The sequence below is a fragment of the Neltuma alba genome, unplaced genomic scaffold (assembly GCF_004799145.2).
Source record: "Neltuma alba isolate B1F8T4 unplaced genomic scaffold, ASM479914v2 tig00011184_pilon, whole genome shotgun sequence".
In the NCBI taxonomy this organism is placed as follows: domain Eukaryota; kingdom Viridiplantae; phylum Streptophyta; class Magnoliopsida; order Fabales; family Fabaceae; genus Neltuma; species Neltuma alba.
In genome coordinates, this window is record NW_021635910.1 from 316,296 (window position 1) to 388,384 (window position 72,089).

Here is a 72,089-nt window from a genome sequence, read left to right on the forward strand (position 1 = left end):
TAAGGTTCTGTAATGGTGATTTCCAAAGTTGGAAGTGATTTTCAGATTTAAGTGATGAAAGGATTAATTAAGAAGTGGAAGTTGGGGAAGTGTATGACTGGTAGGGAATTGAACGCGAGGTTTGGGTGTGTTTTATGGTTAAAAGGTATGTATTTGGAAAATTCTCAATGGTACAGTTAATGGCTAAGGTGTGGGTTAAAATTGGTAATTGATAGAAGTTGTTGGAAAGGTTGTTGGAGGAATACTAGACCAAAGTTTAAGATGGTCAATAGATAATTGGAATTGAGATAAAATTAATTGGTGTGATGATATAGATATATATATATATATTGTGTCTTGGCCATGGGTGCAAAATTAGTGAAGATGGATTTTAATTAATTTCACTTTAGAAATTGATTGAGGTATGAAAGACACCTTGTTTTTTCTTAAATGTAATAGACAAGAAGATAATATTTTGACCACTTACTAAATAAAGTAGCTGTTTGGAGTTACAAAAGAAAGGTAAACCTTTCAGAAGTTATATTATGGATATAGAAAATTGTCTAGGATGACCAACTAGTAAGGATAGAGATTAAAGAAGATTTGGGATTTAAAAAGAGTTATTTAATTTATGGATTATAGTTGGATCAAACATTGATCTACCCTTACCAATATAATAGGTTTATATATCTGCTCAAGCCCAACAAGAAGCAAAAAGAAAGGAGGACGATAAGGTTTGATTCGGAGGGAAGCAAACCAAGTAGTAGTTTTTTCCTACCTTACACTTGTGTATGATTGCTGCATGTCTGTTGTGCCATATTGCTGTTTAAAGCATGAGAACATGTAATCCTTATTTCCTTGCATGGATTATTTAGCTGTGATCACTTGTAGCTGATAGACATGAGGCAGTATCTGCCAATTATTTACGTATTATTTATTCAACTTGTCTATCTGTCATTACACATAAATACTTAACTGTATTAGCTTGCAAGGTTATGTTCTACTTTGGCTTTTTTTGCATGCTTTATGTAATTGGCACATTTGTTTGATGGAAATTACTACTACGAGGATTCTTTAGAATCTCACCCTCCTATTCATGATGAACAGCAAAAGCTAGTAGCTCAAAGGATAAGGATGCTGTTTAAGAAGAAAGTGAGTTGGTTGAAGAGCAAGGATGCCTACTATATTCTGTATGTTGTAGTAGAATATTTTGATAATTTAATATTTATACTATTATATATGTTATATGCGCAAGTAACTTTACTTGCTTTATGTAAATATTATTTTGTATCCTCTATAAGGAGGAGAGCATTTCCGAGTGTAAGTATGTGCCGTTGACCAATATGGTTGCTATAGTTTTAATATAATATTATGAGATTGCAAAGTATGAAATTATTCTAGGTGGTAATAGACTAAGTTAAAAGCAGGGTTGATTGTGGAAATTTTTGATCGACAAATTCCAATGTTGATGAAAAAAAAATTCTTGTCTTTTCTGAGGTCGGAAACCTGGTGTTTATGACCCTATTAGTCTATTATGACCCTATTAGTATATAAAAGTTAGGTGTTGCATGGATTGCTAAAATTGTTTGATTCAACATGTGATTTGGTTATGTTGAATTGCTAGTATTGTTTTGTTGTAATTGTTGATCTTTAGAATTTCATATCATTTCAGTACTTTTTCTTTAAGTTTTATGCATTCTTAGATATATTTGTTCATTTTTTGGCATTTATCCTTGTTATTTTTGAGCTTATAGAGTTTGTCACTTTTGCAAGGTTATTTTGGTCTGAAAATTAAAGTTTCAAGCCACTTAGAAGTACTTTAAAGGGAATTAAAGATCAAGGTTTCTTAAGAATTACATTATGGTGATCAAAAGAAAAACAAATAGGCCAAATCATAAGTAGAACTCCTCATTTGAGCTAAAAGAGCAAAACTTTCCAGAGGCAAAATGAGTTGCGACGCACTCTGATCTAGCTGCGGCCGAAATCAAACGTATGCAAACTTGGCCACAGCGCAAAATTTTTGGGCCGCAGCGTAGTCACTAACAACAGAACACATAGCAGCACTAACTCAAAAAAATTTTGGGGTTTAAGCACCAAAACTCGACCTTAGCCGCCATTCTTCGATTCTGGGTGGTTCTTGGGAGTATATAGCTGTGCTAGGGCTTGCTTCTTGGAGGAGATTGAGCTAGGAGTTGGAGCATTAAAGATATTTGGGCTTCTTTCCTTGGTTTTTTCTCTCCATCTTGCTTTCTCTACTCTTGTTTCATGTTTGTGCTAATATAGATGTATGTTCACATGGATTTTCTAAGTATGTGGGCTAAATACTTTGATTCTATGATTTTTTTTTGAACTCTTGTATGGATGAAGTACTCATTTCTTTTATATATTTGTGATTAATGATATGATTGTGGTGATTTTACTCTATGCTTAATGCTTCTTACTGATTGGCCACTAATGAGATTGTTGGGTTCACTTGATTGATGCTTGAGAGGGCTAGGTTAAGTGTAGAATTTGGGTTTAATCGTGTGAGAACTTGAAGTTTGCGAGTTGGATGGATGGTTTTGTGAATGAGATAGAGATATACTCATTAACCTCACACAATCATAAAAGGTTTGCAATTAAAATTGGGGTTCAATTAATTAATTAAGAGATTGAGAAATTAATTGAGCTAGACACCTATTGGGAGACTTGAGAAAGCACTTATAGGTAATTTAGTGTCCTTGGCTAGCATAATCTATAATTAAGAAGCAAATACATTGGGGATTTAATTGAGTACTTTTAAAAAATAAGAGGGATAAATAATCCTACGTCCTTTTGAATCATTGGAATTGAAAAATCACTTTTTCTTTTTATTAGTTTTTAATTTTATAATCAGTTGCTTTCACTCCTGATATTTGTATTGCTTCAATTAAGTGAAAGTATGATAATCGATATTTGACCAGGTTTGAAACCAAATCCTCATGGGAACGATTACTCACTTTATTACTTGTGATGACCCGTGCACTTACGGTGCGAATAGTAATCTATTATGGTTTTGCTGTATGTATGCTCTTGGAATCGCAGGTCAAATAAAAACTGACTATACAAATTTTCATCTTTTTTTTGAAAAACAAACACATATTCATCTGTTCTTTTCCAGAACAAATGAATATGCATGCCCATATTTGGATGCCAATATTCGTCTATTTTAAAACAGATGAATATATAATTACTATTATGTCTATTCTATCAACGTCTCTCATAAAACAGACAAAAAATGGCCTTTAGAGCAAACAAAAATAACATATTTGTAGTAGTGAATATATCTTTAACTATATACAAACATTTTTTGTTTTGTACATAATTAAAGATAGGTTGAACACAACTAAAGTAGAGTTGTATCTAATAAAAATATATTGCACTTGGTCTTTAAGAAAATTTCACATATTTAGTAATAAATTTTTCCATGGATTATTTTTCAACAATTTTCTCTAAATAACACGCACTCACATATATATCCTACCTCTGGTCCTAAATATATGGTTCATTTGAAAGTTTTGATTTGGTCCAAAAAATCAGCCCTTATTTTCTCTTTTCTCCTATATTGAATTTTTATTCTCATAATACCTATTGTATGGGTTTCTATTTAATCCCTACGCTTATAATTTTTTTTGGGTAAAACTGCAAATAAAATTTTAATCATTTGGGTGTTTATTTGAAAAGGTGTTACAAATTAATTCTCAATATATTAATTATAGAAAATGAACTTAACCACTTTTTTCCTTTATGAATTAATAACGAAATTCCAGTCAACTATATATGTGGATGATAACAATTCAATTGTTAATAATTAATTTTTAATCATGACAAATTATGAGTGTTAATTTTTTAGGTTAAAACGTAAGTTTATCCTAAAAGTTTTTACTCAGGGACATGGGTATTTGGAAATTTTTTTGAATTCAATGTCACTGCAGAAGTTTAAGATCATAGCAATATTATCCATGATAGTTTAAAAACTAATGTTGACCATTCAAATAATGACATTAACTGTTAACATTTTTAATGGTAGAGGATAACATTACTTGATTTTAAACTTTTAGACTAATATTGAACTCAAAATTTCTTTTGAGTACCCGCTGCTCATGAGCAAAAATATCCGAGGAAAATTTATCCTTTAACCGTACTCTTTTTTACCAACATTAAATGAAAGCAAGGCGTATTGGGTGTTTGGTGAAATTAAGCAAGTTCAAGGAAGCAACTCTACGTTAGGCCCCACCAATTAATGTCTGATTGTCTTCACCAAACCAATGATTTCCGTGGTTGATCGTTTTCTTTGTAGCTGAAATGTCTTACCCCGAGAGTTTTCATTTTCAAAAATTTACAAAGGAATATAATTATAAGAACTTGTAAAAACTGAACCGTTAAGATCAAACTACTATAAAAAGGGTATTTATTATATAAAAAAATGGTTTTCTTATTTCTTCAGACCTAATAGTTTTTTATAATTTGACTAAAATGAACTATTTCCTCAGTAATTTCAATAGTAATCCACCATACCTGGAATTTCGACTGTAACAGGAAGTTTCCTCTTGCAGAACTTGCCTGGAACCAGTTTGCGGAATCGAGTTTGTTTTCTGGGAAACGATAATATAAAAATCACAATTACAATTCTTGAATTATATGGACGGGAAAATGAGATCGATTCAAAAGATCTGAACCATATTTGAAAATGACTCTCTAACATCTTTGATGAAATCATGAAGACAGCCCATGAAGAAGAAACAGTAGAATGAAATGAAAACATATAAATGAGATTTATCAAAAGAAATTCGTTAGTAAACAGATGAGGAGTACAAACAGCATTTACTGTTAAGAAGATGAAGTATCTGTAAGTGAATAGAGAAAGAGGACACTTATTTTGCCTTTGTGGTTAGGGCGATAATATCGCTTGATATCCCTTTGTGGTGTCATGAGAGAGAGAGAGAGAGAGAGAGAGAGAGAGAGAGAGAGAGCTATGTGAGAAAAGCTACGGTGGATGTTCTTCTTAGTCCATTTAAGGTATCAAGTCAATTCAGATAATTAAATTAAACAGCACATGGAGGCCAAAAACAATGGTTTCCTTCCCTTTGATCTTCTCAATAAAAATGAGCCCGTTCACACTTTGGCTTTTTATTCTTTTCAAAAAAAAGAAATAATATGAATTAATTATTGAGTTTTATATCTTATGAGTAAGAAGTTCCAAATATATTAGTAATCAGACATATTTTAAATTAAATCGAATAATTTAAGCTACAATTTCAAAGTGTCATCTATTGATTTTTTTTTTTTGGGAGAGATGTGATGTGATAAGATTAGGCGGTGAGCTTTTAAATTTCTCGTGTGGTTCCATACCTAGTCATTCAAGGGATAATGGATTAGATTAGGAGTTTTATTTTAAGTCTTTCACTATAAATACAACTTATTATCTACGATAGTATTTTATCAAAATTTAAGGTGCTTGTTACTATTTCATAAATATCTTAGGAACAAAAGTACTCTTGAAGTTAATCTGAGTTTTATGATCAATGTTAATGCCAGTTAATCTAGATGTGATATTTCAATGATTTTGATACTCAAAGGCAACATTGTTCCGATGAATATTTTAGGATCACCAATTCTCCTCGTGAAAAATTCAGAGGTAAAATTGTCGTTTTAACCTCATAGTAATTTAGAATTCTTTTTATATTTATCGTTTTTGTGCTCATTATTAACGAGAAGTGAGGCTGAATGATGTGCTCAATTTGGGGGCAAAGGAGTTCCAAATATAAACTTTTATTGAATTAAAAACTTGTAAATAATACGATAAATTATAAATTGATGTCAATGAAAGTCTTTACTATATAGGCATTACCAATATATACCCTTATGTTTTCGAAGAATCTCCAAATTCATCATTACTATTCCTCTTTCATTCCCTTTTATTATTATATTCTCCATATCTTTCTAATTATTTTTCAATGTAAGCATTCGCAAGACAACAGAAAGAAGGGAAGGGATCGAGGAGAGTTAAAGATCAAATTCAAGGTTAGCTAGTGAGAGAGTGAGAGTAATTGTTAGAATAATATGAGAGTGGTGGCTGAAAAGTGGATTCTTTTTTAATTCCACTGTGTCCACTCAGTTAATTAAAAGTCGCCTACCGACGCTGCAAGTCCAATGCATCCAAAAGTAATCCCCGCCCATGCGACTTGCAATTCCAATTCATTGTGTATCTAATTAGCTAAAACTTTTAAATAAAAAAATGAGAATTCAAATGTAATATCTTATAGAACATTATTATATTATTAAAATATAAATAATAAACATATTATCAAAATTTAATCTGGACAGTTTATAATTTAATACAAAAAATTTGATTTATAAAATATTTTGAATAATAGTTTTATAAAATATTACGTTTCAACCATCCACTATTTTGATAGGATTCCCATTTAGAGAGTGCGAGTGATTTTTTTTTTTTTTTTTTGACCTTGAGTGTGAGCGATTGTTGGAATAATGTGTGAGAGAGAACAGACCAAAGTATCGCAAAGGATCTTCATCCTTATCTTGGTAAATCAACTGTGTCCACTTAGTTAGTTAGAAAATTATTACTCCTCCTATTCTTAGGGTGTGTTTGGATGAAACCAAACCGTGGTTTGGAAAAGTGATTCTGGAAAATAGATTCTGTGAAGAATAGATTTTGTAAAAAAGTGATTCTGAGAAGTGAGAGTGTTTGGATAGTTGTTATCAGAAGTACTTTTTATATATACAAATTACTAAAAAAAAGACATAAGTTAATATGATAATTACAGAAAAAATAGATTTTATGATATATTTTAATTTGAAGGAATAAAATTGTTAATAATATATTTTTTACCAACATAATTAATAATACATAAGATGATATAATTAATAAATAATTAATATGTATATATATTTTTAAAATATAAGATTAAATATGTTTATAAAAAAATATGTTTATAAAAAAAATAACAAGATACATATTCTATAAGCTCTCACACTCTCCTTTTTTTCTCCAAAAGCAAAATTTTTTTGCTTTTTCCAAAACCATGGTTTTGGAGCCAAAACCATGGTTTTGGTCCAAAACCACGGTTTGCCCAAAACCAGTGGGTGTTTGGGTGACTTATCACCCAAATCATGGTTTGGGTCCCCAAACCATGGTTTGGGGTGTCACCCAAACGGAGCCTTAATGTATGATCTAATTGGAGAGTTGATATTAATCCTCTATGTAGGAATTATTTCACATATTTATCAACGCTTTTCCTAAATGAACCCTATTGATATTTTTCCAAAATAATAATCAAGTAGGCAAAGGAGGGAGGGAATTATGAAAGATGCTTAGAGTGGTTTAAAAAAAAAGTATCATATTAACTAATTTAGTTAATATATCTAATATACTCAAATTAGTTAATTAAATCTTACGGTAAAAAAAATTAGTGAGTTTCTGGGAAAAGTCTTAGAAAGTGTAATTCCACAAGTGCTTCCAAGTTCATTCGTCTTGAAAAAGGAAAAGCTGATAGCTGCATTCATGGGTTATCGCCCTCAAAAGTCTTGGTCTTCCCCTATCAAAAAGTTAGGCAAGAGGATCACTAAGAAGCTATTAATTGAGGTGATAGCAGCTTCACCTCATATAAAGAGAAAAACACAAATTTAAATTTTTAGAAGGATACATGTTGAGAGGGCTATTTCTGAATTGTTTTAATTCTTAAAAAAAAAAAAGAATAGTTTCAAGTCCAATATTACTTGGAGGTAAGTTGGTTCCACCTTATAAAAGTTATCCAAGAGTATTAATGAAACCACAATCGTATTAACGAAACCTTCATTCCTTCCTATGTGCTCCAAGCTTTCATTCATAAACCGTCCTCGCGTTTGTGACAACGATGATGCTTCACACTCTGACATGAAAGGATGAAAAATAAAGTGACAAAAATTGTTGCTATTAAAACCATTGGAAATGAACAAATAAATATCCCTGAAATATACATAACCCAAACCAGTATCCTAAAATATACGAATGACACGGAAGCTAATTGTGCCAAAATGGAGTCTTTTTTTTTTTTGGGTTGAAATGACTACTTCGCCCTACTAAAAAGAGGGCTTAGTACAGCTTCCGCAGAGAGGCCCATGTTTTTGTAATCAATGTTAGGCACTTGTTACCTTTATGCACCATGAATAAAATGAACTAATAATATGTGATGTTATAATTTTGGGTCATGTGATTAACTGTTTTTAGTTTCTTATCTTGTGAAACGCAATCAAATCAATAGATATAAATCTAGAGGACATGTTTTTTCTATATTTGCACTAAGTTTAAACAAAATAAGTTGTAAATTTTTTGTGAATTAACTTAGAGATTTTATATTTTACGTGGGTTTCTATGCAAAAACAAATTAAATTGGCTAAGGTATATAAATTTTCATTCATTTGTTTTCATTTTTCACTTCTTATGTTTTTTTTTTCGTTTGATTTTATTTTCAACCCTTAATTCAATTTGGCTGTGATTTGGTTTCCTAATTTGATTAAAATTGTACTTTTCTCCCTTGATTTTCTCATCTTATTTACTCTATCCTAGCTAATAACCTCCTTGACACCCAGTGGTGATCCACATAGAATCTTTTTCTAGAATATCTTAATTGGATGGAGTTATGCTAAAATGTAATCATTTTTTAAATTAAGAGTACAAAAATAAAATTTGAAATAAATTCAAGTCAACAAACTAAATTGGAACAGAATGCATTGAAGGGATGAAAAACAAAACATTAAAGACAATTAAGGTAACACAAGCATACTTCACCATATAAAGTAAAGGGTTTTGTAGCATTCAACACTTTGAAATATTTTTTTCATTAGCTATACTTTTTTCTTGGTGGGGCTTGAGACGTTCACTCTTTCAACTTTGGATTTCCACTTCAGTGGAGGTAGCCCACACTCACAGCCTTCCTACTTGATATTGAGCTTGCCCAATTATCACATTATGCTTGCTCGTTATCAAAATGACCTTGCCATTTCTTTTTGGTTTTTCCAGACATAGATGTTCTCCTATTGGAAGTAATTCTGTTCTAGATACTATCTTTATATAATTACACCAAATTACAACTTTACAGACTGTTGAAACCAAAAAAAAAACTTTATAACCCTTTTATTCTCAATGTATGTTCACTTTTTATTAATCTTTAATTAGTATCAACCAAATCGAACTACTAATAAATCAACAGAACTTTGAATCAAATTTATTACGTATAAAACCAAATAGGACTATGTTGTAGGTTAATGAAAGGTAAATGATATATTGGAATCATTGTTGGTGAGCAGCTGAAAACCAACTCTTGATGTATTTTATGTGAAAATGAATATATTACTGAAAATTCATTGGCACTATCATTGTTGGTGAATGAATGCGTGTCTCTCAGCCTAGGCTAGAACTTGGGAGAAGAGTTGGAATTTGATGTATTTGAGCTCAAAAATAAATTGCTCATGAGAATTTATGAGCTGCGAACTTGATGAAACATGAAGCAGGCTAGCGAATGAGGCCCTGAAATTATTTGATGGCGATAAAGGATACTTTTCAAGTTTTGTAACAGGTGATAGAACAAAATTTGTGGATGTGAACATAAACGATATGGATATTCTAAGTTGATCCAGAAATGTCAAAAAGAAATAATCTACAAATTACTACACAATTTTGAAATAAGGCTAATATATATATAGAGAGAGAGAGAGATTACAAATTGAAGCAAGCAAAATATACCCAGGTTCAAGAACATCAAAGTAGCCTCTATGTTCTAGTAAAGCATATGCATGCTTGGCTTGAACAGATGTCTTAAATAAAATGTTGAGTAAATGATGTCAAAAAAAAGTTCAAATTGTGAAAATGAAAATATGGCTACTGGTAAAAATGAAAGAGCTGAGATGAAGATAGGAACCCACTTTAAGCCATTGTCATATGTTATGAAGAAAGCACTACTAAATGCTATCATCATGCTCGTTACGGAGATGAAGAGTGTTATCAATCCAAATATTAGCTTTGAGGGGAGGGAATGATGAAAGTCATACTCTGCATAACGTGATATGAGGATTGATAAGAAGATTAGTATGGTAGCCGAAGATGAGATCATTGCAATAGCATCTTGATATATGCATTACTCGGGTAACAGGTTTTTATAGTAATTGTAACCGTGAGAGAAAGGTAAATTCCTGAATAGTTAGTTAGAAGAGAGAGAATAAGTGGGTGACGTGTCTGAGGTCAGGATATATACCATGTACTGCCCTGATTTGGTTTCTGTTGAATGAATATTCTGCTTCTTTTCCTTTGCTTATATCATAAAAGGTATCAGAGCCTTTTCCCTCCGACCATATGGCACCGCCGGAGACTCGATCCTCGACGGACCGTATGGGTGACATTGAGCGTCGGTTAGACCAGCAGCAAAGCATCCTTGAGTCGGTCACCACTCGTATGGAACAGCAATCATCAGATATCGGCGATCTGAAAGTAACATTACAGGATATATCCACCAAGCTATCCAACCTTCATTCTCCGTTTGCGAATCGTCCGGCGTCTGCTGATGCGGTTTCCCAAACCCATGTCTCTCCCCGTCTTCCTGCCTTCGGTTCATTCCATGAGCTGCACAACTCTGGGTCTTCTTCCAGCTACTCGATTGCCACAAAACAGAGTCGCGTTGAGTTTCCGAAGTTCGACGGCTCTGACTTCCGTGGGTGGGCCTATCGAGCTCGCCAATTTTTTGAGGTAGATGGCACACCAGCTGACCAGCGCATTCGACTCTTGAGCATTCACCTTGAAGGTCATGCATTGCAGTGGCATCAAACCTTCATGCGTCACCGCTCCTCTGCTGATATTTCCTGGGCCGAGCACTTCAGGCAAATGGAGGTCAAATTCGCCGATGTGCGAGATGAACACCCTCTCATTACACTAAAGAAGCTTCAACAACTTTCTACTTCAGTTTCCGAATATGAACAGCAGTTCGACGAGCTCCTATCGGAAGTTGACATTCCCGAACCCGTAGCTATCAATCTCTTTATTGGAGGTCTTCGGCCTGATATACAGAAGTTCGTCCTCAACTTCGCTCCGTCCACCCTGACAAGTGCAATGTCGACGGCCCGTTTGCAGGAATCAACCATTCATGCTCTACACGAGAATGCACCGGTGTCTTATCACCGTTCGGTCCCTCCAACAGGAAGTTCTGCGTTCGGGGTTCAACCGGGTTCTGCATTAGGCCCAAAAATAAGCCCATCCGTGGATGCTACAGGGTTTTCTAAACCCAAACCCATATACCAGTCTTCGATCCAACCGAGCGTCTCTGCAGCGGCTTCAACTTTTCCGAACACTAAATCAGCCATTTCTTCCAAACCCACCCGCCAGCTTTCGAAACGGGAAATGGATGATAGGCGCCGAAAAGGGTTATGTTATTGGTGTCCAGAGAAGTTTGCTCCAGGCCATCGCTGTAAGGAGTCGCACTTGTTCACGTTGGTGATTGATGAAGATGATGAGCACTTTGAGGATGCCATAGGGGTCGCCCAGATTGATGCAGAGGGGGCGATCAATGCTATTGAAGGGGATGACAAAGCTCCTACTCTGAAACTGATGGGCCAAATTAAAAACCAGAAAGTGATCATTCTAGTAGATACCGGGAGCACACACAATGTGCTGCATACTTCTGTTGCTAAGCGGCTCCAATTAAAACCAGTGGAACGGAACGCCATTCGACTCACTGTAGCGGACTCACGGCAGGTAACTGTGTCTAAATGCTGCCCAAATTTGTCTTGGGATATGGGTAACTCCACCTTTGTTGCTGATTTTTTAGTAATGAAAATTGGTGGTTATGACATGATTCTGGGCACCCAATGGCTAAGAACTATAGGTCGTTTTACGATGGATATTGATTTGCGGTTATTTGAATTCACTTCTGGGGGCAAGAAAATTGAGTTGCGTGGCTTAGGGTATGCACCCTCTCCTGTCATAAAAGAGCTCTCTTCAAACCATGATATTCTCACTGCTGCATGTATTTTCCTTTTGAACACATCATCCTCCTTGCACGTGGGGTTGGGTAATACTTCCCCACTTCCAGAAATGTGTCAACAGGAATTACTCAGATTATTGGACACCTATGCTGATATTTTTGAGGAACCGAAGGAACTTCCCCCTTCAAGGCCTTATGATCATGCGATTCCACTTCATAATGATAAGCCTATTAGTTGCCGACCTTACCGGTATGGTCCTGCACAGAAAACTGAAATTGAGAAGCAAGTTCAAGAAATGCTTCAGAATGGTATTATTCGAGAGAGTTCCAGTTCTTTTGCAGCTCCAGTAGTTTTGGTATAGAAGAGGGAAGGTACATGGAGATTCTGTGTTGACTACAGAAGACTCAACGAGGCTACAGTGAAAAACAAATTCCCTATACCGGTCATTGAGGAATTGTTAGATGAGTTAACCGGTGCTGTTTATTTCTCTAAGCTCGATTTGCGGTCTGGCTATCATCAAATCAGAATGAAAGGGGAGGATGTTCCTAAAACAGCTTTCAGAACCCATGAAGGCCTGTATGAGTTTCTTGTTATGCCCTTTGGGCTTACAAACGCACCAGCTACATTTCAAGGACTTATGAACTATATCTTTAAGGCATTTCTAAGGAAATTTGTTCTAGTTTTCTTTAATGATATACTCGTTTACAGCAAGAACTGGAACTCCCATATGGAACACTTGGAGTTGGCTTTATCCACCTTAAGGCGACATAAGCTATTTGCTAAACACTCTAAGTGTATTTTTGCTGCCACCCAAATCGACTATTTGGGTCACATAATTTCTGCAAAAGGAGTACAGGCTGATCCAAAAAAACTTGCAGCAGTCTCATCATGGCCCGTCCCTACTAATCTCAAGGAGCTGCGGGGGTTCTTAGGCCTTACGGGCTATTATAGGAGATTCATTCGCAATTATGGAGCCATTAGCAAGCCTCTTTCTGATTTGTTGAAGAAAGATGTACCTTTCCAATGGTCTGCTGCCACCGATGAGGCTTTTCTGTTGCTTAAAAAATTCATGATGTCTCCCCCGGTATTGGCACTCCCAAACTTCCATGAACCCTTCATTGTGGAGACAGATGCTTCTAGTACAGGATTGGGGGCTGTTCTTTCCCAAAATGGCCATCCAGTGGCCTTTGCTAGCAAGGTGTTGGCCACCAAGAAGAGACCGCTTTCTGCATATGAGAGAGAATTATTGGCTATTATCTTTGCTGTTCGGCAATGGCGTTCTTACTTGTGCAGCCATAAATTCATTATCAAGACAGATCATCTTCCACTTAAACACTTGTTGGAGCAGCGAGAATTAAATCAAGATCAGTTTAAATGGCTCCATAAATTGTGGGGCTTGAACTATGAGATTGTTTATAGAAAAGGTAGTGAGAATGCAGCTACAGATGCCTTGTCTCGGCGTGTTGATGGAGCCTGTTTGGCTTTAACTAGACCTGTTTCTCCACTTTATGAGAAGGTTCGGGACTCTTGGTTAACTGATGATCATCTTCAGAGATTAATTTCGGATCTCGAACAGGATCCAACCTCCCATAGCAACTATACTTGGCAGCATCAATTGTTAAAACGCAAGGGCAGATTGGTTGTGGGTGCTGATAGGAACCTTCGTCGTGACTTGTTGACATTTTTTCATGAAGACAGCATTGGGGGCACTCTGGACAGCACTCTACTTTTGTGCGTATTTCTTCCTTCTTTTATTGGAAGGGGTTAGAGAAGGATGTTAGAAACTTTGTTCGAGAATGCACTACATGCCAGCGCTTTAAACCAGAATTAATTGCTTCTCCAGGATTAATTCAGCCTCTCCCAATTCCGGATCATGTATGGACAGACCTCTCCATGGATTTTATTAGTGGCCTTCCCAAATCCTATTCTAAATCTACTATTTTTGTAGTAGTTGATCGACTCTCAAAGGCAGCCCATTTCATGGCTCTCAAACACCCCTTCACTGCTGTTGATGTGGCACAAATTTTTCTAGATAATGTGGTCAAATTGCATGGGTTCCCTAAGTCAATAGTGTCAGATCGAGATCCTATTTTTTGTGGCAAATTTTGGAAGGAGCTGTTTCGGTTATATGGGGTTAAACTCCAATACTCTTCTGCCTATCATCCTCAAACGGATGGGCAAACAGAGGTTCTGAATCGTTGCTTGGAGTGCTATCTTCGTTGCATGACTGGAGACTTTCCTAAACAATGGGTTAAATGGCTGCCCTTAGCAGAACTTTGGTATAATACTACTTACCACTCTTCTATCGGCATGTCCCCTTTTGAGGCTGTTTATGGAGTTGTACCACCGGTCCATTTACCTTATATTGCTGGGGACTCTCCAAATGATCTAGTTGACCGCACTTGTCTGTCTAGGGAGTTAGTTTTACAACTCCTTAAGCAACATTTACTACGAGCACAGCATAGGATGGTCCAGCAAGCTAACAAAAACAGATCTGAACGTTATTTCAATATTGGGGATAGGGTCTATCTGAAATTGCATCCTTTTCGAAGGAATTTGTTGAACAATGCTTCCCTCCACAAGCTTGCTGCCCGTTATTTTGGCCCCTATAAGATATTGAAGAAAATAGGGGTTGTCGCTTATCAGCTTGAGTTGCCAGCAAACACACGTATCCATCCTGTTTTTCATGTTTCACTCCTCAAGAAACACGTAGGTCCAGAAGCCCCTTTGGCCCCCTCTCTGCCCCCTAGTGATCATCAAGGCCACTTCATGCTGGAACCACTGGAGATTTTGGGCCGAAAGATTGTTAAACGAAACAATGTCCCTGTTACTCAAGTCTTGATTCGCTGGAAATTCTCTCAACCTGAAGATGCCACTTGGGAGGATTTATCTCTTATTCAGCAGCAGTTTCCAGATTTTTCTACCACGGCTCCCCCTGCCAGGACAATCCTTGTGGACAAGGATTCTTTCGAAGGGGGGGAGTATTGATATATGCATTACTCAGGTAACAGGTTTTTATAGTAATTGTAACCGTGAGAGAAAGGTAAATTCCTGAATAGTTAGTTAGAAGAGAGAGAATAAGTGGGTGACGTGTCTGAGGTCAGGATATATACCATGTACTGCCCTGATTTGGTTTCTGTTGAATGAATATTCTGCTTCTTTTCCTTTGCTTATATCACATCTGATATAGCAAATATCATGAATGATCGTTTCCCCAAATAATTTGGAACTCCTGTATCATCATTAATGCCACCTGGTATGCTAAATGCTGCAGTAAACACACCAGTAGCGATAAGAGTTGAAACAAGCATGCATGACTTAGCTGTTCCCTTCATCCATGACTCAGCATCTTTCCGTAATGCAGTGTGCTCCTTAGTGAATAACTCACGAGGAGTTTCACCCTTGAAGTTTTTCCTCTTCATATATGATGGCAACACTATCTTCCTCACCTCCTGCCATGTCAAATGGTTGTTCATAAATTAATTCATGTAAATAATCTAGTTTATGGGATCATCTAAATCACTTCATAGTTACTAGCTAAAAAAAAAGTACCTCAAACCATAATAGTTCAAACTTCATTTGGAAAGCTGCTCCAGAGACCAATTCAAGTCGGTTAGCTGGCGCTAACATTGCAGCCAAATGCAATATAGTGTTTCCACTATTTTTTTTCTTTATATGACAATATGATATCCTTACTTCTACTCATATCATGGATGAGATTAAAGATTTTAGGATGACGATGTAAAACAGCAATATGAATTATGGTTTGTCTTTTGTCGTCCAATTGCCACATTAAATCAGGGTAAGACTTCATAAGCGCAGCTAAAAAGTCAAAGTTTCCAACTTTCGCTGCATCAAATAGTAGTCTTGAAGGTTCATTTATGAGTTTCTTGACATTTTCCTTTGAGCATGCACCCTCGAGAATTTCTTGCCACAAGAGACGAACGAGTTCAAGGGCAATACTATGCTTCGTACCTAGGACACAATTTGATGAATTAAATATGCCAAGTTAGAAGATAGGCAATATACTATGTGCACACTGGGGGAAAGAAGCACCGATAGGTCACATATTAAGACCAATTTTTTATTCTTCCAAACAAGTAGTTACAAAGCTAATTAATTTAATTACCTAAACTTGTGGGTTGAATTTGTTGTTCTGGACTATAACTTCCCCAGTCTGCTGTCTGAGCCATGTAATGTAAACCTGTCATATCATCTTCATCCGTTGCAAATGCTAGTGCAGGCTTTTTTCTCAACATTTCCAATGCTAAACCTACATATGAAAATATGCAAGAAGTAGTCAAGAAAGGCAAATAAAAATCTATAATTAGGTGGTGTTTTCTGACAGTTCAATATGAAACATAAACCTGCCTATCAGGCTCAAATGCTTCACAAAAAATATGAATTTTTTTATTTAATATGTACTGAGCTGTCCTTTATTGCACTTTTAATAATTAAGTGTGTTCGATCGAGATTTACATGCAACATACACTTACCATAAATACCAGATTCGATGCAAGTGAGGAATAACTTCGTCCACTCTCCTTCCTCAAAACTTTCATCAACAGTGTAAGAGTATAAATGGTCCGTCAAATCAGCTCTTCCTTGTAATGCAGCAAAAAGAATAGGAGTGAAACCTTTTCGACTTCTTATTTTTGGTAAGTGTGGATTCTCTTTTAACATAAAGTCAACAATCTCCAGGTTTCCTGCAATAGTAGCAAAGGTGAAGGCAGTGTTTCCCATTTCATCTTGGAAATCCAATCATATGTTGTTCTGATTCATCATGTTCACAAGCTCCTTCACAAAGTGCAAATGGCCTGCTCCTGCTGCTACGTGAAGTATTGTTGCCCATCCTTCTGCTATGGCAGCACTCAGAAGCGTTCTATCTTGGTCTAACATGGGCTTAGCTTTTTCCCAATTGCCTTCAGATGCATACTTGTGAAGACGCACACATAAGTCGAAGTACGTCATTCTGGCCTCCGCTGAAACAAAAGTGTGATTTCATTGTGAAGTTCTCATATTAATTTTTTGGGATTTGATTAATTTATGGGAAGCAGATTAACAACAAGAATACTTCCAAACTAGAAGGTTAAAAATAAAAGTGAAAAGAAATTATGATTGTAAATATGAGATATGTGTTTTTATATCATTTTCAAGTCATGTATACGAATACATAAATGTAAAATGGAACATAAAATTTATCTTAATATCAAAGGATATTTGATGATACATATTAAATTGATTGTTTTGTTAGCGTCGTAGGAAAATCATGACGAACCACAAATAACCAAACGCATTAGTGTTTTAGTTGACATTGGAAAGAATAGAGAGATAATAATTAATTATATGTACCCTGTAAAAGGTCAAGGGAAGGTCTCCTAAACTCAGCTGATTCAACCCTCCGTAGTAGGGGTTCCTAGGTACTTCAGGAGAATCCACTATACCACCATTTAATGCATCCATTGCCTGCAAAACTATTCACATTAATTAACACTTCACTATATTCAGTATCAACATGATTTTTCTATACTTTTTTTTTTCGGGAAAAACAAGCATTTATTCCTACTAACAAAAGGCTCTATTTGGCACCTCAGTGGAAAAGTAACTTATAAGTGGGATAAGTTAGTTTGCACATTTGAGAGCTGTTTGGTTGAGTTTTTAGCTGATCTGACTTATGAGTTAAAAGCTACTTTTTTAAACACGATTGTAAAAATACTTAAAACTTACTTATGACTTATGTAAAAGTAGTTTTTTGAAATTAAAAGACATTTTTGTCCTTATGTTTATGTTGTTCTCATACTTCTTTCTACATATTCATTGTGCTTCCTAATTAGTTTTTAATTATTTATTTTTAATACTCTCTTTAGTGAAAATAATTTTTAACATAGTTTTTATAATATTTTTAATTTTTAATGTTATTTTTTTAATTTATATTTACATAAATTGTGCAAAGTATATCATCCAATTAATTATTTAGTTCAAAAATTTTCACATTATTATGATTTCTAATTTAAATATATTTTATTCATTAAATATAACTTCTTTCTATTATCATAATTTAAAATTATTATATTTTTGAAATTCATATTTTTAATCATTTTTCATTAAAAGTTATACCCATTTTAGTTATTCTACAAACTAAACTTGCTTATCCAATCATAATTCAAACAACTTTTCTACTTTACAAACTAACTTTTATATATAAAAATCAATCTAAACATATATCACATTAGCCAATCTAACTTTTATCTAATCTCACTTTTCTAATCCAAACGGACCCAAAAACAGCAATAATAATATTTACACACATACATATATATAAATATATATTTATACATATACTTTGATAATACGCGTACCATCCATATAGGCTTCTTCGAGTTCCAAATGTATAGTCCATTTCTAAATATAAGGACTCATTCCCTCTAATCTTCTACATGAAATTCTCATTCCCATAACATCCTTTGGGTCTTTTTATCTTTACGCATTAAATTTTAATAATTAAATGATATTTCTTTTGAAAAATTATTATAAGTTAACTTTCTACATACCAATTACAAAAAAACAAATTACCTACTTTTCTTTTTGAAATTTATGAATTAGTTAAAAGGCCTTGTACACCAAAAAAAAAAAAGGCCTTATATTTACGGCTAAAGGGAGTAGATCTTTTGGTCAGTTATATATATGTATATATCAATGATAATAATTAAATTGTTAATTATGACTAACTATGAGTGTTGACTTTTTTGAAAAGAAACTCTCCACTAGGGTTTCCTTTCGTTAACAGCGCTGAATAGTTATTCGTCAGAAACATTCTGCTTGGGGACTTTCTAGAGTTTCCTACCCTAGTCTATGGAGGGTTCTCTCTTTGAAGGGATACGATCTTTGATGTCGGTAGTCTGTCAAAGGGCAGACTGGAGTATTATACTCCTCGTATTGGTTTTTTTTGTTGATTGGGAAGGAAGAATCAGAGTGGCACAGCAGAATATTGAGGGGTGGAGGATGAATACAAAGCGGAGGTAATGTCTGGCTATTCAAATCAAGAAGGATCAGTGAACCGACTTGCAATTTGCTCGATGAGTTTTTGAAGGTTCTTAATCTGTGATTTAGGGGATGAAGATTATTGATGGGTACCTCCACGATTAGGGGGATTAGTGTCAGATCTGAAACCTAGGTGCCTTGGGCCATTGCTGTGGTTAGAGCTCTTGAAAGATGATGAGAGAATGAGGGGATTAGATCTCTGGCCTAGATATACAAGCTTGGTGATGCAGCGAAAAATTTTGCTGAGTTTTGGATGTCAATTTTTAGAGACAGAGGATCAGGAACATGGTCTTATTGATATGTTTATTCAAGTCAGATTTATTAACCCCCTTCATTCTATATTGTGTGGATTTGCTTTGGCTACCTGGTTATATCTTCTTTTAAACCTCTAAGGGGTAAAATCAAAGATAATTTGAAATGGTTCCTCCTGAAATTAAACCAAGCATTTTTCCTACCGCTAAGCTATCATATCCTAGACTTTAGACCTAGAAGTTCAAGTATAAGCCTAATCTAAATAGGCTACGAAATTCAGTTGGGAAAGGCCTCGAAAATGCCCTGAAAGGTAGACTGATTCCTAATGACTATGTAACATTTGGCCTCTTTGAACAAAGGTTAAATATGTAATTAAAGGTTAGCCAAAAGCCAAATGAAATGGTAGACATGCTAAGGTAGCATTGGATATCATCGTCCCGAGTTTGGGCAAAAGCATAATGTCTAAAAATTACAGGTACATAAGGGCAATTTTAGAAATTATTTTTGAAATTTCATGAAAAACCCCTGAAGACACAAAAGATAAAGAATAATTCTCCAAAACATGTTTGAGGCTTAATTGAGGTATAAATGAGAAAACTACCTCAAAAAGGAATTTTAAACAATTATTGAAATTTAAAGCCTCAGAAAGAGAAGATGTTAGCTTTAATAAAATTTAAAGCCTATTTATATACTATTCAGGGAAAGTCAAAATAAACTATCAAGAGGTTGACTTTTGACTTAAGAAAAGTAGAAAAATTTCCCGTGATGAATAAACAATATTAGTACTTAAAGATTGATTCTCAGAGTCGTGGACCAGTAGAAAGAATTCGGTCAGGTTTAAACAACAAGGGAAGAGTGTCACTTCCTCTTTAGGAATGTTATACAATGCCATGTGGACTCATTTGAGGTAAGAAAATGGTACCAAAATATGTCCCAGTGGTTTTGAAGAAGTCAAAACTTGAAAAAATACCCGATACAATGCGGAATGACAAGATAGATGGAGGAATGTCTAGAAGTTTCATTTTGCATGAATTTCTTATTAATTTCCTCCCTATTTTAATGCCAAAATAATGAAGGGATATGCAAGAGACATGTGTACAGTTCGATGAACGACATGTGTAAGGTTGGATAAAAAAAACATGTACGATTGGATTAAAGACATGTGACTTGATGATGTAAGCAAGATGAGGTAAGCATGATGTCATGAGGACACTTGTCACCACAAGACAAAAAGGCAAAATGGATGTTTAAGATTAAGCCACCCATTTACAAGATCAAAGGCCAAGATTCAATCTTGTTTTCTATATATACCCCTCCCCTCATTTCATCTAAGCCTATGAAAAACCATGAGGAAACTCTTGTAAAATGAATTCTAGAGAGAGAGAGAAGAACAAAAGAGAAAGATTAAGTGATCCAATGCAAGATCAAGCTCTAAAAAAGATATGTTCATGGTTTTTTATGTAGTTTCACTACCCTTATTATTGTTGAGCTTGTTATAGATTTTAATGGTTTTTGAAAAACTTGAAACCCTTGGGGGGTAGCTACACAAAATTTCTAAGTGTAGGGGAAGATGAAATTGATGTTAGAATAATGTTTAAAAACTTGAAATGAACAAGAACCAAGTGGTTTTATGGTGGAATCGGTTGAATTTCATGATTATGTAACTTAAGCAAGATTTCAACCAAAGCTGGTTCTTGGGGCTAGGATTGGATTTTGATGATTTTGATACTTCTAATGTGTTTAAAATGAAAAATTGTGTGAGGTAAAGGTGAGAAAACAAGTTTGGAAGCATTAGAATTGAAAATAGAAATTTTGGACCCTAAAAGCATACTATTCAGTCAAGGCTGCTTCATAGGAAATGGGTTGGATTTTGATTATTTTGAACTTGAAAATGGATTCAACATGCAAAATTGTGTGGGAATAGCATATGGAATTAATTTTAAAAAGGTTGGAAATCAAGCTCAAAAGTTAGAATTTAATATAGTTTAAAGAAAACAAAGTGTTGATGTTGTTGATTACCATGGCTTTAATGAATGAATAGAAATAATGTGTTGATGCATTTAGGGCCATGAGATATCAAGCAAAAGGAGTGGCAAAGGTTGGGCAAGCAACCTTAATGGTTGAAAGCAAAAGAGAGCAAGAAGAAAGCTTAAGGATAAAAGGTAGTGAACTTACCTTCTTGTGGGCTTGATGTGAATGCTTGTGTGTTGATGTGTATTATGTGATTTGATGATGATATGTGATGTAAATGGAAGTATGATGCTCTGTTTCTTTTATGTTTCCATGGCCATGCATGTTTATGTGAAACATTGAGCATGAGAAAATGTTATAAGTAAGCATGAGCTAGATTAAGTAAGCATGTCATATACTTGCATCCATCTTGCATGTATAAATGGTAGTGTTTGCCACTAAGATTCTCCTGAATCTCACTCTCCCTTAACCAACCATAATAGATGACAATGATCAAGTAAAGGATGCATGAAGTGAAAGCAAGGAAAGAGGAAAAGAATTGAAGAAATCCATTGTATTAAATTGTATAATTTGTATGTTAATGTATGATGTATAAACATGCCATTAATGTTGTGTAATGTTAAATAATGATGATGAATATATAGCTGATTATGATAATATATGGGAATGGTTAATGCATGAATGGAATGAGATTATGCATGGAAAGAATTAAGCATGAATTGTTAATGCAAGTTAGGGAGAAAAAGCATCCCTAAAGGAGCCACGAAATAGTGATAGAGTGGAAGTGAGGTAAATGATTGATTCTGCCTATAAAGTTTGGCATGGTTAAAGTACATATCCTGAGATTTGAAAAAGGGTGGTAGATCACTTAAAATGGATGTGTGCTAAAAGTTATGCTTGACCAAAGTTGGGGCAGAGAAATTGAAAAGTATATTTTTTACCCGATGAACAGTAAACTTCAATGAATAAACTATATGAATTGGCAATAGTTAAGTCCATTTTTATTTTTTTCCTTGTAGAGAATTGAAAGAGGTTTAAACGGAATTTTAAACCACCTCAATATAGTTTTTCTATAATTAGTTATGATTTTTCAAAGTTATATTGAAAATTTAAGATTTAACTAGTGAACAGTAACCCAAGAACCAATTGCAAATTTTCAATCTACGGGCTTGTTTCATGAATCACTTAAGCCGTAAGATTTCTAAATGTGTACTCTAAGGGTTAATAGAAGGATTTTTCATTAGTCATGGTTGAATTGGAGGAAAGTACACTAGGTAGCAACTATTTCTTATCATTTTATTGTGTATTGATTGCTGTATGTCTATTTGTGCTATTATATTGCAGTTAACATGAGAACATCTAATCTTTTTCTTGTATGGATTATTAGCCATGGCCATGGACAACTGATAGAAATGAGTCAGTCTCTGCCATTTAGGTGAATTAAGTCTTTTATAATTTTTGTAATTTCAATAGTAATCCTCTATACCTGTAAAAAGTTATGAGGTCTTCTGAACTCAGCTGATCTAACCCTTCGTAATTGGGGGCGACTAAGTCCTCTAGGAGGATTTCTTGGATCTCCATCTGATGCATCCATTTATCTGGAAAATCATTAACATTAATTAACACTACTTCACTATATATACTCCATAGCGCGTGTGAATTTCCCATTGACAAACTCATTATTTTTATATATTTTGGTATCTTTTATATGGGTTTGTCAACTAATTGGTCCCTTTTGCCTTAATTGATTGTTCTTTGATTTATTTTATTTTATTTTGAATTATTATTTTTTAGTGGCAAAATTGTCATATTTTGGTTTAATTGTGACTAATTGATTTTTTGGACAATTAATGCTACCTTATTCTGAATTTTGTTTGTAGGTTTTTGGAAGATTTAAAAAATGAAATGAAAATAATAAAAAAAAGAAAAAAAATTAAAAATATATTTTAAAAAAAGGGGAGCAACGCCACTAATAACCTATTACAATGATTAAAGAATCGGACCGGACCGGACGGTCGGACCGGTTGAACCGTCACCGGACTCGTTAACGGCTCGGTTTGGACCAAAAAACCGTTCACATAGTTGAGCCGGATTTGGACCGGAGTTGAGCCGTTATTAAGCCGAAAACGGAGTTGGACCGGGAACCGGAACGGTTTCAGAAAAACGGACGGTTTTTTAGCCTGACTGATGAAAAATACTAAAAAAATTTTAAAAAATAGAAGAAAAATAAAAAAATTGATCCCCTTAAACATCCTAATATATTTTAGACTAGTTATAACCATATAGTATTATTTCATTGAAAATTTCATATATTGTGGTGTTAAAATCGTGAGTCGCTAGTCTTTTTGTTTCGATATTTGATCTATTTTTTAAAAAATATTTTAATTTGAATGAATTGATAATTTGTAATATCATTAAATATTTTAAACATACATAAAATTAAATATATAAGGTTTTAGTCCATTTTCAATGATTTTATTATAATTTTAGATTATTTAAATGCATTTCTAAATTATTTAATAATTTGATATTTTTCATATATACTAATTATATGTATATAATATTTTTTTAAATTAATTATTACGTCACCGGTCTGACCGAACGGTCCAACCGATCCGACCGATTGAACCATGACCCGTTGATCTTTCCGGTTCGACTTCCGGCCCGGCTTTTAAAACATTGACCTATTATTACCATCAAAGAGGAGGAGGCGGGCAGCACACACAAAGAAGACGCGACCCATGAGTTGAGTGGCGGCATAGAGAAATAAAACAGGAGCTGGACGGCGCACACGGACCTGAAGTGAAAGAGAGAGACAGCACCCTTCATCACCATTGGCTTTATCTCTTCTTCTTTTCAGCGCAACCACAGAACCCACGAGCAGACGAGATGGAAGAGACAGAGCTGAGGGGCAAGACCGGTGGCGTGAACTGATACGCACACGAGCAGATAGCAAGAGGGGTCCAAAGCTCGACGGCGTCATCTTCTTCCTCTTCACCGCTACCATCAACGAAGAAGAAAGAAATCATTCATTGATGGAAACCTGTAGCAGAGTTCTGAATATGGCATTCCTCATGGCAAAGCGTGGCTAAGATCCTCTAATCTCTAATTCAACAACAATGGCAGGAGCTCTGATCATCAAAGGGAGTTTAGTTATCTTAATTCCTGTCTAATAATTGTTTAATAATTCCTAGGTCTTAGGATAGTTATTTTGATTATTAGAAAATTTCTATTGTTTAATCTGATTATATTTGGAGATTATTGTGACTGGATTATTGTTTAGCATTTGACATTGGGCTGTTTATAGCTTTAATTTCAATTATAATGTTGTGGTTATGACATTTGTATTAATTTTGGAGTTAATATATTGTGATTTTCTAAGGTGGCTTGAATTTTTGAATCATATTGTCTTTTACTAGCTTTAATTCTATTATTTTGGATTTAAGAGTTCTAATTAAGCATTGGTTTTTAGCATCCTTATCCTATTTTACTATTCTGGTTGCAGTTAGTAAGTTGAGATTTTAGGAAAATATTTTGTGGCAACTCGAGATGGTTGGTTGTTGGATTAAAGTTTAATTATAATTCTTAATTCATTGTTTTAACTCCCACATCTTTTAGAGTGATGATTGCTTGCGTTGTTGAATTGGAGGATTGATTATTATCAGTGTTATTTGTGTGTCTCATTTTCATATCTTTAATCTTCATTCATTTTAATCATTTTTATATAAAAACAAAAAAAAGTATTTTAATTTTAATTTAATTCAAGGTGTTTACTTAGCAATTATCAAATCAAAAATCTTTTTTTATAGTTTAGGTTACTTGTATTTATTTACTAGGATTTAATTTCATTTTCGGCTCCTCAAAGTGAATACGACCCGGATTGTGCACTATATTACATTAATTCGGTTAATTTTTGGAGTAACCCCAAAACGACAAATTAAGGGCAAGTTAACTTCACCCATCAATTTCTTTTTTAAATAAGCACCTATTACTTCTCGTCAAAAGTGTGATGATAACATATGCATATATACTTAAATAATAAAAAAATTCCTTAAAAATCCCTCCTTTTTAATCATTAAACGGTATTTTTGAAAAAAGGTGTTACGAATTATTCTCAACATATTAATTACTGTTAAGAGAGTCATTATGTTATATTACGTCATATACTTGTTGGTTGCTTGGAATCTTTATGTTTTCCGTTAACTGGGCTTTGACCCAATGTGTATATTTTAGGGGTTATCCACCTTAACACTTGATTGTACAGTTTTATGGTCCTTCGGCCCTGAATATCAATGAGATACTGCATTATTCAGTCTATCTAGGTAGCTTTACAATTACCAAAAAAAAAAAAAGAACATGACCACCTTTTTTACTTTATGAATTAATTGAAGAGACATTATATTTAGTAAAAGTGTTAGAAGATTATTTCGGGCAACTATATATATATATATGGATGATGATAATGAATTATTAATAATTAATTGTTAATTATGACGAAATATGAGTAGTTTTACATTTTTTACCAACAATAAATGAAAGCAAGGAATATTGGGCGTTTGTTTGGTGAAATTAAGCAAGTTCAAGTAACCATTTGGCCCCACTAATTATAATTAATGGCTTCGCCAAACCAAAAATTTCTGTGGTTGAATCTTTATTCTATCTTTATCGCTAAAAAAGTGAGAGGCCTTACCTCCAAAGTTTTCATTTTCAAAAATTTACAAAGGAATATAATATAGGAAATTATAGAAACTTAATCGTTAAGAATAAACTACAAAAATAACATTTATTACATAAAATAAAATTTTTTTTATTTTCTTCAGATTTAAAAATCTCTATAATTTGACAAAAAAGAACCAAGTCCTCGGTGATTTCAATAATAACCCTCCATAACTGGAATTTCGATTGCAACAGGAAATTTTCCGCTCGTAGTACTTGCTTAGAACCAGTCTGTAGAATCGAATTAGTTTTTCTGGGAAATGGTAATGTAAAAAATTACAATTCTTGAATGGTATGCACAGAAACTTAAATGACATTTGAAAGATATGAGTCATATTTGAACATGATTCCGACATGAAATCATAGAGTTAGCCCAGAAGGAAGGAAAAGTAGATGAAATGAAAACATGTAAGAGAAAGAAGATGAAGAAGATGAAGTACCTGTAAGTGAATAGAGAAAGAAGACAGCTATTTTACCTTATGGAATGGCTTATATGTTCTTTGCTTTTAGAGTGATATTGCTTGTAGTGTGATGTAAGAGAATATACATCCAGCGATTTGGGAAAATCTACGGGGTTTGTTCTTCTTAGTCAATCTAAACTATTAAGTCAACTCCAATAATTAAATTAAATGGCACATGGAGGCCACAAACAATGGTTTCTGTCATCTTCTTTATATGATGAGCCCCTTTTAATTTTTTTTCTTTTAAAAAGCAATAAATATATAAGTAATCAGACATATTTTAACCTAACTGAATAAGTTAAATTGCACTTTGTGAGTGCCATCTTCCATCCCACTCACATTAATTTCTCTGTATATTTCGTATAGCATATAAGCTAATCAATTCTACACAGAGATGCAATGAGAATAAGGCAGTGAGTTTTTAAATTTCTCTTGTAGTCGTGCAAGGCATAATGGGTTAGATTTGGAGTTTTATTTGAATTCTTTCACTGTTGTTTACAAACAACTGCATCTGGCCTCTTGTTATGTAAATGGACAATCCAAACACCTCATAAAATCCAACAATTGATTAACTATGTCAAAACCATGGTTTTTCATGAAACCACTTTTTCTTTGGGTTAGATTTATCGAATTAATTTTACCGCGTATAGGCTAATTACGTAAGATGAGGTTTTTTTCCCAACTTACGTGGAAGTGTTTTTGAGAAATTAATCTAAACATCCTAGCATACTTTTTGAGTGGAAAACATGGTTATATCAATATACATACATATTACTTATTAATTAATTATATAAATAATAAATTGGTCTTACATATGTGTATATATATTATTTATATATATTTTTTATTAATTTGCATATGAAAAAAGTAATTCTGATAAGAACCATCTAAACACTCTCTTAATTGAGAGAGAGGGGGAGGGAGTTCTCCTAATACCTTGTGACCTCTTTTTTTTTGTTCATTCATTACTGCATATTTTTTCTTAAAATGCATTTAGGGGAAAGCACTATATATGGTTGAAGGGCGTGGTGCCTTGGTTGAGATTCATAATCCAAGCCTTTCTTTAAGTTTGTGTAAACTATGGTGGTTGTGGTGAACCTTTTTACTTTTGGAGTTGTGCTTCTTGGCCCCTAGGTCCTAGAAGTGTTAGGGGCCAAGAAGTGTTAACACTGATGCGGATAGATATATAGCTACACAGATGCGGCTGCAGTATGATGAGTAGATTTTATTTAAATGGAAATAATTTTGATATTGTAGTTGTTATTGTTATATAACTATTTTTATATGGATTTTTATATCCAAATCTATTCCCTTATCACAAGTTACGCCAAATAGTATTAATTAAAGGGTCAAATGTGTCCAAGGTTAACTGTGAAACTAAGTTCTTAAATTGCCAATTTGATTGAATATTAATTTCTTAAGTGCACTTACCTCATTAAGATACACGATATTACATTGTTTGTTTAATAATATTTATATATATCTATTGATATTTTCGAATCTCCAACTACGAGTTATCATTACTAGTCTATTTAATTACCTTTTATATTTTCCCTCGTTTTAATTATTTTTTAACGGAAGCATTAGCAACACGACAGGAAGGATTGAAGGGCTCGCAGAGAGTTAAAGATCAAATTATTATGGCTGCCTATAGTTAGAAAGCTGAGTGAGAGTAATTGTTAGAATTATATGTGAGAGACGTGGCTGAAAAGTAGATCATTTTAAGTCCACCACTCTGAACACTCAGTTAATTAAAGGTCACCGACACTGCAACGGGATTGTCCAAGACTTCATAAATCCCTCCTATACTCATTACAAGACACCTTTAAAAAGTTGTCTTTATTATAAATCATATATACTACTCTGTTCTTATTTATAAATCACTTATAAAGAAAAAGATTGCTTCTAAATATAAGTCATTTGTAATAATTAATGAGTTTTTTTAAATTTTACCTCTATTAATTTGATAAATGTAAAGGTAAATAAAGCAACTAACTGAGAAAAAATATAAAACATATTTTTAATGCCCTTTCTTTAATAATGACAAATATGAAAAAGCATCAATTTAATGTATTTTTTGGTTTGGGAGCTTGAGGTTCAAGTGACTTATAAATAAGAACAAAATGATATATAATTACATTTTTCGAAGATTATCTCATTAGTTGCAATTTGTATGTCGTTGAATGTACTCAATTTACTGTATTAAATTTAGATATATTTGAATTTTTTTATTTTTAAACAAAATTAAAGATTTAATAAATGAGAAGGGAGTAACTGGCTAGATTTAAGAAATAAGTGCCATCATCCACACAACTCTCCCCCTTCCAGGCTCTCTTTTATAACATATGTCCCCACGCATGTGACAACTGACAACGTTGCCTAACCCTATGACAATAAAATGACGAAAAATAAAGCAACAATTATTTAACCCTATGACTATGTTGAATAATGGAGGGTAAAGCCAATCTATATTTCCGTACCATTTATAGCAGTGGTAGAGTATCCTGAGCCTGAAATTTAACCAGGGAAGATGACACGTGATGAGGACTTTCTAAAAGGCAGTGTGGAAAAAGAAGAAAAGAAAAAAAAAATAAAACCAGCTGATTGAACTAGAAAAAGAAAAAGACTAAACCGGCTAATTCAACTAGAAAACAATGAATCAGCCAGTGATCTTGTTTGGTTGGACTACTGAACCAGCTAGAAATTGAAACTGGTGATCAATGAACCGGTTTGAATGATTATGTTACTATTGATCCTATTTTTTTCATCCAGTTCTTAGTATCCCAATCACTATAGATTTGCATAAATTTTAGTGATGATTAATTATTAATTTTAGTTATTGAGGAATCGTAAAAATAAAATTCTTAATGTTGTTTACTTTATATTATTACAATAAAATTATTATTGTATTTCCTTATATTTTGTTATTAGTGATTATTAATGTCGTTAAATTTTGTTATTTTTAATTAAATTATATTATTTTAATATGACCAATTTGATCCTGATTTGAACCCAGTCTGACCCACTAGTTATTAAACTACTATCTTAACTAGTTTAGTTTTCGGTTGGATTTTTTTTTCCCTTGCTAAAAATAAATTGCAACAAAGGATGTCATATTTGAAAACAAAATAACGCTAGCTAAATTCGCTCATAGCACTGACGGGAATTTTTGGCTTCTTGATTGACCTCCACATTTTGTTCAGGAGACGAATATTGATAAAGAATAGGGCTTGTTGCTTTCTGTTGTGCTTCTTTGGCTTTTAAGGAAGTTTCAGTGTTTAATTTAAAAAACAAAGCAAGGTTCAAACCATAAATGCAACATCTATAAATGGAAATGAGCTCAAGCCATCATCATCATTAAGCTCGCTCGTTTGCCTTTCGTGTGTGAAGAAAAGATGAGAGAATGGAAGAAGATAAATAAGAAGCGGTCGAAAACAAACTTATCGATTGAATCCAAAAATATCATTTTGCTTCACAAAATGAATGAATTAATGTCTCAAATTGACCAAATATATCATACCTACCTGTTAAGCTAGTAGGTATAGTTATTATATTTAGTGTTAAGCTGAAATACGTACTCAAAGTTCTCCAAAGTTTGAATCAGTAGCTTATTAATTACTTTCCTAATCTTTAAATTAAGGAATGTAACGTAATTGTCAAATCCCATGTGTTAGTTTTCAAATGACATTACATGTATAACAAAAAAATATACAAGAATTTTGAAAAGGCGGAGGAGTTGAAAGTGAAAACATGAAATATTTGCATCCTTCATTTAGATTTTTGAAGGTTGGAAAGGTCATACGCAACTGACCCAAAGTTTACAAAAATTGTGTGTGTATTTTAACCTTAGTTTTATTAGTTTGTTAGGTAAAGGTTGAGGTTAATAAGAGAGTGAGGGTATTGGAATAATATTACCTTCGGTCCTTAATATAAGATCAAGTTGACTAATTTGAAAAGATTAAAAAAGCTGCTAAATTACTTAATTATAGCATATAGTACATAATCTTTCTAAAATACTTATGTGTGGATCATTAGATTATATATTGTAATCATCCTTACCTTACTGTGTCCACTCAGTTAAAAAATTATCAGTCAAAGCAAGCAGTTTCCAGGAAAGGTCCTCGAGTGTAATTCCAATTGGGAAAGGGAAAGCAGATAGTTAGATTCATGGGTCATTACCCTCAAGGGTCTTGGTCTTCCACTATCAAAAGGTGCCCAGGGTATCAATGAAACCTTTATTCCTCCTTCCTTCCTATATGCTCCAAAGCTTTCATTCATAAACTGTCCCCACACGTACGCCGCCCTGAAAACACGGAAAATAAAGTAACAAAAATTTGTTTCGACGTGAAAAAGACGAGTAAATACCGTGCCATTCAAATATACACAACCCATGACCAGAATCCCAAGATAAAACTCCCATCTCTGCTCGTCGCAGACAGCCACCACTGCCGGCAGTCGGAACTCCGATCATGGCCACCGGACTCCACTCCAGTGCCAGCGGCCGGAGAATTTTTCACGAAGGTAAGTCAATATACTGATGTTTAACACTGACATGAAATGACCAGCTAAAAAAAGCAAAAGTTTGTTGTATATGTCTCCTGTTTTCTACTTCTCAATCATTAAAACATAGTCATTTACCTCTTTAAGGGGGAATTTTCTTTTCTGTGGGGGAAGAAAGTTATCATGACCGTTTTGTTGTTCATATGCTATGAAATTGTTGCCTTTACTGAATGATTTGAAACGCTAGTTGGAGTTTGGCAGATCCTCGTAAGAACCTTTTTCGTCTCTAAATAAATGGCACAAGTAATATTATGAATTGGTTGAAGGAATGCTCATGGGCGTACGTAATTCCAAATGTGTTTGTTGGTATAGTCAAGTCCTATATGGATTAGCAAGTTGAGGTGATTATATACATAGAAAACCACAACATGAAATATTAGGAGAAATTATAACAAAAACATGGTATATTCCGTTTTAATATAGAACAATATCACCGCTCATTTAATTTTGTTATTTTCTAAGTCCTTTATTTAGTCAAATTTTTATATTATCACCCTAATTGTGTTGGCAGGATTTAGATTAGTTGCGCATAATTTTAAATACTTACCCAAACATATGTTAATATCAAACTTTCGTCCGCACATTAGTACATTGATTTTCTTTCTTTTTCTTTTTTGGGGGAGTCAAACCATTAAAAACATTGAGAGAAGAGGAAAAAAAGATGCACCACAACGGTAATTTTACTTTGGAATCAATTAGTTAACAAAACATGGAAGAGTTAATTAACATCAAATTAGTAAGACTCTTAAAGAAACTTTTAGTACATTCAGAACCTTAAAATATTTTCTCAATAGTACTCAATATCCCAAGTTTAGGGTGCTCATTGCTAGTGAGAAAATATTTTCAAAGTAAAACTGCATAAAGAATTACTTTAAAATACTAAATGACATTGAAAAAGCACTTTAAGGTTCTTGCATGTACCAAAAATTAGTTTAGGAAGCTGAAGTTACTTAAAAATACTTCAAGGTGTTAAATGCAATTTAATTCTAAATCATATGTATCAAATCCTACCGTTATTTATCAGCCATTTACTTCCTAAAAATCATCGCATGTGATTGATATCCTATGAATTACTTATAAATTACCAAATGAGAGACCAAAATATTTATTAAAAATTGAAGTAAAGATACAGATATACAACAATAACTCATAGTTGGTCTCCATTTTTCAGTAAAGCATATGCCTGCTTGATCGAAATAAAGACCTTAAATAATATGTTGAGTAAATAATATCATAAAAAAGTTGAAATTGCAAAAACAAAAATATGACTATTGGAAAAAATGAAATCACAGAAATGAAGCTAGGAACCCACTTTATGCCATGGTCATATGTCACGAAGAAGGCACTACTGAATGCCATCATCATGCTTGTTATAGATATGAAGAGAGTTACCGATCCAAATATCACCTTTGAGGGAAGAGACTTGTGAAAGTCATATTCTGCATAACGTGAGATAAGGATAGACAAGAAGACTAGTATGGAGGCTGAAGATGAGATCAATGCAATAGCATCTGATATTGCAAATATCATAAATGATGGTTTCCATAAATAATTAGGGATTCCAGAACTATCATTGATGCCACCAGGTATGCTAAATGCAGCTGAAAACACTCCGGTAGCAATAAGAGTTGAAACAACCATACAATAGTTAGATGTTCTCTTCATCCATGACTCGGCATTTTTTCTCAATGATGCGTGCTCCTTGGTGAACAACTCCCGAGGAGTTTCACCATTTGAGTTTTTCATATTCACATATGATGGTAACGCTATCTTCCTTACCTCCTATCATGTCAAAAGATTGTTAAAAAAAATTAATTCATAGATATATTCTAGCCATGTGAAGCATGTCATGTTATGTAAGCAAGACGCGTACCTCAAACCATAATAGTTCAAACTTCATTTGAAAAGCTGCCCCAGACACCAATTCAAGTCGATCAGCTGGTGATAACTTTGCAGCCAAATGTAATATATTGTTTCCATCATCTTTGTCTACATATGACAATATGATATCCTTATTTGCGCTTATATGACGGATGAGATTGAAGATGTTAGGATGACGATGTGAAACAGCAATGTGAATTATGCTTCGCTTTTGGCTGTCCAACTCCCATACCAAATCAGGGTAGGATCCCAGAAGCTCGGCTATCCAACTTTTGTAGCATCAAATAATAGTCGTGATGGCTCATTTATGATCCTTCTTATATCTTGCTTTGAGTTTACAAGCTTGAGAATTCCTAGCCAGAGGGAATGAACAAGTTGAAGAGCAACACCGTTCTTCATCCCTAGGATACATGATGATTTGACTAAGTTAATGTTAAGCAATATGTTGGGGCAGTCTGTGATTTTAGGCATAATGTACAAACTAAATGTAATGATTATTAGAAAAACATATTGATACATATAGCAAGTGTAAAGACTAATTTTCTAGTCTTCGTAACAAGTAATTACAGTGGCTAATTATTACCTGAACTTATTAGTTTATTCTGATGTCCTAGACTATGATGACCCGAATCTCTTGTCTTCTGAGCCATGATATGCAAACCCGTCAAACCTCGTTCATTTGTTGCTAATGCAACTTCTGGCTTATCTCCCAAAACGCTAAATCTAAGAAATTTCAGAATGTAGTCAAGAAACGCATACATAGATACTAAAAATAGATGCTGTCACACAATGTAATAAGCAATATAAAGCTATATATACATATATATATATATATCAAGCTAAGAAACTTTGCAGAACAGGTTTTGTATTATATATTTAGTATGCATCAAATATGAACTTACCATAAATACCAGCGTCGATGCAAGTGAGGAATAACTTATTCCACTCTGCTTCATCGAAGGTTTCGAAAGTCTTAGGATATAAATACCATGCCACATCAGCTCTTCCTTGCTGTGCAGCAAAAAGAAGAGGGGTGAAACCATTTCCACCTCTAATTTTTGGCAAGAAGGGGTTCTTTTCCCACATTAACTTAACAATATCCAAGCTTCCTGCTGCTGCAGCAAAGCAGAAGGCAGTGTTTCCCCTAGAGTCTTGTAAATCCAAGTCATTCTCGTCCATCAAGTTCACAAGCTCCTTCACAAAGTGAAAATGGCCAGCTCCTGCTGCTACATGAAGTGCTGTTGGATGCCCTTTTGCTATAGCAGCATTCACTAGCATTCTGTTATGATCTAACAGCATGGGCTTGGCTTTCTCCCAATTGCCTTCTAATGCATATTTGTAAAGAGGTACGCATAAGTTTATGTAGTTCAATCTGGCCTCCCCTGAAACAAAGTTGAAATTTTTCGGTTTTTTGGGTGATCAGCTTTAACTTGAGTGAGGTAGAAGAGTAATTAATCTTGCATAGATTTCTAACCCTCATGGCGTATCTGATCTGTTGGAATAACAAGTTTTTTATTAAACTAAAAGTTTGGATGATGAGTTAAGTTTTGAGAGTTCACCAAGAACATAACAAGCCTCACTGTTCAAAACGTATTTACGAATTACGTACCACCAAGATCCTAATTTTAGATATAAGACTTGAAACCAAGATGTCATGCGATATGAGCCAACAAGTATTAATAAATATACCAGTCTGTATTTGATATCGGAACAACGTTTGTTCACAATTCGGGGGAGAAAGTAATTTTCAAAAAGAAAAAAAAACACCAACAGTGGGAAAAATAGTAAAGAAATTACTTCATTTTGTCCTAATTAAGTCTTGCAATTTTGAAGAAAGAAGCCCATATTCATCAGTGACCAGCCACCTAACTATATATGGAATTACATGCATTTATACTTTATTAGGTGAGAGGATTCCATCATTTTCCTCGCCACAATTGAATCAAAATTTGGAAAAATTAACAGGAACCACAAATAAGTGAACACATCAGTTTTTTTCCCTAAAAAATTTACTTGTATCCTCCAAAAGATGAAGGGAAGGCCTCCTAAAATTAGCTGAATCAACCCTCTGTATAAATTGGATGTGATTAGGCCCTTCAGGAGTATCCATTGGATGTTCATTTGGCACATCCATTTATCTGCAAAACCATACACATTAACACTCCCCCAGCTTTCTATGCATTTGTATTGATTTCTGCAAAACCATACACATTAACAGAATTATACTGTTCATTATTTATAAATATTTCGTGATCATAACTTTGCATATACTCTATATATTTTGCATATTTTGTACTGTTTTGTTTATGGCTTATCAACTTCTAAATATATATGACATCGATATATAATAAAAATATAAAGAAACAAAGCACTTTAGTACTCTAGATATTTTACATATTTCTCATGAATGATGATTGTCATGGAAGAGACTATTCTCAAGATTATGATTAACTAAATGCTTGTGTTTCCATTGATATAAAATATTCTCATATTAAAACTTATGATAATTATTATGAGAAATAATGTTATCTTTTAAAATTCTAAATGAGTTAATAAAGTAAACGGGACACAATTGCATTCACAGTTCGTAGACACTATGATACGGATGTTGGGATGAATTATTCAATTATTGATGATGAAAAATTAATTAATTGTGTTGACGTTGAAATTAAGCAATTTCAAGGAAGCAGCTTTGGTCCCACTGATACCTTCCGAACCATTCGTTTTTGTGGTTGAGCATTATTCTATCTTATTGGTGGAGACATCTCATCCTCCAAAATATTAATTTCATCTGCAAATGCTCTTTATCAAATTGTTCCATGAATACATATATATATTTGTTATATTCTAAACATAAAAGTTAAATAATTAATTTTTAATTTTCTTAAAACATCTCCTTTAATCCTTTTTTTTCCCAACAAAATATCGCCTTTAATCATTTGCATTGGAAACAATCCCTATTGATGAAACTTCCTTTAGAGATAGAATATGGGGGAAAATTATAAATTTGACGAACAAAGTAAATTAAAGTCTTATATTTAAAAATAAAGTAAACATTTCCACTAACTTATAAGGATTAGGAAGTATTACATATAAACTTAAAAATTTTAAATAATTTAACCATCAAGTATTAATAAATCATGTATTTCTTGGAATTAAAAAAAAAATCTGCATAATCTGGCAAAAAATTATACCTGGTTGTCGATGGAAAGAGGAAATCTTCCTCTTGTGGCACTTGCCTATGAAAAACCAGCTTCTTTAGTCAAACAGCTATTTTCCTTTTGGGGGGGGGGGGAATTGAATATCAACGAATCTTGGATTGTATGCATAGAAAATAAGATTTGAATGATTTGAATCATATTTGAACAGAGGAGTTGGCGCCATCCTTAATGAAATTATAAGGGTAAACCAGAAAGAAGAAATAGTAGAATCAATGAAATAATGAAAACATTAACTGAGGAATACGCAGACACACCAATCACAGAAGAAGAACAAGAAGATGAAGCGACACCTGTAAATGAAGGATATAGAGAAAGAAGAAGGTTAAAAAGAGATCTTATTTTATCTTATGGAATCGCTTTATTTGTTCTTTGCTTGTAGAGTGAGATTGCTTGATCCTTTTGGAGTGAGATAAAATTACTGTAAGGTTTACTGAACCAACTAAGAAACACAGTGATGTGAGAGAACTTGCGAGGGAAGTTCTTCTTCGTCAACGTGAAGTATTAAGTCAATTCAAATGATTATACTAATAAACAACGTACAGATTTAGAGACCGACCCACAACATCGTGTTTCCATCCTTATCATCTATTTAAATAATATGAATTGAAGTAATCAAATTTCTTGTCCTTGATGATAGTAATGAAGAATAGACTTCTACTTCTATCTATTATACTAGCTAAAAATCAGACATTACCTATTATCATCATTAGAAAGCTAAATTTAAACCAATGATTTGAGTTTAGTGCTAGTCTCTCGTAACTTTGACGAATTAATGTTTAAATTTCTATGAGGAGAAGTACTCACATTTAAAGTCTAATAGTATTTCGAATAGGATTATTTTAATAGAAGAATATCTATAAATAACCAAAAAAAAGCCAAATTAAAAAAAAACTATACAGGTTTTTAGGTTCAACACTGTCCAGTTAATCGGGTTTGAAAAAGAAATTGGCCAAATTTAATATAAAAGAGTTTATGGGCTACAGCTCATATCAGACCGATCCCCTATGGGTCATACAGCCCATTTTGATAGCTCTGCATGAGATAGGAGAACCCAAAAAAAAAAAAAAAAAACAGATGTCAAATTTTGTCGTGAAAACTGAAAAGAGATAAAAGATGTTTGAGATTTTAGTTAAAATAGCATCAGAGTCAGTTCAGGATCCGTTTAATTTGGCCATTTTTCTTTTGAAACAGAGAAAATAAAAGGAAACGAAATCATGAACATTTAAAGATATAAATGATAATAAAAATAAGCAAGAAGTGGAGAGCACGAGGTGAGGGAATATATAATCCCTCCTCAAATATCACTTTCGCATACTTTAAAACATTAGAGCAGCCACTGGAATAAAATATTTAATGGAAGCAATAGGGACACATTAAGACTTGAAGGGCTCGAGGAGTGGGGGAAGCGCGCGTGCACAATTTTATTTTCCTTAATTTTTAATTAAAAGAACAGACATTGATTTAAGCAAGATCAAATAGAAGATTGTTAATGTCACTGGGCTACAAGTTATTTGGCGATTTTATTTTCCTTTTGAAGGGCAAAGTATAAATTCTTCACACAAGACAAGAGCATGAATTCTAGCAGCACCCATACAATGAATGGCACAAGTCAGTGTAACCATACACAAAAATTTCAAGAGGAAACAAGAAGGACAATGCACAGCAGGTGAAGAACGAACTGTTATTCGCTTTAGATCTACTTCAAAAATTAATCAAGTTAATGCAATATAGTGTACGATCTAGGTCGTATTCACTTTAAGGAACCTCTAAAAAGAAATCCTAAGTAACTAAGTATACAAAAGATAAAGAATTGACTTGGAAAGGGATTGATTTTCTTTTTAACTAACTGAATGGCAAAATTTAAAAGGATGGGAAAAGAATAAGTCATTTTTGGATTTTTGGTTTATAAAATGGGTATGAATGAAATAAACAAAAAGAATTAACAAGTGATAACAAATGGAAAAACAATCCTCTGGCATAATGATTAAAGCTATCATTACTTCAATTATTTTGAGAGTTAGCTAAATCCAAAAGACTCTAAGGGCCACCCCTTAGACTCGGTTTAATTAGAATAATCAATATCAAGCCACCTTACATATTAAATACTCATAGTTAAACTGTTTCAGCACAATTAGTTAAAGAGAGTCAAAGAAATGCATTCAAACTTGTAATCCAATAGCCAAGCTACCTTGAGCTACTACTAAATATTCTCAATAATCTCAATTCATTAACTGCCACCAGAAAATGTAATTGGAATTGAAGATACTAACAGCCCAAAGGCAAATTGCAATTCAAAGACTCGTAAACAATATCCAATTTTCAACATAGAGATAAAACCATTACAACACATCCAAACATTAATAATCTCTTTCTAAGATTCAGGAATCATTAATACAATGAGAGGAATGAAAATCGAAAAAGTCGAAACTCCCCTTAAGTTCGAGTCAAGAGATAGATAAATAGACACATCCCATTACACTGATGGGGGGCGTTCGTAGTGACTGAGGGGGTCCTATGTGGTAGGTTCAGCAACTACGCTGATTGAATTATTTGGTCCCACTCGTTATCAATGGGATCAGGGATACTTCCAACAAGAAATATATCGAAGAGTTCTAAAGGATCATGAAATTCAGCCATGGTTTGCCATAAGAATTGCTATAATCAATACTCTGCTACAAGCTTCCATGGAGGAGACGGTGACAGAACAGTGCAAGCAGTGAAGAACAGCGACAATGGTGATGAATTTTGACAGAAATGAGAGAGAATGATGACGGTGATGGTGGAAACAATGGTTTGGATTGGTGAGGATGACAATGGAGGAGTGTGGGTGTGATTTCCTGCGAGTCCCTCTCATCCCTGTGTCGTTCACGCCATCAAGCTTCCTATGGTCTCTCTCTTCGTCTCTCCCTGCCTCCAGAACGCCGTCCTCTCTCTGCCACTAGAAAGATTTGGCGAAGACGAAGACGGTGGTGATGGGAGAGAATGGCTCGAGGCCGAGCTCTCGCTGTCGAGTCCCTCAGGTCCTTCACTCTCGATCACGTAGCACTCTGGTCCTTCTTCTTCTTTTTTTCCCTCTCTGCTGTTGAGCTCCTCCGTCACCTCCTCTCTGATGATCGAATGAAGATGATGATGAATTTGAATGTTTTAGGGTAGGGAGCAAAACGCAACCACTTATTTATTTATTTATTCTTTTTTATTTTTATTTTCATTTTTATTTTGAAATCTTTCAAAAACCTGCAACCAATTCCTTAAAGATTAATCAATTACAATTATGACAAATTTACCCCTATAGGTACCAATTCAAGTTAATGCACTCTAATATGAATTATACTCAAATAATACAATTAAGGACCAATAATAATGACAAAAACCTATAAAAAAATATATGAAAATGCATATAAAACATAGGTTTGTCAGCTGGCAATGCAGTCTATCTGACATCTCTACAAACACATGGGCATCAAAGTGAGTCTCCAAGGTGAAAAATGTAACCAAAATTCTAAAACTGAAATAATGATTTTTTTGATAACAAGGCAAAATGTATTTGACAAACTCAATTATTTTTATATGTTTTGGTATCTTTTATATGAGTTTTGTCAGCTTAATTGGTTCCTTTTTGCCTTAAATGATTTATTTTGTTTTATTTTAAATTATTATTTTATAGGGGCAAAATTGTCATGTTTTGATTTAATTATGATTAATTGATTTTTAAGGACAATCAATGCTACCTTATCCTTGAATTTTGCTTGCAGGTTCTTGGAAGATTCAAAAATAAAAATAAAAAATAAAAATAAAAGAAGAAAAAAAAATTAAATTAAAAAAAAAATATAATATTAAGTTGGGGGCAAAACGTTGCAACCGTTGCGTTTTGCCCCAACCTAATAATCATCATCAGGCGGCCGAACGAAAGGGAACACACACACACGAAGGCGCCGAAAGAAACAGAGCAGGGCGCGGCAGAGGGAAGAAAACGAAACAGAGCAACACACGAAGAAGGCTGGACGAGCTCGACGGCGTGGAGAGGCAGACTCATCCATCCCTCATCATCACCTTTCCCATCTCCGTTCAAAACCATCATCATCGTCATCTTCTTACTGGTGGCAGCGAGTTCGACGGCGGCTGAGAGAAGGAAATAACGGAGAGAGACGCACACACGAAGCTGAACACGACGTCGAGCGAGCTGGAGGCAGACACAGGGGCTGGACGAAACAGAGAGGAGACCCGGAAGCTACACACGCGGACGCCTAAGGAGGATAAAACGAAACAGAGACCTGGACAGCGCGAGCTTGACGACGGAGGAAAGGATTCACGCTGCGTTCTTCCATGGCTGACTGCAAAATTCTGAATATGACATTTTTTATGGCAAACCGAGGCTAGAATCTATAATTCTCCAATTCAACAATAATGGCAGGAGCTTGGATCTTCAAGGGGGAGTTCTAGTTACTTTAATTTCTTACTCAATAATTGTTTAACAATTCCTAGGTCTTAGGATAGTTTTTCTAATTATTGGGATAATTGTATTGCTTAATCTGATTATATTTGGGGATTATTGTGACTGAATTATTGCTTAGTATTTGACATTGGGCTGTTTATAGTTTTGATCTCAATTATAATGTTGTGGTTATGACATTTGTATTGATTTTGGAATTAATATATTGTGATTTTCTAAGGTGGCTTAGAATTTTGGATCATATAGTCTCTTGCTAGCTTTAATTCTGTTATTTTGAATTTAAGAGTTCTAATTAAGCATTGGTTTTTAGCATCCTTAATCCCATTTTACTATTCTGGTTGCAGTTAGTAAGTTGGGATTTTAGGAAAATATTTTGTGGCAACTCGAGGTGGCTCGGTTGTTGGATCAAAAGCTTAATTATAATTCTTAATTCATTGTTTTTAACTCCCACATCTTTTAGAGTGATGATTGCCTGTATTGTTGAATTGGAGGATTGATTTTTATCAGTGTTATCTGTGTCTCTCATTTTCATTTCTTTCATCTTCAGTTATTTCAATCATCTTTTATATAAAAGAAAATAACAAAAAAAAAAGTATTTTAATTTCAATTTGAGTCGTAGTATTTAATTAACAGCTTTTCAAAATCAAAAATCTCTTTTTATAGTTTAGGTTACTTGCATTTATTCACTAGGGTTTAATTTCGTTTTCGGCTCCTCAAAGTGAAACGACCCGGGTTGTGCACTATATTGCATTAATTCGGTTAATTTTTGGAGTAACCCCAAAGCGACAATTAAGGGAAGTTCAACTTCAAGTGGCGCCGTTGCCGGGGAGCCAAGAAATTGGTTCCCTAGTAATTAAGTGTCAAGTAGCCTTGATTGGGGTTCATTTGTTGAGCCTTTTTAGTTTTCATTTTTGTTAGTTTTTGCATTTTCTTTAGTAGTTTGCATTTGTTTCTATTGATTTTTCATAGCATTTTTTTTTTCTTCTTTCTTTGCAAAAAAAAAAAATTAAAAATACAACTAAATATCTTGATTTTTCATTCATTGCATTTTTCATTCTCATACGCATACACTTGCATTGCATTGCATTCATCTGTTTTCTTTTGTTTTATTGCTTCTGGTTGATTGATTGTTTATGCCTAGAAAGGGTAGGTCTAAAACCCTAGTTCCTTCCAATCTTGAGCTTCAAAGTTCCTTAAGAGAAGTTAGACAAGACTCAAGGGTAGAAAGGACTAGTGAGGTTGAACTAGACAATTTAACTGATCTAGATTTGGTGGTTGACTTAGGTGACATAATGGAAACAGTTAATAATCCTAATGGTAACAACAATGGTGGTAATGAGAGAGGGGGCAATGGACATAATGGGGAGCATGACAGAATAGGAGAGAATAATGGAGATAACCCTAGAAGAAGAACTATTAGGGAAGCCACTACTTCTGATGCAAATTATGATCCTTTTAATGTTGCATGCCCTAATGTTGATGTTAATTTTGAGATTAAAGGTCCATTGCTTAATAATTTGCCTAAATTTTATGGTTTGACAGGTGAGGACCCGTACAAACATCTGAAATCTCTCTCTATGGTATGTGCTAGCATGAAGCCAGTTGGGGCTGATCTGGATGAGGTTCTTTGGAAGGTATTCCACTTATCTCTGGAGGGCAAAGCACGAGAATGGTACATGAGCTTGCCTAGTTATATGGCAGATGCTTACCATAACTGGAACAACCTTAGAAAAGCATTCTTGGAGAAGTATTTCCCTGCTTCCCGGACTTCTACATTGAGAAAAGAGATCTACTCTGCAAAGCAAGATTATGATGAGTCACTTTATGACTACTGGAACCGTTTTCAGGACTTGCTTTCTAGATGTCCACACCATCAGATTCCAGATGAGCAGTTAGTCCAATACTTTTATGATGGACTTAAGACCCAAGATAAGGGGATGTTGGATGCTGCTTCTGGGGGTTCTCTTATTGATTTAACTGCTGAGGAGGCATGGGAACTTATCAAGAAAATGGCATTGAACCATCAACAGTATAGCATCAGGGAGTCTAAAAATGTCAATGCAATGCATACTAATCCTTCTTCAGTCCACATTCCTCAATTGGACACATTCACTTCTCAAATTGCTGCTTTGACTACACAGTTGAATAAGCTTGCATCTCACACTCCCCTGTTGACACTCGGACTCCTAATTCTATGGAGATGACTGCACCTAGTTGTGAGCATTGTAATTCTGTTATGCACATCTCTGCTGCTTGCCCTCATAGATATGAGGAAGTTTCTGCCATGTATCAAGGAAGGGCCAATCAATCCAAGCAATGGAACCCATACTCAAACACATATAATGAAGGATGGAAAGCTCATCCAAATTTCCGATGGGGAGGAGGTGACAATAGGCAGGTTCAAGAAGGGTTTCAAGGGAATATGGTTCCTCAAGGGCAAACTTACTATGGAGGGTTACAAGGAGAATCTTCTAGAGCCATGTCTACCCCACAGCAATCACAGTCTAAGGATGATGAGCGGTTCTCTCGAATACTCAAGGGCATTGAGGCAATGACTGAGCACATATCTAAGTCTGAAGCTAAATCTGAAGCTAGATTTGCAGCCCTAGAGAATAGGATGGAGCAATGGGAAACTAGAACCTCTAATTTGACTTCTTATGTCACTAAGTTGTCAAATGGTGTGAGTGAACAGCAAGCTAAGGCTAGTGGTTCAATGCCTTCCAACACGGTGATAAATCCTAAATCTTTGAATGCAATTACATTGAGAAGCGGTAAGGAAATTGGTGCTAAGACAGTGCAATTCAAAGATGATGAAGAGGGTGAAGAACCGGTTGATGAAGAGATAGAAGTTGAGTCTCCTCCTTCTAAAACCACTCAAGACATTCCCAAGGCCACTCAAGAGACCTCCATTCAATCCAAAGAGCCAATAGAGAAAGGATCATCTTCCAAAGGTGATGAGGTAAATATTTCTGACTTGCCTTTTCCTCATTCATATCTCATGAGTAAGAAAGTTGTTGAAAAGAAAGATAATGATGAGCTTTTTGAAATGTTTAGCAAACTTGAGGTTAATGTGCCATTACTTGATTTGATTAAGAAGATGCCTAAGTGTGCTAAGTTTCTGAAAGATCTATGTACAAACAAGAGGAAGTATAGGCATAGTGAGAGAATCCAACTGGGGTCTAGTGTTAGTGCTATCTTCAAGCCACAGCTGCCTATTAAGTGTAAAGACCCGGGTTCCTACACTATTCCCTGTACCATAGGCAAAACAAACATTTCACATGCCTTACTAGACTTAGGTGCAGCCATAAATGTTATGCCTACCTCTGTCTATGAGAGTTTGGGTATTCATGCCTTGAAAGACACCAGTGTTGTGCTAGGTCTAGCTGATAGGACTGTGAGACATCCTAAGGGCTTTCTTGAGGATGTTCTTGTGCAAGTGAAGGGTCTTGTGTTCCCAGCTGACTTTTATGTGCTAGATATGACTGATGAGATTAAAGCCGATAGCACTTTGATTCTAGGAAGACCTTTTCTTAGAACAGCCCAAACCATAATTAATGTGAAAGACGGGGTCATTACCATGGGTTTTGGGGACCAACAGATTACCTTCAACATTTCTGATGCTATGAGTCAAGGTTATGCAGATTGCTCTTACTTGGGTGTTAATTTGATTGATTGTGCTGTTAATGATGTTGATGATTTGCATGAATCTGAGATGCATGAACATGACTGGTATGGTGAGATTGTTGAGCATGATGATGCATTTACTTGTTTATCTACCCCTCATTCTTCTTCTTTTTGCTCATGTTATGGTGACGTGGTGTGTGTTAACTGTTTAGAAGTTGATCACCTCCTTTCCATCTCTCATGATTTTGATGCATCATCTTGTCTTAACTATGATTCTGCCTTGAACATTACACTTGATGATAGCCTTGAGAAAGGCGAGTTTGTTGATTTTGCAGGAACTGATGATAAAGGAGCTGTTACACAAGCTACACCGATAGCTTCTCCTTTGAGTGGTGCTGGAACATTAGAAGAGGCTAGCAAAAGATTGCTACTCACTTAGTCACTTCTAATCCCACTCTTCCTTGTGATTTACTTGATGTTTCTGTTGATAAAATTGATACCGATCCTTCTTTTTGTAGGTCATCCAAGAATGGCACTGAGTTGGGAAGTGGAGGACATACATATCATGATGAGCTTATATCTCCTTCCCTAAGCCATATGGACATGCCACTTGCATTGAATGCACTTGACATAAAAGAATTAGTTCCTTCTGTTGTGCAACCTCCCGATTTAGAACTGAAACCCCTCCCCTCTAATTTGAAATATGTCTTTCTTGCTGCTGATTTTAAATTGCCTGTTATTATTTCCAGTTCTTTGAGTAGTTCTGAAGAAGAAAGATTGATTTCTGTATTGAAGAGTCATAAAGGGGCTATAGGATGGTCTTTAGGGGATATTCCGGGGATTAATCCCTCAGTTTGCACACACAGGATCCTTTTGAATGAAGGGTCCAAGCCAGTTAGGCAACCACAGAGGAGACTGAATCCTCTCATTCTGGATGTGGTTAAGAAGGAAGTCTCAAAGTTGTTGAGTGCTGGGATCATCTATCCCATATCAGACAGTGAGTGGGTAAGTCCGGTACAAGTAGTACCAAAGAAGAGCGGTATCACAGTAGTGAGAAATGAAAATGATGAACTGATTCCAACTAGGGTTCAAAATGCTTGGAGAGTGTGTATAGACTATAGGAAGTTGAATGATGCTACGAGAAAGGACCACTTTCCATTACCTTTTATAGATCAGATGTTGGAAAGAATTTCAGGAAAGTCTCACTATTGTTTTCTTGACGGTTTTTCTGGCTATTTTCAGGTACCTATCGCTCCTGAAGATCAGGACAAGACTACCTTCACATGCCCTTTTGGTACCTTTGCTTATCGAAGGATGCCATTTGGGTTGTGTAACGCTCCAGGCACCTTTCAAAGGTGTATGATGGCGATATTTAGTGATCTTCTAGAGCAAAACATGGAAGTTTTTATGGATGACTTCACTGTTTATGGTGAGAGTTTTGATGAGTGCTTGAATAGCCTAGAACAGGCTCTTGAGAGGTGTATTGATAAGAAATTGGTTTTAAACTTTGAAAAGTGTCATTTCATGGTTGATAGAGGGATAGTCCTAGGTCACCTCATCTCCCAAAAGGGGATTGAGGTTGATAGGGCCAAAATTGAAGTTATTTCATCCCTTCCTTATCCTACTTGTTTAAAGGATTTGAGGTCTTTCTTAGGACATGCAGGTTTCTATCGGCGCTTTATTAAGGATTTTAGTAAAGTTGCTCTGCCTCTTTCTACCTTATTGAAAAAAGATACTGAATTTAAATTTGATGATAAGTGTAGACATGCTTTTGACACTTTGAAATCTATGCTTGTTTCACCTCCTATTCTCACTGCACCTAACTGGAATTTACATTTTGAGTTGTCTTGTGATGCTTCTAACTTTGCAGTAGGTGCCATGCTTGGACAGAAGGAGGAGAAACAGTCTAGAGTCATCGCATATGCCTCCAAGACGCTTGATTCCGCTCAAGTGAATTATACCACTACGGAGAAGGAACTATTTGCTATTATTTTTGCTTTGGATAAGTTTAGACAGTATCTTATAAACTCTCGAGTGGTTGTTTTTACAGATCATGCAGCGGTTAGGTACCTATTTAAGAAGCCTCAGTCTAAACCTAGACTGCTGAGATGGGCTTTGCTGCTACAGGAGTTTGACATCGAGATTAGAGATCGAGCTGGAGCAGAGAATCATGTAGCTGACCACCTTAGTCGGTTACCTGAAGGCACACAGGGAGTTGACTCTTCTGATCTTGTTATTGACTCATTTCCTGATTCTGCACTTTTTGCCTTGGCTGTTCATGAGCCTTGGTACTCTAATATAGTTAATTATCTTGTCACTGACCTTATACCTCCTTCTATGTCTAAATTTCAGATTGATAAGCTGAAGAGGGAGGCAAGATACTATATCTGGGATGCTCCAATCCTGTGGAAGCAATGCAGTGACCAGATCATCATACGCTGTGTTCCAAATAATGAGATCCACTCTATCCTTACCTTTGCACATTCTTTATCTTGTGGGGGGCATTTTAGTGCTAATAGAACTGCTAGGAGGGTTTTAGAGTGTGGTTTTTATTGGCCTTCTCTATTTAAGGATGCTTTTTCTTTCTGCAAGTCTTGTGATAAGTGTCAGAGGTTTGGGAGTTTGGGTAGGAAGCATGAGATGCCTCTAAGACCTATGCATTTTTGTGAAATCTTTGATGTGTGGGGCATGGATTTTATGGGTCCCTTCCCTTCGTCTTTTGGATTTTCATACATATTACTTGCAGTAGATTATGTGTCTAGATGGGTAGAGGCAGTGCCAACTAGGAAAGATGATGCTTCTACTGTTGCCAAGTTCTTACGTTCTCATATCTTTTGCAGGTATGGCATTCCAAGAGCAATCATCAGTGACCAAGGAACACACTTCTGCAACAGGACCATCAAGTCTCTATTGGCTAAACATGGAGTCAATCACAAGCTGGCCACTCCTTATCACCCTCAGACGAATGGGTTAGCTGAAGTCTCTAACCGGGAAGTGAAACGAATACTTGAGAAGATCGTGAAACCATCCCGTAAGGATTGGAGTGAAAGGCTTGAGGAAGCTCTTTGGGCTTACAGGACTGCCTACAAGACCCCTATAGGCATGTCCCCCTTCCGGTTGCTCTATGGCAAGGCTTGCCATCTACCTATGGAGATCGAGCACAAATCTTATTGGGCAATCAAGGCATGTGATGCAGATCTCGAATCTTCACTTATCAATCGGAAGATGCAACTCCAGGAACTTGAAGAGATGAGACTTGAATCCTACGACAATGCCAGAATCTACAAAGACAAGCTGAAAATGATTCATGACAAACAGATTCTGAGGAAGCAGTTTCATGAAGGTGACAAGGTTCTAAAGTTTAAAGCCGGTTGAAGCTGATGCCCGGGAAGTTTGTCACCAAGTGGGAAGGTCCGTTTAGAGTTACTAAAGTATATCCCTTTGGCACGGTAGAGCTCGTAGATGAGGAGACCGGTATAACTTCACAAGTCAACGGCCATCTACTGAAGCACTACCATGAGAATCACAGACCTCCCTGATCACCCGGTTGTTCCCTTCCACCCTACTCTTTTACTTTATGTTGTATTGCTGGTGATATCTGTTTGCTGAGATAGTTAGGAGTAAGTGTGGGGGAGGGAACTTTTCCATTAGCTGTAGTTGTAGCTGTTTATTTCTGTTTAGTAGTTGTTTGTTTTGTTTCCTCTTGATTCTGCCATCTCTTCTGATCACTTGATTTATATTTGTCTATTTTCATTTCACATTATCTTAACATTGAGGACAATGTATTGATCAAGTGTGGGGGAGGGATTGTTGTTGAGTTGTTGAGCTTTCTTTTGAAAAAAAAAAAAATTTTGCCTTTGGATTTGCTCCTGTTTCCTAAGTATTGCTGCTATAATTGCTCTCTTCTCTGCCTATTGGTTGATTTCTGAATTGCATCGCATGATTTGAGAGTGATTCTTGCTTGGGAATTTTGCTGCTAGTTTCTGTGTCCTCCTATTTTCATTCGCCTCAGTGCTCTGCACTGCTGTATGGGCGAGTTGCTGTTTCTCTCTGTTGCTGACTCTTGACTTTTGTAATCCTTGGGCATCTCTTTTAAAATCTTTTTGCACAATGCTTGTGAATGTTGCACGGCTGAGTTTGATTGCATTTGATTTAAGTGATTTCTGTTCTTAGTTGATTAGCATAGTAGAATGCCTTTGGTGCAGTGTTATTAACCTTGTTTCATAGCTTGATACTTAAGGAGGAAACATCTTGGAGAAAGCCTTGATGGAAGGATTGTTGAGCCATATATTTTCTCATCTTGTGTGATTTTACCTAGTTTTGGTTAACCTCTAGAACTTGTCTAGATTCTTTTTCAAAGCTGCATTAATACCTAGATTTGTGAAGATGATAGGGGCATTCATTTCTAAACCTTTACCCAAACACAAACCACTTCATTTAACCTTTGTTCACCCCTTTGAGCCTTCACTTTCATTCCATTCATTTTTTTTAAGCAAGTGTTTTGCATGAGTTACATTTGGATTTTTTTTTTTTATTTTGAAAAGTACATCATTAAAGTCTATATCTTTGCCTTCTTGGGTTTGGATGCCAAACAAAAAAAAAAGAAGAAGAAAAAGAAATAGAAAAAGGCAATAAAAAAAAGAAAATGTTTAGAAAAAGCCAAAGAAAAAAATTAAAAAAAAAAAGAGAAAAAAAAATAAGTTGCAACAAAAGAATAAATTTGAAATAAGGCATTCCATGGTGGTTTGAAGAGCAAAGATTTCTGTCTCAAAAGGTTAAAATCTGCACATTGGTGTTGTTTCATGATTGTACTTTAGCTCACTTTGAGTTGATATTTACTACTCATGCATTTCACTTGTTAGTCCATTTCATTCATTGGCCATAGTTTCCAACATTACAACCCTTCAAGTCCCCTTGATCATGACTCTAAGGTATGTTAGTAGTGGAGATATTAGAATCTCTACAAGCTTATGGTAGGTGCTAATCTAGGTGAATTGAGTGAAATTTTTCCCATTTGAGAGATGAGTGAAACACTTGTACCCTATGTGAGCTCTATTATGTTTCTCTTCTTTTATCCTGCTATGTTTCTTGTGTTAATTTCTTTGCACTGAAGTATTCTATGATTGTTGATTAATCAAGAATAAAGGTTGCTTGAGTTAATTGCACATTCATGCTTAGTTAGTTTTATGTTTGCTTGCATTGAGTGTCTCTATTGGATTCTTCTTTAATCAAGTTTTGCCCAGGAGTGCAAAAGGCTAAGTGTGGGGGAGTTGACAAACTCAATTATTTTTATATGTTTTGGTATCTTTTATATGAGTTTTGTCAGCTTAATTGGTTCCTTTTTGCCTTAAATGATTTATTTTGTTTTATTTTAATTATTATTTTATAGGGGCAAAATTGTCATGTTTTGATTTAATTATGATTAATTGATTTTTAAGGACAATCAATGCTACCTTATCCTTGAATTTTGCTTGCAGGTTCTTGGAAGATTCAAAAATAAAAAAAAAATAAAAATAAAGAAGAAAAAAAAATTAAATTAAAAAAAAAATATAATATTAAGTTGGGGGCAAAACGTTGCGTTTTGCCCCAACCTAATAATCATCATCAGGCGGCCGAACGAAAGGGAACACACACACACGAAGGCGCCGAAAGAAACAGAGCAGGGCGCGGCAGAGGGAAGAAAACGAAACAGAGCAACACACGAAGAAGGCTGGACGAGCTCGACGGCGTGGAGAGGCAGACTCATCCATCCCTCATCATCACCTTTCCCATCTCCGTTCAAAACCATCATCATCGTCATCTTCTTACTGGTGGCAGCGAGTTCGACGGCGGCTGAGAGAAGGAAATAACGGAGAGAGACGCACACACGAAGCTGAACACGACGTCGAGCGAGCTGGAGGCAGACACAGGGCTGGACGAAACAGAGAGGAGACCCGGAAGCTACACACGCGGACGCCTAAGGAGGATAAAACGAAACAGAGACCTGGACAGCGCGAGCTTGACGACGGAGGAAAGGATTCACGCTGCGTTCTTCCATGGCTGACTGCAAAATTCTGAATATGACATTTTTTATGGCAAACCGAGGCTAGAATCTATAATTCTCCAATTCAACAATAATGGCAGGAGCTTGGATCTTCAAGGGGGAGTTCTAGTTACTTTAATTTCTTACTCAATAATTGTTTAACAATTCCTAGGTCTTAGGATAGTTTTTCTAATTATTGGGATAATTGTATTGCTTAATCTGATTATATTTGGGGATTATTGTGACTGAATTATTGCTTAGTATTTGACATTGGGCTGTTTATAGTTTTGATCTCAATTATAATGTTGTGGTTATGACATTTGTATTGATTTTGGAATTAATATATTGTGATTTTCTAAGGTGGCTTAGAATTTTGGATCATATAGTCTCTTGCTAGCTTTAATTCTGTTATTTTGAATTTAAGAGTTCTAATTAAGCATTGGTTTTTAGCATCCTTAATCCCATTTTACTATTCTGGTTGCAGTTAGTAAGTTGGGATTTTAGGAAAATATTTTGTGGCAACTCGAGGTGGCTCGGTTGTTGGATCAAAAGCTTAATTATAATTCTTAATTCATTGTTTTTAACTCCCACATCTTTTAGAGTGATGATTGCCTGTATTGTTGAATTGGAGGATTGATTTTTATCAGTGTTATCTGTGTCTCTCATTTTCATTTCTTTCATCTTCAGTTATTTCAATCATCTTTTATATAAAGAAAATAACAAAAAAAAAAGTATTTTAATTTCAATTTGATCGTAGTATTTAATTAACAGCTTTTCAAAATCAAAAATCTCTTTTTATAGTTTAGGTTACTTGCATTTATTCACTAGGGTTTAATTTCGTTTTCGGCTCCTCAAAGTGAAACGACCCGGGTTGTGCACTATATTGCATTAATTCGGTTAATTTTTGGAGTAACCCCAAAGCGACAATTAAGGGAAGTTCAACTTCAGTATTAATATAAAAAAATAGAAGTTAAAGTTAATACAACCATGAATTAAACAGGACAGTTATCGGTTAAAACATGAGGATTAATAAGGTCATTTAAAAACAATTTGAAGAAAAAACTTTCTAAACCCATTGCATTGGGCCATTCCGCAGTAAATTTTGTCATTTGCATATTTTGGTCGTTGTTGCATACGTGGCATAGTCCCTATTTTCTTTATAAAGCGACTTTAAACTTTATAAACTTCTTCAGTGTTGTCAAGTTGATTGCCATCAGCTGCAAATTGGAATTGCACGCAACTCTAAGATATTTGTGGCCAAGTATTTTACTGTCCTTACAATATTATATTATGTTATTTGTAGGAAAAGTCTACATGAATATTATATTATGTTATTTGTAGGAAAAGTCTACATGCAATAGAATTCATATACTTTCGAAATGAAAAACTAAAAGATATTACAAGTTGAAGTAAGCATAATACACGTAGATACAACGTCGTGGCCTTTATTTTCTAATAAAGCATATGCTTGCTTGGCCGGAATAAAAACCTCAAATAATATGTTGAGTAAATAATATCATTAAAAAGTTCAAACTGCAGAAATAAAAATATGACTGTTGGTAGAAATGAAAGCAAAGAAATGAAGCTAGAAACCCACTTTAAGCCATGATCATAAGTAACCAAGAATGCACTACTGAATGCTATGATCATGCTTGTTATGGGGATGAAAAGATTTACCAATCCAAAAATTAACTTCAAGGGTAGAGACTTGTAAAAGTCATACTCTGCATAACATGATATAAGAATGGAGAAGAAAACTAATATGGAGGATGCAGATGACATCAGTGCAAATACCCATAAATGATTGTTTTCGCAAATAATTTGGAACTCCTGTATCATTATTAGTACCATCTATTATGTTAAATGCAGCAGAAAATACTCCAATGGCAATGAGAGTTGAAACAACCATACAAGAACCAGATGTCCTCTTCATCCAAGACTCGGCATTTTTTCGTAAAGCAGTGTGTTCCTTTGTGAACAACTCCTGAGGAGTTTCATCTTCTTAGTTTTTCTTCTGCATATATGATGGCAACACGATTTTCCTAACGACCTGCCATATCAAAGGGTTGTTCATAAATTAATTCATTTGTATATTCCAATTATGAGATCATTTAAAACATTTCATAGTTACTAATGAAGATGATTGCAATTATACTTCTCCTTTTGTTGTCCAACTCCCATATTAAGCAGGGATAAGACTTCACAAACTCAGCCAAAAGGTCAAAGTTTCCAACTTTTGCAGCATCAAACAATAGCCGTGATGGTTCATTTATGATTCTCCTAATATCTAATACTTGGTGGCGAATTCCTTTCCACAAGGAATCAACAACTTGAAGAGCAACACCTTGCTTCACACCTAGGACGCATAATTTGAAGAATTGAATAAGCCAAAAAGCTGAAGTTAGTCACAATAATCTTTAAGCATTTATTATATACCAATTTTCTGGTCTTTCTAAGAAGTACATGGCTAATTACCTGAACTTATGAGTTGATTTTGACGTTCACAATTATGTCTTCTCAAATTTGCTATCTTTAGAGCCAAGGTATGCAAACCTGTTGTACCATTCCCGTCTTTTGACAATGCTAGTTGTGGCCTATCCTTAGGTCTATGAAATTTCCAAAATGGACATTATTATGTAGTTTAACGTACAGGAAACAGTACTCTCATACACGCACGCGTGCGCGCACATCAAGCTCAAATACTTCAAATAAAAATGTTACTTCTTTTAGTATAGGAGTTAGATAACAAATTTGTAAAGATAAAGAAAATTAGTCAAGTCAGTTATTTATAAAAATAAAAAAAAGGTGCGTCTTTTGATAATTTGCATTGGAAACAACCTTCTTGCTCTACGTATACTTCACTCATAGTAAGAGTATTTATGCTTCATATATAGGCAACATATGCTTACCAAAAACAGCAGAGTTGATGCCATTGATCAGGAACAACTTGTTCTGTTCTGCTTCATTAAGAATATCAGTAATCATACAGTATAGATACCAAGCCATATCAACTCTTCCTTGAAAAACAGCAACGTGAAGTAAAGTGAAACCCTTTCCACCTCTAACTTTTGGCAAGAAATGATTCTTTTCTAACATTAACTTAACAATCTCCTTGTTTCCTGCTAAAGCAGCAAAACAGAATGTAGTGTTTCCTCTGTAGTCTTGTGAGTCCAAGTCCAAGTCACTCTCATTCAGGAAGTACAGTGGGCCATTCGATTGCTATTGCAGCATCCAGAAGTGTTCTATCATTAATTAATATGGGCTTAGGTTTTTCCCGACTTCACTTCAGCGCGTATTTGTATGGATGCACGTATATTTTCAGGTATTTGCTTCTGAAATAAAAGTGATTTGATTGCGAAGTCATCATACTAACTTTTTTTTTGGGTACTAGTGGTAAGTTATGGACAAATATTTATGTATTCCTCATATTTAATAGATTGGCTTTGGGGACATTATTGAGTGCTCTTTGTTTTAGATTTAAACTTCACATGATTATTTATTTATATCAATATTTCTGCGTTTAAATTATATTTATCTCTCTCATGTTTCATGTGGATTTTGTGACTCACTATCATAATACCTAATTAAGTATTGGGTAAACTCAATGGAATGAGAGGTGAAGAATGAGTCTAGGTCTAGAGAGACGGACACAAACAATTAGACTAGAGATAGATTTTAAAATTTATGGTGACTTAGTATTATAGCTTCACTGTTTGGTTGGGTTGCCGTAAGAGTAAATTCAATCCTGTTGGAGTGAGGACTAAGAGAAAGAGGGGTAATTAGGATGTTATAAACTGTCACTATAATTGCAAAAAAGTAATTCAGATAGTGAAATTTAGTTATCGCAGTAAATTAAATTCATGTCCTTATATGGGATATAGGCAAATTAAATGATTAAAAATTGTCTTTTAATGCTTATCCAACCCTAACAACTCCCATTTATTGGACTTTCATTTCAACTCACTTAATCCTCCTTAACTATATGGTGTAACACTCATTTATATATACTTTATCTGGTTCATGGATTGCATCGCCTTCTTGATCATAATTACTGCATAATTATGCCAGAGCTGCTTGGGTTAAACGATTCTAGGTACCTTCTTAATTTTTTGACCTAAGCAAGAGGTTAAGAGTTCAGCCCTCTATGAGCACGATAGATACATGAGTCCATCAGTTGAATAAAGGATGTTAAGAAATTTTTTTAATATAAATTCATCTTGCATACTCCTAATATTAAAATGGCACATGATTTTAAATTTCTACGAAGTTCACTAAAATGACTTCGCCAAACCCATGGAATTTTTTTTTTCTTTTTGCAGTTGAGCAATATTCTATCTTTATGGTGGAAGTAGCTTTCCCTCCCAGAGATTTTATCTCCATAAATTTATTATATCAAATTATTTGATATGATGATGCATGATGTGTGTGGGTGTTTCATAATAGTAAAATATTTATTTCTTTAGATATAAAAATCTTTATTTAATATGAGAAATATCATGAAGTTCTGTGTGCGATTATCCTCCATACCTTGAATTCGATTGAAAAGAAAAAAGGGAAATTTTAGCCAATAAGTTTTTTCAACTACACTACAAAAAAACAGCTTATTACTGACAGAATTAGCGACGAAAAATTATTTCATCACTAATTTCTAACAGATTACCGATGAAAATTCTATTGCTAAATTTAGTGACGGATTAGCGAGAGAATTTTTCAGTAGCTAATATTAGTGACAGATTAGCAATGGAATTTCTGTCCATCGCTAAATTCTATTGCTAATCTGTCAAGAAATTTATCAGTAAATATTTAGAGATGGAATTTTTCTGTTGAAAATTTCTATCGCTGATTCCGTCACTACTTTTAATTATAAAATTTTTAGTAACGGAAAAATTATGTTGCTAATTTTCATCATTAATTCCACTGCTAAATTTTTTGTCACGGAAGTTTTTGTCACTAATTTTGTCGCTAATTATATTCCGTTGCTAATCCATCACTAATGTTAAATTTCATTATTTTAGATTATAACCTTACAGCAATTTATATAATAACATAATTAAGAATATAATGATTTAAATATATTTTCAATTGTAAAATAAATTGATATATTTGTGAAGTTGGTGTTAATAAAGGTATCATCTTCATTCATGCCATTATTAAATACATACTGAGAATAGAAAGACAATTTTTTAGAAAACTTATTTATATTTCATGAAAATCAATTCCTCTTAATTATTAATAATAATTAAAAAAATATAATAAGAATATTAATAACTTCTTATACAAACTGATATAAGAAAGAAATAATTTTATCATATATACAATATATTGAAAGATGTAATAAATAATAGAAATTCAAAACCGAAAAATGAATTTATATGAACACCTCAATTTATGATTATAAATCAAACTAATATTGAAGTAAATCTTGAATTTCAATCATTAAACAATGAAATTTAATCACTACAAAATTAATACCCATAATATAGATTGATTTTGGTCTTCAATACAAAAACAAATGATATATACAAAGAATTTTAAGAAAATAAATTATATAGGATATATATATAAGTAGGAGAATGTTGTTTATCATAATCTATTCAAATTATTTAATTTTTTTATATATAATAATTTATTATATTTTATTATAGTAGCTATTTTTTGAACAACAAGATTTTTTTACTAATTATAAATGGTTTTCATCAAATATATAAAACACATATATCTATATAATATAATTTAATATAATACATATATAACTAAATTATATATCTTATCAATGTTAATTAAAAATTAAATTTAAAAAAATATTTATGAAGAAATAAAACATTATAAAATAAATAGTAAACCAATATTTAAAAATTATTTTGTCATTAAAATAGTTATAATTAAAATTATCATATAGTTTACTTTTAGTTTTTAATAATATATATGTATATATAATTGTTTGTATAAAAAAATATTATATATATTTATATTTAATTTTGCATAATAAGTAAACAAATTCATTGTAGTTGAACTATTAAAGCCGCATGCTCATATAGACGAAATCCCGGGTTTGAGTCATGAAAAAGTCACTCTAATGAAGAATTATGTGGTGTCAACATGTGAGGCCACAAGGTGGAATGTAAGATGATGTGGCAACGACAGTGGAGGTAGTTGGCAGCCATTACCAGCGATGAGGTGGAATTCTGTCGCTAATCATCCAATTAGTGACAGCATGTTTTTTTGTAGTGTAGTTGATAATAGGAATATAACGAATCTTGAATATTATGCATATACAGAAGATTATAATGATTTGAATCATTTATATTTGAAAGAGCTTGGCGATAGTTTTTGATGAAATTATAAACTTAACCCAGCTGGAAGAAGAAATAGTACAATAAAATGAAAAAATATAGTTATTTATTGAGAGGAAAGAAATTCAAGAGTAAAACACTTGAACAATTTGCATTAAAAAAACACTTGAACAATACAGAAACACCATTATTATTTACAGCAGAAGATGATGAAGTATCTGCAAAATAAAAGATAAAGAAGCTAAGCAAAAAAGCAGCTTTTATTTTACCTGATGGAAGATAGCTTTATCTGCTCTTTGCTTTGTTCTTTCCGTTGCTTCTGTAACAAAAGCCTGAGGAGGCTAAGGGTGTCAAAGCCATGAGGGATTTAATTGGGAATAAAGCTATGTGACAGAACCTACTTGCGCGTTTCCTCTTAGCAAATGTTAAATTTTTCACGCGGCCCCATTCCGCTCAACTTTCTGTTAAAAAAATCAAGAGAAAATCGCAGAAACAGGCTGCAAAAATTATAAATAGAAACATATTATAATATTAGTATGAATTTTTGCAACAATTTTTGTGAACAGGTCCCTGTCTGCAATTTTTAAATTTTTACGGTCTTTTTTTTTTTTTACCATTTTTCCAAAAATTAAATTGCATATGAATTGAAATTAAAAAGCCAGAGGCAGTAGATATTTTTCCTTTGGCAATGATTACATGGATATAATTAGACATTACACGTCTTAATTTTCATGCCATGAAAGTGCTAGGATTCCTTTCCTTCATTTATACCAAACCGGACTTGAATCATATGTTTATTATCCTTTCACAGCAGAGATAAAATAGACATTTTACAGATAATTGCGAACCTACAATGAGTATTCTTATAGGAGGCCTCCTAAAAATAGACATGATGAAAAAATGCACAGTTCTTTTCACGAGTATATAATCCTTTTTACTATCATTCAGCCTAATTAAATTGGCTATTTATGATAACGGAATGAGAATTACCATTATACACTTGTAATGGCATTGAACCAAATGACCCTTAATTAGCTAGCTTACACTTTTCTAATATATCATCACCCTGACACCACAAAAAAGGAATGCCCGGCCTCCTAGTTATTCCTTGCTCTAATTGTTGAGTTTTCTGGTTCTCTCTCTTTTTTTCTGTGCACGTGCGTAACGCATCTATTGTATGACCCCATTTTAGGTTTTAACAATTCAAACCCTATGCGAGTCTCAATTAGCCGCTACACTCTCTCTCTCTCTTTTATTTGTTATCTGGCATTGGCATCAATATCATCCTAACCTCTAGGTTGTGTTTATATGCTATATGTTTAAAGCATTCCCGATTAGTGATGGAAAATTTAGTGGCAAGCAATATAGGGGTGAAATTTTTTTTTCTCCCACTAATTCCGTCACCGCTAATTTCCTATTGCTAAGATGTGATGTTTTGCACTAATAAATACATATCTGTTCTCTTGCCAAATAAAGACCATGTCACTAATGTTTCTTTGAAAAAAAAATCGGTGTTAGTTATTTATAAAAAAAAAAATGCTTTGTGTTCGTTTTTTAAGATACCCTCTTTAACCATTTTCAGTGAAAACTACCCAATACTGAAAACTAGCTATCTTTAATACATGTAATTAATCTGAATAATTGGGCTAAAATTTTATAAATTTGAAAAATAAAATAGATTAAATTAAACTCCTATATTTAGAATCAAAATAAACCTGTTAACTAGCTTCAAAGTAACTCCATTTTCGGCCATTACCACTACAATCCTGGACTTCTATCATTCTTCCTTGTGCTAAACCGTGTTCTTTGTCTCATTTACAAGAAAGACAAAAGAAAAATTATTAGATTCTACTTAATTCAATGAACAATAGAAATATCTCGTAAAAAAGGATGGAAGAAATGGGAGAGCGGTGGAGAGAGCACTCTCACTTTTGCATCCATTAAAGAAAAGAGCAATCAATGCACATGGATATTTGATGCAAACAACAAGAACACGACAAGAGAATAATGGAGGGGCTGGAAGAAAGTAAAATAATAGCACAGCCACATTTCAAGGAAGCAATAGGGACCACGCATATCATTTTTTGGTGGAAACAAGAGCCATATGAAAATTTAAGGTTAGTTGGAGTTTTATATGAGAGAGGTGGACTACGTAGATTCGTCTTGTGCAGGATCCTCATCCTTATCCTCTTCTTGCGTTTGAAAAGTAAATAAATGGGGAGCTATAATAATGTTGAATCCACTGTGTCCACTCAATTAATTGGAAATTTATTACTAAAGCAGATAAGTCCCAAGAAGAGTCCCAGAAACTTGAATTCTTCCACAAGTACTTCCAAATTCAGTCCTCTCATAAATATAAAAGCAGATAGCAACAATCAAGGTTAGCAATCACCCTCATGAGTCTTAATCTTCCACTTTCAAAAGCAAATACAGAATTATTAATGGAACGTGCTCATTTGAACCTTCATATTCCTTCCTCCTTCCTCGATGCTTCCTATATATATTTTCCAAGTTTGTGACCATGATGCTCACCTCTCACATGAAAAGTACATGAATAACTTTTAGTACCTGTACTCTGACACTATGGGTATCCCTATCTTCTTGTACATCATTAGATAAAAGCATCGTTATATATGTTCCAAAAGATTACCTGAAGTTTATACATTTGGTAAGCATGCTACTCGTACCATTTAAAGGAAAGAGTTCAAAGCTACCATCAATGCCAAGACATTGTTCATAGATAATTGGGAAAATCATTCTTGAGTTACCTGTAATTTTCTTCACTAATTTGGTGCTTGTACTGCGTGTATGTGTGTGCGCGTGTGTTTTTTAACTTATTAAATCTTTTGATTTTATCATTTTAGCTGTTAACTTCTGTAAACAAATTATTTTCCGTTTCCGCATACATAATTAAAGCAAGGCCTCTATATTTAATTTTAATATTTTTCATATTTTTACTAAGTTACTAGATTTTTTCCCTATATGATGATTCTGATTTTGCCCTTGCTTGAAATATTGTTAACTGGTGTCCAACCCACATAATATAAGCCTTCATAGACAATGGATTGAAGCCTTTATTTAATTCTTTGACCATAACTTGTAAGATCAAAGCATATCCTGACAATTAAAAGTCTAAAGTTGTTCCTCCGTTATTGCTATCAAAAAGTAGATGAGAAAAATGAAATGAGCAACAGCGACATATTATACTGCAGTTTAGAATATATTTGATGGACTTTAGCTCGACCACAATTTTGCAATCAAGAGAAAGATATGTACAATCATGAAGTGAGAGAGGATATATATAAATACCTCAATAGGCCAGTGAATTCTCAAGACTCATACTACATAATTACAAGAAGAGATCCATGACTCAGTAATGACAGCCACTTAATTATTTTCCTAGTAAAGCATATGTCTACTAGGCCGAAAAAGATTCCTACATAAGTAGGTTGAATAAACTATATCAGACCAGAGTGGGAATTGCAGAAATGCAAACAAGGGTATAGGTATAAAAGCAAGTGCAGAAATGAAGTAAGGAACCCACTTTAAACCATGACAATACATGATGAAAAAGGCACTACTAAATGCTATCATCATGCTTATTATGGAGATGAACAAAGCAACCAATCCACATATGAGCTTCAAGGGTAATGACTTATGAAAATTATCTTCTGTATAACGTGAGAGGAGGATGGATAAGAAGATAAATATGGAGGTTGAGGATGAGATCATTGCAGCCCCATCAGATATGGCAAAGATTAGAAACGATGGTTTCTTCAAGTAATTCGGGTTTCCTGAACTGTCATTGATCCCGCCTGGTATACTGAATGCAGCTGTAAACACTCCAGTAGCAATAAGAGTGGAAACAAGCATGCATGATTCTGCGGTTTTCTTCATCCATGATTCTGCTTCTTTTAGCAAGCCTTTGTGCTCCTCTGTGAATAGTTGCCGAGGAGTCAAGCCTTCTGCATTCTTCATCTCTATATATGATGGTAACATTATCTTCTTCACCTCCTTCCAAGTCAAAATATAATATGCTATCAATATCAATATAAAATATATAAAATTTATAACAAATTGCACTATTATCACAAGTCGTTGTTTATTTTCTACAATATACAAGAGTGCACCAAAAGTAATAAGTACATATGTAATCCATCTTATAAGATAGACTCAAATATTGTTTATAGCATATTACAGTACCTCGAACCATCGTAATTCAAGGGTCATTTGGAAAGCTGCTCCAGAAACTAAGTTTAATCGATCTGATGGTGCCAATCTTGCTGCCATATGCAATAAGTTGCCTTTATCTTCAGTATCCTCAAAACATACTATGAAATCTTTGATTGGGCCAATATCATGTATGAGATTGAAGATATCAGCATAACGGTGCAAAACTGCAATATGAATTATGCTTCGATTTTTTTCATCAACTTCCCATATTAAATCAGGATAGGTACTTATAAGCTCAGCTAGAAACTCAAAATTTCCAACTTCTACGGCATTAAATATTACTGGCGAAGGTTCTCTTATGTTGCCCATAATCACTGCATCATCTTGTTTAAGGAATATACTCCACAAGTATTTTACTAGTTGAAGTTGTTGAGTTTGCCTAAAACCTGTGAAACACAATTTGATCGTCAAAACACAATTTATATGTATCGTAAAACCACTATGTCATAATTATATATCATCTGTAATTTGTGATCATGGACACTTACAGGACTTCATGAGCCGCTTTCTATATCGCTGACTTTGGCAAATAGAACTTAAAGGCTTTCGAGCCAATATATGCAATATTGTCTCATTGGTTGAATCATCTCGCTCAAAAGCTAGATCTTCATTCATCTCTAGACACTTCGAGGCTAAATCTGCAAAATGAATACGTAAAATAAGTTATATATATGATTGATACATGTTTGACACAAGGTATGTACATGATATGTATCACACTTCAAATTTTATAGTCTCGTCTTTTGTTTATGCTTGTGTAATATCCTTACCGTAGATTTCATTGTTGACACAGCAGAAGAGCAGTACTATCCAATCAGTATGATCATGAAAAGCCCGAATAGTTTCTGCATAAAGATGCCAAGCCATGTCCCTTTGTCCTTGTAAAGCCGCCATATGAAGAGCAGTGGTTCCTTGACCTCCCCTTATCAGTGGCAAGTCTTTGTTTTTTCTCTTCATGATCTCAACAATCTCTAGATTCCCAGTTGCTGCAGCGATGCTGAACGCAGTGTTCCCAGTCGCATCTTGCAATTCCAAGTCTTCTGGGTTCATTTCCTTCACTAGCTCATCCACAAAGTGAACATGATTCGCTCCGGCAGCCACATGGAGTACCGTCGACCACCCCCTGGTTATGGCAGCACAAGCTAGACTCCGGTCTTGATCTAAGATATTCTTTGCTACTTTCCAATCACCTTTCAGTGCTGCTTTGTGAAGGGGAACACAAAACCTTAGGTATTTATCTCTTCGTTCCTCTGAAACAAGTTAATCAACGGAAACATTGTTATATAGATTGTAATCTAAATGGAAGCAAATTAGAGAGAGAGAGAGAGATCATACGTGTGTGATCTATAAGATTAAGGTAAGGCCTTCTAAACTGAGCTGAAGCAACCCTCTGAAGTTCTTGCGCTTGTATAGTCACAGAACTCTCATCTGCTACGGCCATTTCTCTGTCAAGAAAGCACAGTATGTCTGTGTTCAAAAATTAATTTGCCTCTAAAACTAACGTTGGAGGATAACCTTGGTTATGTTATGCTTGGAGCTACTTATGGCATGTAAGGAACAAAACGCTTTTGACTGCTATCAAGGATTGGCTAATGAAGTTTTGGCTCTGTGAAACTCTTGAACCATAAAGCTAACAACTAGTTCGCTTCTCCTATTTATCGTATGGATGCCTCATAACATCTTTTTTGTGAACCAAGAGATGCCTTTTTGTAATTCTTTTGACCAATGATATCAGACCTTTATCTGAAAAAATAAAAATAGTTTGCATTTTTGTGTATATATACGAGTCTTCTAGATTGTTCTGATTTATAAATTAATTAAATATATACTTCCTCAAAACTAAAAAAAAAATAGACTTATTAAGTAGGAGCTTCTTAAAATTCAAAATTACTCTAGAATGTAACTAAAAAGTTATTAAAAATAATGATTTTATTATTCTTCACACAAAAATGGACAATATAGAGAAAAAAAGTAAGAAATAGAGTGTAATTAAAAAGTTTCTATAAAATATTTCTTTGGTACAAACGTCAAATAAAGAGAGGAGGCCTACCAGAGCCTGATCAATGATATGGCATGACGTCAGCATGCTAACATCATACACTCCAAAGAAGAGTGGATCGCTGTTGGCGTGCTGTCTAAAATTAATATTCAATTGGGAAAAAAAATTATATTTTATATTAAGAAGAAATAAATTGTCTATAAATAAAATAATACTCCCCCTTAAGAAATTAATTAAAACCTCGTGAATGAAAACAGCGGGAGGAGAGAGGCTATACAGGCAGATAATAATTCAGAAGCTGGAACTTACTTTTGAGACTCTCTCTCTAACTTATCAACATGACCGGGAAGAATGAAGAAGAAGAGGATAGGATAGTAAATTTACGTGTGGATCCTGTGTGTGGGCAAGCACAAGCAAAAACTCCTCTGTCTCTCTAGTGATTCAACCTCGAACGAGTTCGCCATCTAATTCCCACCTGATTCTAAACACAAACACACAGATTCACCAAACTTCAGATTAAAACATTATCATCACTCTATAATCTCTCTCTCTCTGAAACACACAAACTAGCCAACGCATCAGAAAGAAATTGCAAGGAGTGAATACTGAAAGCAAGTTCAGAAAAGCTTCAGAGTTTTAGATCATTCACCTTCTTCTAATTGGACTGAGTTAAAATAATAACAGTAACGAGAGAAACAAGAAGCTTGGTTATTTCCACAGAGAGAGAGAGAGAGATGGTAAGAAGACGATATGAAAGAGAGAGAGAGAGATTGGAATAAATTACCTGAAAGCACGGGAGTGGTGCTGGATCTGAAGGCCGTCTGGTTCGTCAAAGAAGGTGGAAGGAAGCAAATATAAGAATCAATCATGAAAGAAACTGCACAAAGCACCCCATCAACTCTGTAAAGTCCTACCACCATGTGTTAAATTATTAGAGTACGGCCACAGTCATTTGGCTTTACTGCTTATTTTCCTATAATAGCAACAACTTTGTGAAGTACAATATTAAATGTCTCTTCCTTTTATTATTAAACCACCCAGTATGCATCCTGATCCGTCTTACTTTTAACTAATTGGAGTTCAACCAAATTCGGATTGATAGTGTTTGGGCTGCCCGAAATCACTTTTAAAAAAATATATTTTTACACAAATTGAGATAAAACTCTTCTCATATATTTATTTTATATATCATAAAATTATTTTTAAAAACATAATTTAGTTTTTATCCAAATATTTCTGAGTTAAATGATATCATTTGGGCAATAAAACTCTCTCTTCAAATATTTATAATAATAGTATAAGATTTTGTTTATAGTTTATAAATAAAGTCTTATAATTAAAATTGAATGTGATTTTAAAAGGGAAAGTATACTAAAAACTAAATCCTTCCACAAACCATAGGAGACATGGAAGTGAAATGCAGCGAGGCTTCAGAAAAAGGGGTAGGGGCTGCTTTCGCTCTCCTCACTTGACCTTCGCGGAAGAGGATCCTCTCAGCGTCCTCTTCCCTCGAGGTCCGAATCCCAGCCGTGGAAATTAATCTAACAACTCAAACTGGGCCACATGGTGACGCTATTAAAAATTAGAAATAAATCTTAATCATGATATAAAATTTTTTTCCAGCTTTGAACTAAGATTATTCTAGCATGAAATATCCGGTTTTTCTCATCTGCCTCATTTTAACGAGAGGATTTATGAGAAGTCCAAACTCCAAACTTATCGAGATGACCATAAAAGATAAAAAAAACTTAATCACGGAATATTTATATATATAATTTTTTGGATTTATTACAGTTAAATCTAATATAGATCGAGTTAGACAGGACATAAAGAGTTGTAAAATAATACCAAGTATTTTATTTTTTTAAATTTTTAATTAAAATACTTGAAGGCAGAATTTCGCCTCTCTATATGGTTCTATTTGACTCAATTTATATCAGCTGGATTCCTAATAAACTTTATAGCTCAAATAAGTAGATTCAAGAAATTAGGTGTTTCACTCTGAAAAAAATTTGAAAAAAGTTGTTTAAAGCTACTCAAAAATTTTATAGCATCAGTTAGATTTATATTTAATTTTTAATAGAAGGATGATGTGGCATATTATGAGCTCTTAAATTAATCTGACGGACCATATTAGAACGCTTGGAGACGCTGAGGGATGCTGCCGCTGAGAGTGCGGAACTTTGTTCTTTTTTCCTTTCTTTTTTTTTTTTTTGGCGGACTTTGTTCTTTTGGAGAATGTGATATTTCAACCGTGCTCATCCGATGACCATCCCAAAGCTTATCATTAAAAATTAGCCATCACAAGGTATTATAGTCATCCAATTAAGCATCTTTTTTTTTCTTTTAGTTTTTTTAATAAGTTGATAAATAGGAAAAATGAGGTCTCTACAGTTATACAATTATATCATAAGAGGAAAAAAAAAAAAAAAAGAGAGACAAAATAGCAATAATTTCATAACTGCAGGATTTTGGGATGTCTATTTTAAGTTTTGACTAAAAAAAAATTAAAGAAGAAAAGAAGCTGTGTATTGGACGTCATCCCAACCTCGTCCCCATCTCACCATTTTAAATATTATCATTTCATTTATGAGTCATTTTCAATATGATTTATTAAAATTAAAGAAAATCTTAAAATTTATTGTCTATCCCTCTCTCAAAAAATTTAATAATTTTTCAATTTTACCTTGTTAAATATGCATATTTTAAATAGGATCCCAAAATCTTAGAAACACCCACCAACATTTCATGTGGTATAGAATAACAAATTTGTGAACAAAAAATAATGATGTGTCTTATAATTATTACAAAAATTCCTTCTATCTCTATCTTATAAATAAGATCAAGTGATTATGTACATATATTAATTGCTTATACATTTTATTCGCTCAATGATAATATTAACTTTTTCCATGAACACCGATTATGTGAATATATCAAACTTTGAATAAATTTAATAACTTAGTGGAGTGGGGTTGGTTGTGTGTGTTATTAAAAAAATAATGCATTTTCTCAAGTAGTATAATTTAAAAAACTAAAAACATATAATCCACTCGTCTAGAAGATAGAGTAACTTTTTAAAGTCTATATGGTAGTCAACGGGAATAGAAGTGAGATGGTGATGTTTTTTGTCAATTAGAAGAATAATTATGTGCGTGTGAAACGATTGGACCAAAAATCAAGACAATTTGCTCCTGCCTTTGAATTTTGAAAATAAAAAATAATATACTCTTTTCTCCCTCAATATAAGACTCAAATATATTTTGTCTCCTAAATTTATATTTTTTCTTAAACTCTTTTATTAATTATGTGTATTCAGTTTTCATAAGTGAGTAATTTGTCTTTAAAAAAAAGGGACCTCTTACAATTGTGAGATAAATTAAATTAAAATAAGAATAAAAGGATGATAATATGTACTGAAGAGCCTATATGTATTATTCTCTCGTTATCCATACTGAATACACTACGTACGACTCTCTCCGTGATGCGTTTTTCACTTATTTTTCGTTATCTCGTAGATATAAATTGTTAAATCTTCAACAAATGGTTTAGATTTTATTTTTTTTTAACATAGTTTAATGAAAAGTAACGGTGACCAAACTCATTTCCACCTTAAACATAATAACATAAATGATATGTGAACTTGCTAACTTAATTCAATGTATTTAGTCAACTAACAGTTAATGTTAACTTGAATAATGGCCAGAACAAATTTATTATAATTTAAAAACTTTTAGTATGATATTGAACCCACAAAACCTAATATTTTTTAGTGACAATTTTTGAAACAAATTTCTACCGTAGCCCTTGATTCTAAACATTTTTGTGAATAAAATGTGCCCTCTACTTCCGTTCTGAGTTCATAAAAATAGCAATTCGAAATCATTGATGTTGCGTTGGTCGAAGTTGCCGAAAAGCACATGTTAATTAAAAATAAAACCCACCAAAAAGAGAGTAACATTTTTCACAAAAAATAGAAACAGTGTATTGTGGTCCGCATTCCCCAATGACCTTTGTATCAATTTTTTTTGTTTTTTCCTGCCAGCCCCAAGCCCCCAACGACCAACGTAAGGTCACTTTTTGAGGTATGCTCCTAATTCAATGAGTTTAACTAATTTAATCAACGGAAAATAAAAAAAAAAAGACCCTTGAATTACCATAATCATGAAAAAACACACTTAAATAAGCTAAATTACTTGGGGAGATCTGGGCTTAAATTAAAATTATGAAATATTAGAGAAAAGACCAAAATGTCCTTTTTCTCATATCCTCTTCCTTCCAAAATATATCCCTGTATGCTTTCATCACTTCTTATGTTTCTCATTTTGGTCTTGTGGCTAAGGATACACCACTACCTGCCATCGTCTCCTCTTCTCCCTCTAACCATATCCATCACAAAAGGACACAAAAGCACCACCAGCGCATCGCAAAGGTTTCGATTCTAGTGGTGATCTGAACATCGACGGGTTGGCAAGGAAAGAAAGCTAGAAAGAAGAAGCACAAAAGAAATGTTTCTTCGAGATGGGAGATTGATGTGGAGAGGATAACTCATAGAGGGGTATTATTTTTTCTCCACATTCTGATTCATCCTTTTTCTGTTTCTTCTTCTCCCTTCTTTCATCCACTTTTTTATGGTATCAGCTATAAGTAATTAATTGGTTTCTTTGCTATTTCTATTCCCATATTGTATGGGTTTTGGATTTGATAATCTTACCATGCCATATCAATTTAATATCTAGGGGACTCGTGACTTTTTCAAAGAACAAATAACAATAAGAAAGAAACCCTTTTCAATAATAAAGGAAGTTTTTTAGAGGTATGGCGCCACAACCTTGATATTATATGTTGATTCAATACTAGTACTAGTGTTTAAACATTTGCTATAAGAACAACAATACAAGTCATCTCTTTTATTAGGGGCATTTATCTTAGCAAACTCAAAAAACTTTTCAACTCCATCATCATATTCTTCGCTAATTCTCTTAGCTTTCATCCAACCATGATCCATTATTCTACAAAGTCAATAAGCATAGTTATATTGTTAAGCCCAATTCTAACTGCTTAATTCAAATATTCAAATAAATAAAATAATTAAGTGTTAGTCAATAAATTAAGATTGACTAACACTTAATTACAAATTAAAGGGAATGTCTTTTTTATTTAATAAAAATTTTGATAGAATTTCTCCTTAAATATAAGGAATCCCAAATTAGTTAAATAATAGTCAAATCAATCAATTAACAAACCAACAATATAATAAACAAATACAAGATAAATTTGAACAACTATAACTAATAAAATAAAAGTAATAATCTCAAACCAATTTAATGAATAAAGATTCTTAAAGCTAAAATTCTAAATCTAAAATAGGAACACAAATGATATCCATTTGTCATGAAATTTTAAGCAATACTTTATCATCAATCAAAATTCAGATAAATTATCAAAGTTTATTATGAAAATTTGACAAAAATTCAAAATAAAATATAAAAAAAATGAAAAAATTACAAACTTAAGAACTAATAAACTTTGAAGATTTAAACATGTTTCTAATACTATGTATAGGAAGTAATTGTAGTTTTCTAATTCCAAATATCACCAGCCAATTCTCCAAACATAAAAGATACTCTTTTAATGTTAAAACTTCTGAATCCAAAACAGGAATTCAAATGATATCCATTTGTCTTGAAATTTTAAACAACATTTTTATCATCAATCAAAGTTCATAACCAAAAACAAAATTAGACAAAATACTTAACAAATTATTTATTGGTAAGTTGTCAAAGTTTTTTTTTATAAAAATTTGACCAAATTCGAAATAAAATATAAAAAAATTATAAAAAATTTACAAACTTAAGAACTAATCAACTTTAAACATTTAAACATGTTTCTAATATTGTGTATAGGAAGTAATTATAGTTTTCTAACTCCAAATTATTAGTAGTAGTTTTACCCAAGAGAGAGTAAATTGGATGATAAAAATTTTTCCTTTTAAAAATAAATAACATAATAAAGAAAAGGAAATAAGTTTAGAAGGATTTCACCGAAGAAGAGCAGAAGAAGAATACGCAAGGATTTATCCCGATTCGGTTTCAACCACTTGACTTACATCCAGTTCTCAGAACACCTTTGAGTTTTTCACTATACCCCAAGATTCAATGAGCTCTTGGTACCATAGTACAGTAATTTGTTAGTGGCAACTTCACCGAAAAGGGGGGTGCATTGGGTGATATATAAAAAATTTAACTAAATAAATTAACTGGACAAATAAAAAAGTGGAGATGAGTTTGGAAAATTTCATCGAAGAATGGTAACACAGGAGTTTATACTGGTTCGGTCTCAACCACTTGATCTACATCCAGTCCTTAGAGCGCCTTTGAGATTTCCACTATATCCCCAAGATTAAATGGGCTCTTGGTATCTCAGTACAGTAGTTGAATCTCTCAATCACTCCCCCTTACTACCTGTAAGGTTATAACCCTTCAAGAGTCCACACTCTTGAGTAACACTCAAATTTGAGGAAAAAGATATAGCTAACTCTCTTACAGAGTATATAAGTGATAAACACTAAAATTCGATAAAACAAAGTATTGAATGCAACAATAAATTTCAGTAGATGGTAGCTCATGAATTCAATACTTCATTTAATGTTCTTCGCGCCATTTATAGTTAGAGTGTTTCAGTTATCCGTTAGACTGAAGAGCTTCTAGCTGTTGGAAGATCGCTTGCATGTGTTCGCCAGTTACAACAGTTCTGCGTAATAAATGCTTTTGACACAGTAGGTTTAAGTCTATAATTTATCTGTTGTGATTCGTAATCTCCATAAATTTCTTAGCACAAGTAAGCTTTCTTCTTCAAGTAAGTATAAATGAATAACAGAAGGGTGATGATTCTTGATATTTATATGATAGATGAAAAACATATAATCAATCATCAAATATTCAGACAGTGGGAAGAACTTACTTGATCAATGTCTTGATTGATAACTCCTTGATCGATCATATTATCGATTAATTAAAAGAGAAGTAGACTTAACTGATGTATGTATTTATCAAGTTCATTATAGATCAAACAATGATAGAACAAGTGATTGATAAATGGTGAAATACAAACAAAGTGATCTTTGCAAGTGAAGTACTTTTAAATTTTGTGCAAAGTTTATTTCTTCCAAATTTGTATGCCTTTGTATCTTTAAAAAGAGAATAATATGATTAAAGAAGGCCAGTAAAAGCTTGAAGATAAAATGAAAATATACTTTATCAAAAATCACCGTGAAGGGCTATTTGCGTGATGAATTGATTCATTCATCAAATAGGTGGTTGAAAAATGTTTGACTGAATAAGTGATCGATAATTCTTATAAGTTACCGTGTAGAACAATTTTTAAGAATGATGATTTGATACCTATTCGATAAAGGTTTGATCGAACAAATAATCAAAAAATAGCTCCAAAAGTCTTAAAGAAATAATCCATAGATTCATGTTGATGATCGATTAATACATAATCGATTAAGTGGTTGATTAATGACTGTAAAAAGCTTGATTTAGAAAATACCAGAGTAAGGCTTTGATCAAACAAGTGATATGAAAAAGTCTTGAGTAAATGATGCAAAAGTATATGATGATGATCAATCAGATGATCAATAAAGTGATTGATCATGAACTGTGAAAACCTTGTTTTGCAATATAACAAAGAATACTTTGACAGAACACATTATCGATTAACCAAAAATGTTTTGACACACAATGTTTGAATAAGTTATCGATAAAATAATGATTGATAAAGTGATAGATAATTCATAAACTATTTATCACAGTAAGTCAAGGAAACTTTACCAATTATCTAAGTCATTATCGATTACCTCTTGATTGATGAGGTGATTGATAAACCTTTTGTTATAAGACAGAGGAAGTTGAACCTTTTTTTGACAGCTTATCGATCAATCAATTATCGATTAAATGATCAATAATTTTCTGAAACATCTTACATTAAACCAGTTATACCAATGATCGATCAATCCATTTTTCTATCCAATTATCTAGCACAGTGAATTATCTAACACTTGATTGATAAAACTTAACAGTAAATGAGCACCAACACTTTGACAATTATTTGACACATGTTTGATTAAATAGTGATCAAATATTTAATCGATTAACTTAACAATTATGCAAAGAAACTTAAAACTTAGTTTGTTATCATCAAGACCTTTAAATCTGACATAATTGAGGTCTCTCTTAATCACTCCCCCTACTTCTCATAAGGTTACAATCCCCTCAAGAGCTCTACACTCTTGAGTCACTCACTAAATTGAGTAAAAGAATTACAGACTCTCTTGTAAGAGTATATAAGATAAGCATTGGTGCTTAGAATGGAAAACAGAGTATTGAATGCAGAAAATTAATTCGACAGTTGGTAGCTCAGCTCATTCACTTCTTCATTCAATGCTCTTCACGGTTTTTATAGTTAGAGATTTCCAACTTTTCGTTAGACATAAGAGCTTGTAACTATTGAGATATCATTTGCGTATGTTGGCAGTTGCAACAATTGTTCGTAATAAATGCACTTCTGACACAGTTAGCCTGAGCCTGTAATATAATAGTTGAGCCTCATAACTTATAGAAATGTCTTAGTAGAGAAATAAGTTTTCTTCAACAATGAATGTAGGTGAACATCAGAATAGATGATGATCCATAAACTTTAATACAAGAAGTAAAAATCATAAATCAAAGATCAGATAATCACAGAATCAATTCTTCGAATACCTTATCAAAAAGTAGATTAATCGATAAAGTTATCGATTAATTGGAAATGAGAGAACTTGAAAAACAGACTCATTTATCGAAGTCATTATGGGTCAAGGATATTATGGAACAGATCATCGATAAAGAGTGAACATTTACCACAATGATTGATGATTCTTCAAAGGCCAAGTGAAAGAATTTTTCTTGAAATAGGGACCATGTTTGCCTTCTTATAAAAGTATAAGATAGACAATGAAGGCTGAGAAAAGCTTGAAGATAAGACAATATCATATTATCTGAAAGATAGTGTGAAGAACTCTTTAGAGCAACATAACTGAGCTTTTTAGGATAGGTTATCGACAATTCAGTTTACCCAAAAGCTTATCGATAATTGAAGTATCCTTAGAAAATCAATTTGAACTGTTTTATCAGAAAGGTTATCAATAAATGGGTTTATCGAAAAACTGCTAGAAAATTTCTTTAAGTAAGGTAACTTAGTCGGAGACAAAGCATGATAGGAAAACATGGCTTCATTGATAAGGTGATCGATAAGTGCATTTATAGATTAAGTGATCAATAAATATGATTATCGATAAGGTTATCAATTGATGTCTAAATAGAATGTGAGTTTAGAGAGAAACAAAGAGAAAC

General features: G+C 33.8%; 3 protein-coding genes across 6 annotated transcripts; 1 reads left to right on the plus strand and 2 right to left on the minus strand.

Annotated features, from left to right (window-relative positions):
• The first annotated feature begins 10,348 nt into the window (after nt 1-10,348).
• On the plus strand, nt 10,349-12,331 carry LOC114762069 (uncharacterized). The gene has a single exon (XM_028951519.1). It carries the CDS (start codon nt 10,349-10,351, stop codon nt 12,329-12,331), a length of 1,983 nt encoding a protein of 660 aa, XP_028807352.1.
• A 2,809-nt stretch (nt 12,332-15,140) lies between these two features.
• Nucleotides 15,141-53,175, minus strand: LOC114762070 (uncharacterized). The gene is made up of 5 exons (XM_028951520.1): nt 53,079-53,175; nt 52,325-52,525; nt 32,845-32,960; nt 32,555-32,753; nt 15,141-15,223 (listed from the first exon to the last, which is right to left on the minus strand). The coding sequence occupies exons 1-5, from the start codon at nt 53,173-53,175 to the stop codon at nt 15,141-15,143; spliced, it is 696 nt and encodes a 231-aa protein (XP_028807353.1).
• A 6,653-nt stretch (nt 53,176-59,828) lies between these two features.
• LOC114762072 (ankyrin repeat-containing protein At5g02620-like) lies at nt 59,829-67,085 on the minus strand. Of its 4 annotated transcripts, none has more exons than XM_028951524.1 (7): nt 67,079-67,085; nt 63,079-63,158; nt 62,031-62,140; nt 61,466-61,933; nt 61,184-61,333; nt 60,666-61,081; nt 59,829-60,476 (listed from the first exon to the last, which is right to left on the minus strand). In XM_028951524.1, exons 1-7 carry the CDS (start codon nt 67,079-67,081, stop codon nt 59,862-59,864), a joined length of 1,842 nt encoding a protein of 613 aa, XP_028807357.1. In that variant the 5' UTR covers nt 67,082-67,085; the 3' UTR covers nt 59,829-59,861. The 4 variants fall into 4 exon arrangements, with proteins under 4 accessions (XP_028807357.1, XP_028807355.1, XP_028807356.1 ...); XM_028951522.1 differs by having other exon boundaries at nt 61,466-61,945; XM_028951523.1 differs by lacking the exon at nt 67,079-67,085 and having other exon boundaries at nt 61,466-61,945; nt 63,079-63,195.
• Between the last annotated feature and the right edge of the window lie 5,004 nt (nt 67,086-72,089).

Coding starts and splice junctions, on each gene's coding strand:
- LOC114762072 (XM_028951522.1), bottom strand. Junction 61,946..62,030: donor TAATCTTATAGATCACACAC/GTATGATCTCTC, acceptor AACTTGTTTCAG/AGGAACGAAGAGATAAATAC. Junction 61,082..61,183: donor AAAGCGGCTCATGAAGTCCT/GTAAGTGTCCAT, acceptor TGTGTTTCACAG/GTTTTAGGCAAACTCAACAA.
- LOC114762070 (XM_028951520.1), bottom strand. CDS start 53,175: ATGGCTTGGTATCTATACTGTATGATTACTGATATTCTTAATGAAGCA. Junction 32,754..32,844: donor TTGAACTATTATGGTTTGAG/GTACGCGTCTTG, acceptor TTGACATGATAG/GAGGTAAGGAAGATAGCGTT. Junction 15,224..32,554: donor AGCTGCATTTAGCATACCTG/GTGGCATCAATG, acceptor TTAGCATACCAG/GTGGCATTAATGATGATACA.
- LOC114762069 (XM_028951519.1), top strand. CDS start 10,349: ATGGCACCGCCGGAGACTCGATCCTCGACGGACCGTATGGGTGACATT.